At 42.8% G+C, this 72,089-nt stretch overlaps 3 protein-coding genes and 1 long non-coding RNA gene across 5 annotated transcripts; 2 read left to right on the top strand and 2 right to left on the bottom strand.

The window, feature by feature from the left end:
- Window positions 1–232: 232 nt before the first annotated feature.
- Window positions 233–837, bottom strand: LOC123441096 (vicilin-like seed storage protein At2g18540). The gene has a single exon (XM_045117619.1). The coding sequence runs from the start codon at window positions 802–804 to the stop codon at window positions 349–351; it is 456 nt and encodes a 151-aa protein (XP_044973554.1). The 5' UTR covers window positions 805–837; the 3' UTR covers window positions 233–348.
- Window positions 838–21,026: 20,189 nt separating this feature from the next.
- Window positions 21,027–25,195, bottom strand: LOC123441095 (diphosphomevalonate decarboxylase MVD2, peroxisomal-like). The gene is made up of 10 exons (XM_045117618.1): window positions 24,900–25,195; window positions 24,122–24,320; window positions 23,339–23,402; window positions 23,103–23,166; window positions 22,919–22,999; window positions 22,661–22,747; window positions 22,242–22,399; window positions 22,110–22,158; window positions 21,565–21,686; window positions 21,027–21,471 (listed from the first exon to the last, which is right to left on the bottom strand). The coding sequence occupies exons 1-10, from the start codon at window positions 25,116–25,118 to the stop codon at window positions 21,249–21,251; spliced, it is 1,266 nt and encodes a 421-aa protein (XP_044973553.1). The 5' UTR covers window positions 25,119–25,195; the 3' UTR covers window positions 21,027–21,248.
- A 5,910-nt stretch (window positions 25,196–31,105) lies between these two features.
- Window positions 31,106–32,833, top strand: LOC123441094. The gene is made up of 3 exons (XR_006630402.1): window positions 31,106–31,303; window positions 32,304–32,563; window positions 32,688–32,833. It is a non-coding gene; the product is annotated as an uncharacterized LOC123441094 (long non-coding RNA).
- A 25,224-nt stretch (window positions 32,834–58,057) lies between these two features.
- On the top strand, window positions 58,058–66,380 carry LOC123445643. 2 transcript variants are annotated; one of them, XM_045122658.1, is made up of 16 exons: window positions 58,058–58,611; window positions 58,714–58,954; window positions 59,519–59,823; window positions 60,031–60,207; window positions 60,415–61,179; window positions 61,264–61,358; window positions 61,447–61,509; window positions 61,605–61,693; window positions 61,780–61,875; window positions 62,089–62,742; window positions 63,515–63,589; window positions 64,502–64,572; window positions 64,661–64,718; window positions 65,063–65,261; window positions 65,373–65,438; window positions 65,643–66,380. In XM_045122658.1, exons 1-16 carry the CDS (start codon window positions 58,313–58,315, stop codon window positions 66,131–66,133), a joined length of 3,744 nt encoding a protein of 1,247 aa, XP_044978593.1. In that variant the 5' UTR covers window positions 58,058–58,312; the 3' UTR covers window positions 66,134–66,380. The 2 variants fall into 2 exon arrangements, with proteins under 2 accessions (XP_044978593.1, XP_044978592.1); XM_045122657.1 differs by having other exon boundaries at window positions 58,058–58,617.
- The last annotated feature ends 5,709 nt before the right edge of the window (window positions 66,381–72,089 follow it).

Genomic DNA, 72,089 nt, shown 5'->3' with positions numbered 1-72,089 from the left:
CGCCACCGCCCCCACATGTATGGCGCTAAGCCTTAGGCGCCACACATGTGCAACGCCCAAGGCTTAGGCGCCACACATTCTGGCATGCTGAAAACTGCAGCACATAGTGCTTGAGAGGAGTTCAAATATACATCACAAATAGTGCTTGAGGAGTTCAAATATACAACACAAAGAGGGTGGAGTTCAAACATACATAGGGTTCTTAAAGAACATACATCCAAAAGTGCATACATAGTGGAGTTTCATAGTAAGAAAGCGCGCAAGCGAACAAGGTTCAACAACAAATAGGGTTCAACAACACATAGGGTTCGAAGATGAAAGCGCGCATGAGAATAGAAGCATCCGGCTCTATTGGGTCGAGCAAGGCCCCTTTCCCTTCTTCTTCTTCCTCTCTTCTTCCTCTTCCTCTTCCCTTTTGCGCATTTTTGAAGCCTCTTCCTTAACCCTCTCCGTGAAGCGTTGATGCTCCCGCTCTCTCTTTGCTGCGTCCTCTGCCATCATCTTCTTAAAGTTAGCTTTATATTCTTTTTTACGTTTCTCTAGCGTCTTCCTGTCATTCTCCTTTATCCTAGCCTCATATCTCATGCGCTGAAGTTCCATTTGCCACTCCTCATCCATCCTTGCCTTATGCTCCTCATCCTTCTTCTTTCGCGCTTCGGCTACATCCTCCTCTCTCAACTTCTTTGCAGCCCTCTCCATCAACCGCTGCTCCTCACTGGCTACATCCTTCTCCTCCCCCCACTCCTCTTTTGGCTTGTTGGGTTGAGAAGCGGCCATACCTACAAAACAGGCATCAAAGCTCATAGTTAGTAAAATAACACACAAAGGAGCATGAAAAACAACATGATAAAGATAAGTCAAATATGTGACATACGGAAATGGTCCTCGTAGTTATCCACGCATACCAATCCTAGTAAGTCCACCACCTATCCCACCACTGCCTCTAGCACCACCACCACCTATCCCACCACTGCCTCTAGCACCACCACGACCTATCCCACCCCTGCCTCTAGCACCACCCCTGCCTCTAGCACCACGTCCTCTAGTAAGCCCAAGTCGGCTAGGAACATGTTGAGTAGGAACTTGTTGGGTTGTGCTTGCTTGACCCGTCCCTTGTTGGCTCGTGCTTCCTTGACCCGTCCCTTGTTGGCTAGGACTTGGTTGGCTTGACCTAGAATCATTGTTTTTAGACTTCTTCTTTCGCCTCGTACACCTTCTTGTGTTGTGCCCTGTTACACCGCACTCTCCACAATGTGATCTCTCAGTAGGCTCTTGGAATTGGTTGTTACCCATTTCTCTGCCGCCACCATGGCCCCATCCATCCATGTCTCCTCTAAAACGCTTTGTCTTTCGTCTTCCCAGTTTCACAACCTTCCACTCTGGGTCGGCCCATAGTTGTACTCCATGATACTCCGGCCATTGTGATTGGTCAAAGTATGGTTCAAATCTAGGAGCCCATGTATGCTTCGTGGTCATGATCGAGAACTCGGACTCCCTCACAGTTAGTGGATGGTTGACGTCCACATTCCTACTGTGAGCTGTCGTGTACAAATGCGAGCATGCGAGATGAAGAAACCTTGGCCTCCCACAAGAGTAATCACACAAGGATAAAGATACCTTGAACGCCTTGTTTCCGTGTTGCTGGCCATCGTTTGTCGTTCCTCCAGGCTCATTCACTTGGTATGTCCAATCCTCGTTGTTGTACAGGGTAGCCGTTTGGGAGTCAGCCTTCCGTGATTGAAATACCATCCATTTGTCAACCTTTGGAGGAAACTGGTACTTGTACTTTTTCTTGTTCTCTCCCGCAATCTGATCATCTGTTTCTTGCGAGTACTTTAGAAAGTATGCTCTCAACTTGTCGAATGTGTATTGAACTATTGCCGTCACTGGCAACGCACGGACACCCTTCAACACCCGGTTGAAGCATTCTTCCATGTTACTTGTCATTTGACCATATCTTCGGCCATCTTCATCATAAGCTCGTGCCCACTTGGCCCGAAGTTCAATGTGCCTATTCAGAAACTCAAGCCCACCTGCATCAAGTTTTTTGTTTACAAGCAAAGCATTGTACAATCTTGCAAATCGTTTGTCCGAAAATGCTTGACAACAATCTTGAAGATCATCCGCCAACTCCTTGCTACCAGATGCCCAGTAGAAGTTTGCACAGAAATGCCTCATGCACCATCGATGATGCAAAGGAGCATGGCCGGGAATGACAATGTCAGCCGCGTTAAGTATGCCTTGATGGCGATCCGATATGACACTTATTTCCCTCTCAAACGGTAATACTTTGGTTCTTAAAATATGCAAGAACCATTCCCAGTTAACATTGTTCTCTGCCTCAACCAAAGCAAAAGCCAAAGGCATCAACCGGTTATTGGCATCACTTGCTATTGCAACCAACAATGTGCCCTTGAATTGTCCGGTCAAGAACGTGCCATCATGGAGATGACAGGACGACAATGCTGAAAAGCCCTCACACATTGCTCAAATGCCCAAAATGCACGGCCAAATACGCGGACCCTATTTCCATTGAGAATCCTTGTTTTCTCCCCATACGGCTCGACCACATGAACCATGCCCGGGTTAGTGTGGGCAATAGCTCCCAACAACCTAGGTATGCGGTTGTATGCTTGCTCCCAATCACCATACAACATCTTGAATGTGGCTTGCTTTGCTTTCCATGCCTTACCATATTTCACCTTGTAGTGACAGAGGGCTTTCACAAGGTCTTGTACGCTTTTTATGCTCATTGTAGGAAGAGAGGAGATGGAGTTGGAAAGCCTATAAGCGATGAACTCGAAGGTGAGTTGTCTATGGCTTTGCGACGAAAGGGCACCATCAACCCTCTTGCCTCGACACATGTGAGGCATACAACTGACAATGTTCCATCCTGACCCTCCTTTCCATGGTCTTGCACGGACAATCCAAGGACACCCTCTATCCTCACATGCAACCGTGTAACGCGGCTTCATGTTTGAATGAACAACTTTGTGTGGCCTATAATGCGTAACAGAATATTCATCCAACCACATCTTCAGTTCAAAGAATGTTTCGAACTTTGACCCCGGCAAAATAATATTCTTCCCATGTGTGTCCCGATGAGAAGGTGGCCTAACTCCAAACAATATGCCTTCGCCTCCGTCAACCACGGCTTCATCCGCAAGGCTAAGATCCTCGAACAATGGTGTCCGGTGATCACGCTTTAATACCTTCGTGAAAGCTTCAACCTCCTTTGCCGTGAACCCTTCCTCATCAACTTCTTCATCGGGACCCTCATCGTCAGACTCAGAGGCATAGCCACGTGCGTACGGAATAGAATGGTCCATTGTCTCTTGCAAATTATATTTGTCCAAATCACCAAGATTGTTGTCATGAAGAACATTACCATCATTCTCATCATCATCGTGCTCATCATTAGCCTCTACCAATGGTTCATATTCAATGTTGACCTCTTCGTTGGCCTCATCAACACAAGAAAGAGGTTCAATGTTGGCCTCTTCGTTGATGGGTGCAGGAATAGCTTCAACAATCGAAGAGGCAACCCGGTTCAAATCCTACAAGTTAGGAACATTTGTTTTGATGGCAAATAACTCTAGAGCCTTGTCTAGTGATTCGGCCACCGTATCCTTGTATGCAAGCCAACGTTGCTCGGAGTTGACACGCATGGTCTTCCAACGAATGTGCATTCCAAATCCCACATTATGCCTACCATCAAACTCAACTAAATCACTAGGGTCCATCCAATTCAAATTCTTTCGGACTTGTTCCAACAATTCACCATAGCTAGGACACAAATCGAACACCATATCAAGCTCATCCGGGTCCGGATCAATATTGCCTTTTAAAAAGGCATCCTTGTCCACGTGATCAACATAAACACATGGTGTTCCCATCCCTAAACAACAAAACATAGAACTTTTTTTATAAGCAATCATACAACTACAATATCTACTTACTAACTTCCAAACATCCATAACCCTAACACCATCATAAAACTGACACAACCAAACATCCCTAACCCTAGCCTAACCATAGCCTAACCCTAAAACAACCATAATGCAAACATCCAAACAACCCTAATCATAACACCATCATACCCCTTATCATAACATACAAACAAATACAACAATATCATATACATCCCACATTTCATGAAAAACTAGGGTTTCCTCAAATTTGCAAAAAAAAGACCACAAGATATTTTTATTTGGATGAGAATGAGGGGAGAGGTGGGGATTACCTTAGGGGAGTGATTGGACAACAAATGTCCGCTCCAAACCTTCAGATTTGGTGATTTGGAGAAGGATTTGAAGAGGGCCCGTGGCTGGGAGAGGGGGCTCGGGGAGGGGAATGAGGAGGGGGTGGGGAGGGGGTGGGGAGGGGGCCTGGCCCGTGCCTGTTTAAGTCAATGTGTGGCGCCTAAGCGTTCGGCGCCACACATTACAATGTGTGACGCCTGAGGCTTAGGCGTCACACGGCCTGGGGGGTGGGCCCTCTCTGCCAGGTGGTCGGGGGGGTGTGGCGCCGAACAGCTAGGCGTCACACAGTGTAGTGTGGCGCCTAGGTGTCGGGCGCCACACAAAAGGGTAAGTCGGGTGACATATTTTCCCCGAGGGGTCACTCTGTGAGTTCTTTCCCCCAGGGGTCATTTTTGTCAATTTTGCCCCAAGAACCATGCAGTTGTCCCAGAAGCGCACAATCGAAGCTTCGCCAAAAGTAGCGAGCGAAGCAAACTACGAGGCACCGTTCCTGAATGTACAAAGAGCCGCGCAAGCAACGTCGCCTCTGACAGTACAGGAGGAAAGGACACCGCCATCTACACCTATGCATCTCAGACCAGTGTTACACCCATATTTGGAAAATATTCTTCGAACGCTTGACCTGGTAAAGTTGAAACGGAGTATGCGGCAGTGTCTATGAGCCGAGGAACCGACGAAACTTGTGAACGCAAATACAAAGGAGTGTTGGCATCACGCTATGGAGGAGATGTTGGGGTCGACCAATGATGACAATGCATGGGAGCTCGTCGATCTTCCCAATAACCAGAGTATTTGACCAAAAACTACCACATTTTATGAAAACGTGCCCAGAAACTATCACTTTACGATTTTGTGCACAAAATTACCACTTTTTTCCTAATCCATGAGAAAAAACTACCAAGTCGTGGAACCGCCCGCTCGCCGCGTTTAATTCCGTTTCTGCCAGGCCGTGCCCATAGTTCACGCGCCATCGTGGCCAACGGTGGACGGCCGCGCGTTAACGGCACGTGTGCGCTCGGAAGCGGCCGTCGATTGTCTAATAAGTGGACCCATAGTGAGAGCGAGCTCAATCACTCTTTCCCTTCTCGCTCGCTCACTTATCCTCATCCTCTCCCTCTCCCTCTCACTCGTCCTTTGAGCATATCGTCGTCGTCGCCGCCGGCATTGCTGCCGGCAGAACTTGAGGATGCCATCCTGGAATGACGAGGAGAGCCCGGACGAGGACATCTGCATGGTTTCAATGGATCCTGAGCTCTTTGCAAGTACATAATGGTGGAACAAAGTTAGGGTTAGGGTTAGGTCATCCAAATTCGAGATTTCAAGTTTCTTTTGGTTTGATTCCAAGTTTTTTTGCAGGAAACCCCCGACAGTGTGGTGGATCCATCTTTCTGTGGTTCCATCACTGAATCTGAACCGACGTGCATGATGCATCATCTGAGGCCGAAGAAGATGGTAGCTTTCGAAGGTGCTTTGACTGGGAGGCGGTTCCTCGGTTGTCATGTGCAGCAGGTATTAAATCTTGAACGCTTACTTGTTTTACTGGTGGAGATGTGTGGTGTGTGATGTGTTTTGCTGGTGGAGATGTGTGGTGCAGCAGGTATTAAGTTAACTAAATATAACTGAATATATTAGTTGTCAACTAAATATATTTGTTAACTGAATATAACTGTTAACTGAATTTATCTTTGTTGCTAAATAAGGTGATGTGTGCTTAGTTTTAAAAAATTATAGATTCTGTTAGCCGAATTCAGAGAGCATTGATCTAAACAAGGGTTTGACTTAACTGAATTGAGTTTATGACTTCGGTTATCTGTACTAAGTTTGTTAGTAAGGTGCTTAATTTTAAAGAATTGCTTCTCTAGGATGAAGGTGTCAACTGTGGGGTGGTGGAGTGGGTGGATGGTCCTTGACCAGAGATTCTACAAAGGTGCCTAGAAAGGATTTGGGACATGTACCATGAGCAGAACTTTGGTAGGGTGAAGGACAAACAAGCTCATGAGAAAAAGGTAGGCAAGCGAAAGAAGGAAATTGACTTCCTGTCAAACAGCTACAGCCTGTTGGTGGAAGATGTATCCAAGCATTTTGACTAAATAAAAAGAAGAAACAACTTGAGGATCAGGAAAAGATTGAGATAAGTATGGAAAAGCTGAATCTTGCCAAGGAACAAAGGTGCATTCTTCAAAACCAAGCAGATATCATTGTGAACATGAGGAAGGCCATGAAGGAAGTGCAGGGGACATGGAACTACTTAAGCAAGAGAGGAAGAAGTTGGAGTATCTGATTGCTGATCTGCTCAGGCTAGGCATGGCAGCAAAGATAAGCTATAGAGGATGAAGGCAATAATGGATGAGTAAAGTGCTTGCTGTGTTGGTTAAGTCCTGCATGTTTGGTATGAGCGAGCTACTATTATGGTTTAAGAACTAGGTGGTTTTATCTATGATGTAATGACTTTTATGTTAAGACCTACTATGCTAAGTTAAGTAAGTAAGAAGGTTTTACCTATGATGTAATGACTTTTATGTTAAGACCAACTATACTAAGTTAAGTAAGTAAGAAGGTTTTATCTATGATGAGGCTGTTTTACTTTCCTATATTATGTGTAGCCAATATCTGCATATATATCTAGCTAACTGGCAGTAGTTACATACTTGGAAATGATAGCATAGATAGTCAGTGTTATCAATATCTAGCTTACTGAACTTAGTGAACTGATAACATAGTGGTGGCATAGATAGTCTGACATAGGTAGTGAACTAACATAGTGCTGACCAACATAGGACTAACATAGTGCTGATCAAACTGACAGTCTGACATAGTGCTGACTAAAGTGACAGTCTAACTTACTGAACTAACACAGGACTGACGAAACTGACGATTGCTTGGACTGACGAAACTGAAGATTGTTCGAAATATGTCGTAGAGGCAATAATAAATTGGTTATTATTATATTTCCTTGTTCATGATAATCGTTTAGTATCCATGCTAGAATTGTATTGATTGGAAACTCAAATACATGTGTGGGTACATAGACAACACACTGTCCCTAGTAAGCCTCTAGTTGGCTAGCTCGTTGATCAAAGATGGTCAAGGTTTCATGGCCATAGACAAGGGTTGTCATTTGATAATGGGATCACATCATTAGGAGAATGGTGTGATGGACAAGACCCAAACGATGAACATGGCATATGATCGTGTCAGTTTATTGCTACTGTTTTTTGCATGTCAAAGTATTTGTTCCTATGACCATGAGATCATGCAACTCTCGGACATAGGAGGAATACCTTGTGTGTATCAAACGTTGCAATGTAATTGGGTGACTATAAAGGTGCTCTACAGGTATCTCTGAAGGTGTCTGTTGGGTTGGCGTGAATCAGGACTGGGATTTGTCACTCCGTGTGACGGAGAGGTATCTCAGGGCCCGCTCGATAATACAACATCACAACAAGCCTTGCAAGCAATATGACTAAGGAGTTGGTTATGGGATCTTGTATTACGGAACGAGTAAATAGACCTGTCGGTAACGAGATTGAACTAGGTATAGAGATACCAACGATCGAATCTCGGGCAAGTAACATACCGATGGACAAAGGGAATAGCAGACGGGATTAACTGAATCCTTGAAATAGAGGTTCAACCGATAAAGATCTTCGTAGAATATGTAGGAACCAATATGGGCATCCAGGTCCCACTATTGGTTATTGACCGGAGAATGTCTGAGGTCATGTCTACATAGTTCTCGAACCCGCACGGTCTGCACACTTCAGGTTTAGTGACGTTTCGATATTATTGAGTTATGTGTGTTGGTAACCGAAAGTTGTTCGGAGTCCCAGATGAGATCCTGGACGTCACGAGGAGCTCCGGAATATATAGGAAGTCCTGTTTTGGTCACCGGAAAAGATTCAGGTATTTCGGTACTGTACGGGGAGTGCTGGGAGGGTACCGGGGGCCATCGGGGGGGTGTCTCGACCCAAAGGACCTCATGGGTTGTGAGAGGAGTCAAACCAGACCCTAGTGGGCTGGCCGAACCGCCCACTAAGGCCCATGCGGCTAGGTATGGGAAAACCCAAAGGTGGAAGAGGTGGAAAGGGTTTCCAAGTGGAGAGGAGGAATCCTACTCCTAGTAGGATTGGAGTAGGACCCCTCCACCTCCCAATTTCGACCAAACCTTGAGGGTTTGAGGCTTCTTCCTCCCCTCCCCCCCCCCCCCCCCCCCGCCCCGCCTATATATACTAGAGGATTTAGAGAGGAGAGCTAATTGCCATGTGCTCCCTCTCTTCAGCTAGGTTCATGCGTAGATGATATCTCAAGTAGAACACAAACGAGTTTGTGGGCATTGATGTTAAATTTGCTTCCCTCCTTAGTCTTTTCTTGATTCGGCGGTATTGTTGAATTGAAGTGGCTTGGACCAACATTACTCATACGCTTACGAGAGACCAGTTTCATCGACTAACATGCAACTTGTTGCATAAAGATGATTGGCGGGTGTCTGTTTCTTCAACTTTAGTTGAATCGTATTTGACCGAGGCGGTCCTTGGAGAAGGTTAAATAGTAATTTGCATATCACCGTTTTGGCTTTGCGTAAGTAAGATGCAATCATACTAGATACCCATAGCAGCCACGTAAAATTTGCAACAATAAATTAGAGGACGTCTAGCTTGTTTTTGCAGGGCATGCATGTGATATGATATGGCCAAAGACATGATATGATATATTGGGTGTATGAGATGATCATGTTGTAATAGTTAAATATCGACTTGCATGTCGATGCTACGGCAACCGGCAGGAACCATAGGGTTGTCTTCAAATTTATTTTGCACTTGCAGTTGCTCTTACTATATCTCTAGGCAGTAGCTTTAGTAGTAACAACATAGATAGCGCGACAACCTCGATGGCAGCATGATGATTGAGATCATGGTGCGGCGCCGGTGTCGATGGAGATCATGCTGGTGCTTTGGTGATGGAGATCAAGAAGCACAAGTTCATGGACATATCATGTCACTTATGATTTGCATTTTGATGTTAATTCTTTTATGCACCTCATTTTGCTGAGGACGGCGGTAGCATTATAAGATGATCCCTCACTAAAAATTCAAGATGAAATTGTGTTCTCCCCAACTGTGCACCGTTGCGATAGTTTTTCGTTTCGAGACACTACGTGATGATCGGGTGTGATAGACTCAACGTTCACATACAAGTATACAGCATGTGCAAAATAGTTGCACACGCGAAACACTCGGGTTAAACTTGACGAGCCTAGCATGTACAGACATGACCTCGGAACACAAGAGACCCAAAGGTCGAGCATGAGTAATATAGTGGATATGATCAACATGGAGATGTTCACAATTGAAGCTAAACTCAACTCACGTGATCATCGGACTTGAGTTAGTGAATTTGGCTCATGTGACACTCGAATGACTAGTGGGATGGCAATTTGAGTGGGAGTTCTTAAGTAATATGTTAATTGAAATCATTATCATGAACGTAGTCAAAATGTCTTTGCAAATTATGTTGTAGCTGTTGGAATTATGCCCTAGAGGCAATAATAGATATAGTTATTATTATAATTCCTGTATCAAGATAATCGTTTATTATCCATGCTATAATTGTATTGAATGAAGACTCATTTACATGTGTGGATACATAGACAAAACACCGTCCCTAGCAAGCCTCTAGTTGGCTAGCCAGTTGATCAAAGATAGTCAGTGTTTTCTGATTATGAACAAGGTGTTGTTGCTTGATAACTGGATCACGTCATTAGGAGAGTCACGTGATGGACTAGACCCAAACTAATAGACGTAGCATGTTGATCGTGTCATTTTGTTGCTACTTTTTTCTGCGTGTCAAGTATTTATTCCTATGACCATGAGATCATATAACTCACTGACACCGGAGGAATGCTTTGTGTGTATCAAACATCGCAACGTAACTGGGTGACTATAAAGATGCTCTACAGGTATCTCCGAAGGTGTTAGTTGAGTTAATATGGATCAAGACTGGGATTTGTCACTCCGTGTGAACGGAGAGGTATCTCGGGGCCCACTCGGTAATACAACATCACACACAAGCCTTGCAAGCAATGTAACTTAGTGTAAGTTGCGGGATCTTGTATTACGGAACGAGTAAAGAGACTTGCCGGTAAACGAGATTGAAATAGGTATGCAGATACTGACGATCGAATCTCGGGCAAGTAACATACTGAAGGACAAAGGGAATGACATACGGGATTATATGAATCCTTGGCACTTAGGTTCAAACGATAAGATCTTCGTAGAATATGTAGGATCCAATATGGGCATCCAGGTCCCGCTATTGGATATTGACCGAGGAGTCCCTCGGGTCATGTCTACATAGTTCTCGAACCCGCAGGGTCTGCACACTTAAGGTTCGACGATGTTTTATGCGTATTTGAGTTATATGGTTGGTTACCGAATGTTGTTCGGAGTTCTGGATGAGATCACGGACGTCACGAGGGTTTCCGGAATGGTCCGGAAATGAAGATTGATATATATGATGACCTCATTTGATTACTGGAAGGTTTTCGGAGTTACCGGTAATGTACCGGGAATGACGAATGGGTTCCGGGAGTTCACCGGGGGGGGCAACCCACCCCGGGGAAGCCCATAGGCCTTGAGGGTGTCACACCAGTCCTTAGTGGGCTGGTGGGGCAGCCCAAAAGGGCTCTATGCGCCAAGCAAAAGAAAATCAAAGAGAAAAGAAAAAAAAGGGAGGAGGTGGGAAGGAAGGGGGACTCCTTCCCACCAAACCAAGTCCAACTCGGTTTGGGGGGGAGTCCTCCCCCCTTGGACTCGGCCGACCCCCTTGGGGCTCCTTGAGCCCCAAGGCAAGGTCCCCTCCCTCCCACCTATATATACGGAGGTTTTAGGGCTGATTTGAGACGACTTTTCCACGGCAGCCCGACCACATACCTCCACGGTTTTTCCTCTAGATCGCGTTTCTGCGGAGCTCAGGCGGAGCCCTGCTGAGACAAGGTCATCACCAACCTACGGAGCGCCGTCACGCTGCCGGAGAACTCTTCTACCTCTCCGTCTCTCTTGCTGGATCAAGAAGGCCGAGATCATCGTCGAGCTGTACGTGTGCTGAACGCAGAGGTGTCGTCCGTTCGGTACTAGATCGTGGGACTGATCGCGGGATTGTTCGCGGGGCGGGTCGAGGGATCTAAGGACGTTCCACTACATCAACCGCGTTCTCTAACGCTTCTGCTGTATGGTCTACAAGGGTACGTAGATCACTCATCCCCTGTCGTAGATGGACATCACCATGATAGGTCTTCGTGCGCGTAGGAAAATTTTTGTTTCCCATGCGACGTTCCCCATCAGTGGCATCATGAGCTAGGTTCATGCGTAGATGTCTTCTCGAGTAGAACACAAAAGTGTTTGTGGGCGGTGATGTGCGTTTTGCTGCTCTCCTTAGTCTTTTCTTGATTCCGCGGTATTGTTGGATTGAAGCGGCTTGGACCGACATTACTCGTACGCTTACGAGAGACTGGTTTCATCGTTACGAGTAACTCCGTTGCTCAAAGATGACTGGCAAGTGTCGGTTTCTCCAACTTTAGTTGAATCGGATTCGACCGAGGAGGTCCTTGGATGAGGTTAAATAGCAACTCATATATCTCTGTTGTGGTGTTTGCGTAAGTAAGATGCGATCCTACTAGATACCCATGGTCACCACGTAAAACATGCAACAACAAAATTAGAGGACGTCTAACTTGTTTTTGCACGGTATGCTTGTGATGTGATATGGCCAATGATGTGATGTGATACATTGGATGTATGAGATGATCATGTTGTAATAGAAATATCGACTTGCACGTCGATGGTACGGCAACCGGCAGGAGCCATAGGGTTGTCTTTATACTAACGTTTGTGCTTGCAGATGCGTTTACTATTTTGCTAGGATGTAGCTTTAGTAGTAATAGCATGAGTAGCACGACAATCCCGATGGAAACACGTTGATGGAGATCATGGTGTGGCGCCGGTGACAAGAAGATCGTGCCGGTGCTTTGGTGATGGAGATCAAGAAGCACGTGATGATGGCCATATCATGTCACTTATGAATTGCATGTGATGTTAATCCTTTTATGCACCTTATTTTGCTTAGAACGACGGTAGCATTATGAGGTGATCTCTCACTAAAATTTCAAGACGAAATTGTGTTCTCCCCGACTGTGCACCGTTGCTACAGTTCGTCGTTTCGAGACACCACGTGATGATCGGGTGTGATAGACTCAACGTTCACATACAACAGGTGCAAAACAGTTGCGCACGCGGAACACTCGGGTTAAGCTTGACGAGCCTAGCATGTGCAGACATGGCCTCGGAACACGTGAGACCGAAAGGTCGATCATGAATCATATAGATGATATGATTAGCATAGAGATGCTTACCACTGAAACTATACTCAACTCACGTGATGATCGGACTTGAGCTAGTGTAAGTGGATCATGAACCACTCAAATGACTAGAGAGATGTACTTTTTGAGTGGGAGTTTAGCGAATAATTTGATTAAGTTAAACTCTAATTATCTTGAACATAGTCTAAGTCCACTTTGAATATATTTATGTTGTAGATCATGGCTCACGCGACAGTCATCCTGAATTTTAATACGTTCCTAGAGAAAGCTAAGTTGAAAGATGATGGAAGCAACTTTGTAGACTGGGCTCGTAATCTTAAGCTAATCTTACAAGCTGGGAAGAAGGATTATGTCCTTAGTGCTGCGCTAGGAGATGAACCACCCGCTACGGCTGATCAGGATGTTAAGAACGCCTGGTTAGCACGTAAGGAGGACTACTCAATAGTTCAATGTGCAGTCTTGTATGGCTTAGAACCGGGACTTCAACGTCGCTTTGAGCGTCATGGAGCATTTGAGATGTTCCAGGAGTTGGAGTTTATCTTTCAGAAGAACGCCCGGATCGAGAGGTATGAGACCTCCGATAAATTCTATGCTTGCAAGATGGAGGAAAACTCATCTTTCAGTGAACATGTGCTCAAAATGTCTGGGTACTCAAACCGTCTAGCTGAGCTGGCGATTGAAGTCCCGCAGGAAGCTATCACTGACAGAACCCTTCAATCACTGCCGCCAAGCTATAAAGGCTTTGTGTTGAACTACAACATGCAAGGGATGAACAAGTCTCCCGGCGAGTTGTTTGCGATGCTGAAAGTCGCAGAGTCTGAACTCCGTAAAGAGCATCAAGTGTTGATGGTGAATAAGACCACTAGTTTCAAGAGAAACGGCAAAGGCAAGAAGGGCAATTCGAAGAAGAGCGGCAAGCCTGTTGCCAATCCGATGAAGAAACCCAAAGCTGGACCTAAGCCGGAAACGGAGTGTTACTATTGCAAGGGTATGGGTCACTGGAAGCGCAATTGCCCCAAGTATCTGGCAGATAAGAAGGCGGGCAAAGAAAAATCAGGTATATTTGATATACATGTTATTGACGTGTACTTAACCGGCTCTCGTAGTAGTGCCTGGGTATTCGATACCGGTTCTGTTGCTCATATTTGCAACTCGAAACAGGAACTGCGGAATAGACGAAGGCTGGCGAAAGATGAAGTGACGATGCGCATAGGAAATGGTTCCAAGGTTGATGCAATCGCCGTCGGCAGAGTGTCACTTCAGCTACCGTCAGGATTAGTGATGAACTTAAATCATTGTTATTTAGTGCCTGCGTTGAGCATGAACATTATATCTGGATCTTGTTTATTGCGAGACGGTTACTCTTTTAAGTCAGAGAATAATGGTTGTTCTATTTCTATGAGTAACATCTTTTATGGTCATGCACCGAATGTGAGAGGATTGTTCATATTGAATTTTGATAATGATACGCATATACATAACATTGAGACCAAAAGAGTTAGAGTTAACAATGATAGCGCCATATTTTTGTGGCACTGCCGCTTAGGTCATATTGGTGTAAAGCGCATGAAGAAACTCCATGCTGATGGACTTTTGGAGTCACTTGACTTTGATTCACTTGACACGTGCGAACCATGCCTCATGGGCAAGATGACTAAGACTCCGTTCTCAGGAACAATGGAGCGTGCAAGTGACTTGTTGGAAATCATACATACCGATGTGTCTGGTCCGATGAACGTGGAGGCACGCGGCGGATATCGTTATTTTCTCGCCTTCACTGACGATCTAAGTAGGTATGGTTATGTCTACTTGATGAAGCACAAGTATGAGACATTTGAAAAGTTCAAGCAATTTCAGAGTGAAGTGGAAAATCATCGTAACAAGAAGATCAAGTTCCTACGGTCTGATCGTGGGGGTGAATATCTGAGTTTCGAGTTTGGTGCTCACTTAAGACAATGTGGAATTGTTTCACAGTTAACACCGCCTGGAACACCACAGCGTAATGGTGTGTCCGAACATCGTAATCGTACTCTATTAGAGATGGTGCGATCTATGATGTCTCTTACTGATTTGTCGTTATCATTTTGGGGCTATGCATTAGAAACAACTCCATTCACTTTAAATCGGGCACCATCAAAATCCGTTGAGACGACACCATACGAACTGTGGTATGGCAAGAGGCCAAAGTTGTTGTTTCTTAAAGTTTGGGGATGTGATGCTTATGTCAAAAAGCTTCAGCCTGAAAAGCTGGAACCCAAAGCGGAAAAGTGCGTCTTCATAGGTTACCCAAAAGAGACAGTTGGATACACCTTCTATCTCAAATCCGAGGGCAAAGTGTTTGTTGCTAAAAACGGAGATTTTCTCGAGAAGGAGTTTCTCTCGAGAGAATTGAGTGGGAGGAAGATAGAACTTGACGAGGTTGTCGAACCTCTCATCCCTCTGGATGGTGGCGCAGGGCAAGAGGAAACCTCTGTCATTGCGACGCCGGTTGAGGAGGAAGTTAATGATGATGATCATGAAACTCCAGTTCAAGTTTCTGTCGAACCACGCAGGTCGACGAGACCACGTGCTGCTCCAGAGTGGTACGGTAATCCCGTCTTATCAATCATGTTGTTAGACAACAATGAACCTGTGAATTATGAAGAAGCAATGGTGGGCCCAGATTCCAACAAATGGCTGGAAGCCATGAAGTCCGAGATAGGATCCATGTATGAGAACAAAGTGTGGACTTTGGAGGTACTGCCTGAGGGCCGCAAGGCCATTCAGAACAAATGGATCTTTAAGAGGAAGACGGACGCTGACGGTAATGTGATCGTTTATAAAGCTCGACTTGTGGCAAAGGGTTTTTCACAAGTTCAAGGAGTTGACTATGATGAGACTTTCTCACCCGTAGCGATGCTTAAGTCCGTCAGAATCATGTTAGCAATAGCTGCATTTTTCGATTATGAAATCTGGCAGATGGATGTCAAAACGGCGTTCCTTAACGGTTTCCTTAAGGAAGAGTTGTATATGATACAACCCGAAGGTTTTGTCGATCCTAAGAATGCTAACAAGGTGTGCAAGCTCCAGCGATCCATTTATGGACTGGTGCAAGCATCTCGGAGTTGGAACAAACGCTTTGATGAGGTGATCAAAGCATTTGGGTTTATACAAGTGGTTGGAGAATCTTGTATTTACAAGAAAGTGAGTGGGAGCTCTGTGGCGTTTCTAATATTATATGTGGATGACATATTACTGATTGGAAACAACGTAGAGTTTTTAGAGAGCATAAAGGATTACTTGAATAAAAGTTTCTCTATGAAGGACCTAGGAGAAGCTGCTTACATTCTAGGCATTAAGATCTATAGGGATAGATCAAAACGCCTGATAGGACTTTCACAAATCACATACCTTGATAAAGTTTTGAAGAGGTTCAAAATGGAACAGTCGAAGAAAGGGTTCTTGCCAGTTCTACAAGGTACGAGATTGAGTAAGACTCAGTGCCCAGCAACTGATGAAGATAGAGAGCACATGCGCTCCGTCCCCTATGCTTCAGCCATAGGTTCTATCATGTATGCAATGCTGTGCACTAGACCGGATGTTAGCCTGGCCATAAGTATGGCAGGTAGGTTCCAGAGTAATCCAGGAGTGGATCACTGGACAGCGGTCAAGAATATCCTGAAGTACCTGAAAAGGACTAAGGAGATGTTTCTCGTGTATGGAGGTGACGAAGAGCTCGCCGTAAAAGGTTACGTCGATGCAAGCTTTGACACAGATCCGGACGACTCTAAGTCGCAAACCGGATACGTATTTATTCTTAATGGGGGTGCAGTAAGCTGGTGCAGTTCCAAGCAAAGCGTCGTAGCAGATTCTACATGTGAAGCGGAGTATATGGCTGCCTCGGAGGCAGCTAAGGAGGGTGTCTGGATGAAGCAGTTCATGACGGATCTTGGAGTGGTGCCAAGCGCACTGAATCCAATAACCTTGTTCTGTGACAACACTGGTGCCATTGCCTTAGCAAAGGAACCACGGTTTCACAAGAAGACCAGACACATCAAACGACGCTTCAACCTCATCCGCGACTACGTCGAAGGAGAGGACGTGAATATATGCAAAGTGCACACGGATCTGAATGTAGCAGACCCGCTGACTAAACCTCTTCCACGGCCAAAACATGATCAACACCAGAACTGTATGGGTGTTAGATTTATTACAATGTAATTCACATGGTGATGTGAGGGCTAGATTATTGACTCTAGTGCAAGTGGAAGACTGTTGGAATTATGCCCTAGAGGCAATAATAAATATAGTTATTATTATAATTCCTGTATCAAGATAATCGTTTATTATCCATGCTATAATTGTATTGAATGAAGACTCATTTACATGTGTGGATACATAGACAAAACACCGTCCCTAGCAAGCCTCTAGTTGGCTAGCCAGTTGATCAAAGATAGTCAGTGTCTTCTGATTATGAACAAGGTGTTGTTGCTTGATAACTGGATCACGTCATTAGGAGAATCACGTGATGGACTAGACCCAAACTAATAGACGTAGCATGTTGATCGTGTCATTTTGTTGCTACTGTTTTCTGCGTGTCAAGTATTTATTCCTATGACCATGAGATCATATAACTCACTGACACCGGAGGAATTCTTTGTGTGTATCAAACGTCGCAACGTAACTGGGTGACTATAAAGATGCTCTACAGGTATCTCCGAAGGTGTTAGTTGAGTTAGTATGGATCAAGACTGGGATTTGTCACTCCGTGTGAACGGAGAGGTATCTCGGGGCCCACTCGGTAATACAACATCACACACAAGCCTTGCAAGCAATGTAACTTAGTGTAAGTTGAGGGATCTTGTATTACGGAACGAGTAAAGAGACTTGCTGGTAAACGAGATTGAAATAGGTATGCGGATACTGACGATCGAATCTCGGGCAAGTAACATACTGAAGGACAAAGGGAATGACATACGGGATTATATGAATCCTTGGCACTGAGGTTCAAACGATAAGATCTTCGTAGAATATGTAGGATCCAATATGGGCATCCAGGTCCCGCTATTGGATATTGACCGAGGAGTCCCTCGGGTCATGTCTACATAGTTCTCGAACCCGCAGGGTGTGCACACTTAAGGTTCGACGATGTTTTATGCGTATTTGAGTTATATGGTTGGTTACCAAATGTTGTTCGGAGTTTCGGATGAGATCACGGACGTCACGAGGGTTTCCGGAATGGTCCAGAAACGAAGATTGATATATAGGATGACCTCATTTGATTACCGGAAGGTTTTCGGAGTTACCGGGAATGTACCGGGAATGACGAATGGGTTCCGGGAGTTCACCGGGGGGGCAACCCACCCCGGGGAAGCCCATAGGCCTTGAGGGTGTCACACCAGCCCTTAGTGGGCTGGTGGGGCAGCCCAAAAGGGCTCTATGCGCCAAGCAAAAGAAAATCAAAGAGAAAAGAAAAAAAAGGGAGGAGGTGGGAAGGAAGGGGGACTCCCTCCCACCAAACCAAGTCCAACTCGGTTTGGGGGGGAGTCCTCCCCCCTTGGACTCGGCCGACCCCCTTGGGGCTCCTTGAGCCCCAAGGCAAGGTCCCCTCCCTCCCATCTATATATACGGAGGTTTTAGGGCTGATTTGAGACGACTTTTCCACGGCAGCCCGACCACATACCTCCACGGTTTTTCCTCTAGATCGCGTTTCTGCGGAGCTCGGGCGGAGCCCTGCTGAGACAAGGTCATCACCAACCTCCGGAGCGCCGTCACGCTGCCGGAGAACTCTTCTACCTCTCCGTCTCTCTTGCTGGATCAAGAAGGCCGAGATCATCGTCGAGCTGTACGTGTGCTGAACGCGGAGGTGCCGTCCGTTCGGTACTAGATCGTGGGACTGATCGCGGGATTGTTCGCGGGGCGGATCGAGGGACGTGAGGACGTTCCACTACATCAACCGCGTTCTCTAACGCTTCTGTTGTACGGTCTACAAGGGTACGTAGATCACTCATCCCCTCTCGTAGATGGACATCACCATGATAGGTCTTCGTGCGCGTAGGAAAAATTTTGTTTCCCATGCGACGTTCCCCATCAGTAGCTTGCGCTATAACTCTACTGATTTTGATATGTTCCTAGAGAAAACTTAGTTGAAAGATGATAGTAGCAATTATGCGTACTGGGTCCGTAAACTAAGGATTGTCCTCATTGCTGCACAGAAGGCTTGTGTCCTTAATGCACTGCTCGGTGTACTAAACCCCAAGCGTCGTCTGTAGATGTTGCGAACATCTGACAGACACGTTTTGATGACTACATGATAGTTCAGTTCATAATGCTTGAATGGCTTAGAATAAGGGCACCGAAGATGTTTCGAATTTCACGAGACATATGAGATATTCCAAGAGATGAAATTGGGATTTCAGGCTCGTGCCCGTGTTGAGAGGTATAAGACCCCCGACAAGATTCTTTGTCTACAAAGTAACAGAGAAAAGCTCAATCGTTGAGCATGTGCTCAGATTGTCTGGGTACTACAATCGCTTGAATCGAGTGGGAGTTGATCTTCCAGATAAGATAGTGATTGACATAGTTCTCCAAAGTCACTGCCACCAAGCTACAGAGCTTCGTGATGAACTATAACATATCAAGGATAGAGATGATGATCCTTGAGCTATTCGCGATGTTTGACGCCGCGAAGGTAGAAATCAAGTAGGAGCATCAAGTGTTGATGGTTAGTAAAACCACTAGTTTGGAGAAGGGCAAGGGTTAAAAGGGATATTTTATGAAATGGCAAACCAGTTACCACTCTAGTAAAGAAACCCAACGTTGAACCCAAACCCGAGATTAAGTGCTTCTGTTATGAGAGGAATAGTCACTAAAGCGGAACTACCCTAGTTACTTGGTAGATGAGAAGGTTGTCAAAGTCGACAAAAGTATATTGGATATACTTGATATTGATGTGAAATTTACTAATACTCCTACTAGCACCGGGGTATTAGATAGCGTTTCGGTTGCTAAGTGTTAGTAACTCGAAATAAAAGCTACGGAATAAAAGGAGACTAGCTAAAGGCGAGATGACGATGTATGTTGGAAGTGTTTCCATGCTTGATGTGATCATCATCGCACGCTCCCTCTACCTTCAAGATTAGTGTTGAACCTAAATGTTGTTTGGTGTTTGCGTCGAGCATGAACATGATTGCATTGTGTTTATTGCAATACGATTATTCATTTAAAGAGAATAATGGTTATTCTGTTTGCTTAAATAATACCTTCAATGGTCATGCACCTAATATGAATGGTTTACTGAATCTTGATCATAGTATTACACATATTCATAATATTTGATGCCAAAAGATACAAAGTAGTAATGATAGTACCATTTACTTGTGGCACTACCGCTTGAGTCATATTGAGATGTTAGGAGGTCTCTGGTGAGGAATCAACGTGTGATTTACTCCAGAAAGGTTTAGAGATCACCTCAAGGTATACCACTAGTGGCTGGGAATTGTCTAGCTGAACAGGATGAGCCTTCGTGGTAACACCCACCCTCCAATGGTGACTAGATTCATTCCAAGCAAGTGATCCGGAGACAAATTGGAGACTAGATTCATTCCAAGCAAGTGATCGGGAGACAACCTCGCCTCTGGAGTTTCAGGTATACCTAACCGTAGATGGGATAGGCCACAACAGTTTGGTCAATTTGGCATTTTCCTTTCTTTTTTAGCATTGGTTTGTTTTTCTAAAAAAAATGTAATATACAATATTATACAATTATTATAGTTGAAAACAGAATTGTGAAGTTGCAAAAACAATTATAACAAATACAATTTAACAATGTTAAAATTGCAGATAAGATAAAATAAACAACCAATCATAACCACATAATTTTAATTCAAATTTAATTTGTTTTCTAACAACAAGTTGCAAGCATATACTCATACAGAAAAGTAAAAAAATGGTGCTTTCAATGTGTTTTTTGAGACGTCAAATCGACAAGGACAATTCCATCCATGCATTGGACTGTACAGAAAATGAAAATCAATAGCCCTGTTTGGCTCCTAGGGTTAGAGTTAGAGTTGGTTAGACTGAACTCATCTAACCCTCAAAAATCCAAACAGGGTGGGTTAGAGTGGGTTACATGCATCTAACCAACCCAAAAAATCTAACCCACCCAAAAGGTGCCTTTTTGGGTTAGAGTTAGGTGGGGCCCAGAAAAAGTTACTTTTCTCTCTCCCTCCACCACACAAAATCCTAGATAAAGGAGCCAAATGATTGGAAAAAGTGCATTTATTGATAATCTAACCCTTCCATCCAAACACCTCTTTGGTTAGAGTTAGTTCAGGGTTAGTCTAGAGTTAGAATCTAACTCTAACCTCTAACCGAGTTAGAGTATTCAAACAGGACCAATAAAATGATAATTTACTGTAGTAGCTTTTATTTATAAAAAAAATATGCATGTTCTTTAAGCGGCAATGACACTATAACAATCAAGGACAAAATGATGTAAATATTACATGATCAACTCTACCACACTAGAGAAGTAGAGTGTACAACACACATGACAATTCTACATTAATCTCAACACAAAAGCCAGTATTACATAACCTAACAGTATCAAACCAGTGATCTTCATTAAAAAATTACACTCCTTTCGCAAGCCCCGTGGCTGAATCAATCAATGTGTGGCTCTCGTCGGTAAGAACTTTTGGGCCAGCCCCAGGCCTGCTGCAAATGAAGTAGCTAACGTCACCCTTGAATTTTTGGCTCGGTGACTTCATCTCCGGGGGCGGTGGAAGGGCCTCGATGTCAGCTAAGGATTGCACTCCGGCGTCACTTAGGATTGATTTATCGCCGACCATATAGCTGTCATGATCATGTTTATCATATGTATACATATTTGTAGAATACCCAGGAACAAACAAATGGTGGGTTTATTCTTGGTAATATCAAACACACCTGTCCAAATCATTTTCTTGTGGAGGAAAGCAGTATAAGAGCCTCTGAAGGACAAGCGAAGCTGTTTTGCGGTTTCGTGCTATTAGGACAGCGTTAGGCCCAGCATCAAATGTGTAGGCAACCTGCAATTAAAAGAGATCAAATGCTAAATTTAGAGGTCTTCACACAAACGTAGGTTTCATTATCAGATCAATCGCACCATCCACTCTAGTACCAATTATGTGCAGTCTAGGTGAAATGCATACCAGACAACACATAGAGAGGAAATAATATTGCCAAAGGATTGGAAGCATAAGCATAAACTCGTATTTTCGGGATTTTTTTCAGAAAGATGGCAATAATATTTTTGCTCTTTTAAATTAAGTTAAATTACTTCATCCTGTGATGCTAGTTAAATGTACTTTATCCAGTGCACTAAAACTTATTGTACTGGAGTGTCATAACAAAGCTTAACCAACTTCATTTTAGATCCCTATATGCAGCACCGACGCAGTTCAGAAGAATTGAAAACAAGGTAGCAGGTGTTAAAAAGGAATAGAATATGCCTGTGGGGTTCCTTCCGCGTGGTTCCACTTCTCCACAAGGCTAATTATCCTGCAGTTGATTGAAAGAGCGACCCTCAACTCTGGGATTTCAGTACTAACAGAACCTCAAAATCAGGACAGCTAAAACACTACCTGTGTGACGTATCATTCATGTAGAAGATGGGAGGACTCGTGTCCAAACATACAGCATGAAACTGGTTGCTATCTGCACAAGTTAACCTGGCAAAGGATTCAAAATTACGATTCTTGATGGCATCTTCCATTTTCAATATGCGACCTGGCACTACAGTCTGGAATACAAAAAAAGTAGTGCAGTGCACAGTGAGAAGAAGAAAAAGTAAGCTGCAGCTAAAGAGATAGATCAGTATAACTGCCAACAGACTTGATAAAAAAAATGGAAGCCACAAAACTTGAGGGTCCACACAAGAGGAGGGATAAAACTACAATTCAGATTTCAGAATTGCAGTTTCACGATTTTGTTCCCTCAATGATTCGTAAAAAATGTTGAACAATATGTGCCAAAAACAAGTTAAAGATGAAAATGCAATCACCTGGGCCCTGTACTGCAAGAGGGGGCTTGTTTCGACAGTGTCTCGCATCCCACTGGTGCTACTGGTTTCCTTCTGCTTTGAGCTGACCTAATTCCACAAAGCACCACATTAAGAAAAGGATGTTGGGATAAAAGTGGTGAAATGGTGTCACTATCTAGGTAAGGATGAGTGTTAACGGAACCATGACTCAAGAACAATATTCGTTGACAAGTTAAATGAAACAGATCATGTTATACAACAGAGATCACATTAACATACCACTGCTATGATTATGACAAGATCATCCCAATGCGACTCGTCAACAAGCTGCACTGCCATACTGTCACTTCCATCGTCATTCTACAAGTATAAACTCAAAAAATCATTTTACAATAGAAAACACACGCATTTTAACCGATACAATTTCTCTGCCTGAAGCCCTGAACCAAGAGATTTAACTTACTTTTCCCATACACCATTTCACAAATCCACCATATATACTGCGGCATGCACTTCCAGATCCCTGCCTGCACTGAAATTTGTCAGCCCGAGAGAAGTATAAGTAAAGAGAAGACATAAGTACATTAGCTTATTATTCAGGTAAATGAAGTAAAATTGTTGCTATATCATCAAGCGAACATCACAAACAGGATAGAGCACAGAGTGTTGCTACATAATGTATCAGTACATAGTACAGACCTTGCTATTGAAGAAAGTTCTCCATAATCTTCATTCACGTTCATTAGCTTTCCGAGGGTGAAAACTACAAACAGCATTCAAATTACTAATTTTTGCTGTGATATTGGTATGAAAGCATGACCATGTTTAGCATGTTTATGAGCAAAGATAAAAGTGTAGTGGACAAATCATTTTGTGTTGGTCCTGTTGGATAGCGCTATCAAACTTCCAAGATTGGATAGCATGCTGAGCGGTGTTAGTCAATCAGGGCAAAACAAGACACTGGACCAGATATTAGCAGATTTATGGCAAAGATTAACCAGCAGACCGGAACTAAACATATTTTGTAGGTATTATCTTTTTTTTGCCGCTATAAAACCAGATAAAGAACAAACTGCAGATAAGTTGGACAACCTTAACAGCAGGATTCAGGACAATTTTAGGGGACAGTTGGAAAAACAATAATATTGTGCTATTAATTTATTATCATGAATAGCATGTGTAGCGGCGTAGGTGTGTTCGAAACGCAGAAGCAGCACCTTTTTATGGGATAACATTCCACTTCTGCCTAGAAATAAATATACCCCCCTGAATAATGTATGTTTTCAGATTGCAGCAGCAATAAAACAATTCTACAAGAGAATACAAAATACATCCTTTGCTACTAACGACAACTAACTCGGGTGCATGCAGAAGAGCAGAAAACAAACAGGAATCCAAATCTGACACGGAATATTTACAAGTTCAGTTATGTACATCTGTTTTCCTGACTTATAACCATGGCATCAGAACCAGGAGACTTACCAAGACAAGCAAAGCCAGCAGCCGAAGAGGCCAAACCGGCAGCGGTTGGGAAGTTGTTGTACGACGCAATGTGGACATGCAACTTCTCCCAGTCCTCTTTCTTGACCTTGATCCCCTTTTTCTCGTCCTCTACATCACGAGCCCGCTTCCGGATCTCCCTCAGGCAACTCTGAAACCTCCCGCCCGACAACGCAATCTCCTGCTCAATTCCACACCAATCGGACGATTAGATCGCACTGACTTCCACGCAGACAATAATTTGTTTTTTCTTTTCTTGCAGTTGTGTTACATCACATTCAGTTAAAGACCTGATATAGAACTACTTCTATTGGCCCATCATCCCAGCATGAGGCAGGCAGCAACATATATACTAATGGTAGATGCTAACTGCAGACAACATCAAACAAACAGAAAGGTGTTTTTTGGCTTATGTTGAAAAAACAAATTTCAGACCTGCGCCGAGTGTCTCTGCAAATGCAGCGAGGTTTCAAGCAGGTCCTGATCCAGATCTAAAAGCATATGAGCAGACGATTTCACTGCAGTAATCCCAGATCACAACGGTGACTGACAAGCTCGAAGCCCGAATCGGCGTGCTCCTGCTGGATACCACCCTAAAAGAAGAATCTTTCGAGCTCGCGATCCACCAGATCACTACAAGAAGGAACACTCCGCGGAGGACTAGGCAATCGCAGCGGCGGCGGCGGCGGCAATGTGGGGGGAGCGAGCCGGGCGTGGGGAAAGGAAAGAAGAAGAGGGCGGTGGAAGAAAGGGGGCTGACCTTTCCGTTGAGCCACATGCGGTCGGAGGGGAAGGCGGGGCTGGCGGCGACGGTGGTGGTGGCGGAGAGGTGGTCGGGGTCGAGGGTGACGCTGATGCTGTCGTTGACAGGGAGGATGAGCGCCTCGTCCCGCTTCCCCCAGTACTTGATCACGGCGATGTTAGTTGGCGACCGCCCCGTGGCCGTCAGCACCCACTGCGCCTCCGCCTCCGTCGCCATTGGAGTGGGGAAGGTGGGGATCGCGATTCGCGAGGGAAGTAGCGAAAGCCAGGGACTTTTTTAGTCAACACACGAGGCTGCTAAGGACTTTTAACACATCTCTATCTCTACTAATAAAAACACGAGAGCACAGATAGAACTAGGCATATTAACCATCTGATTATAATCTAATGATCTAAATCTCTTAATGAACGCGCTAACAAAAGGCGTTAACGAAAGGCTACTAATTGCTACGGCTTCGTCTCTTTGCGAACGCACGTCCTCCGAACCGCCGTGAACCTCCAGTCTGCATTCACTGTAGTCAAACAGAAGGAACAACCGTGGCTCACGCGCACACATTCCCTCAGCCCCAACCTTTTTCTCCCGATCCCATCTCTCCAAAGAAAATCATGAAGCGTTGGCCGTAAGGGCTTGTGCGCCGCCGCCGCCCGGGATGAGGAGACCACGCTGAGAGCCGTGCGCCGGTGGTGCGATGCCTCTGTGCGTGATAGGCTCGTTGGCCGCTCGCCAACCGCGACACCGGCCAAGACCCAAGAGGGCAAGCGCTTCGCGCGACGAGACTGAGAGCCAATGAGACCAGGACGCGCCGCCGCGTCTGGAACCGACGAGGCCGCACCGCGCACTGGTGGAGGGCATGGTCGTTGTAGCCAGCAACCGTAGGGAAGAGCGGCATGCGCCGTTGCAGTCAAGGGCGCCGACGAGCCTCGAGTTGGAGGCCTGGAGAGGTGATGGCCGCCGCCGAGCGTGGAATTGGAGGCCTGGAGAGGTGTTGGCCGCCACCGTGTTCGCGGGTTGCTGTGCTGTGATGGGGAGAGCCAAAGGTACTATTCTTGGTAATACAGGATTAAATTGGAAAGGAAAATCTTAATCGTAATTATATCAATTCTTTGGTCTTTGGGTGCTTGTGTGCATCATGGACACTGAGAAGATGTCTGTCTCCTGTCAGACTTACTTTTTTTTTTATCTTGTGCTTGACACAAATCATGACCTCAAGCCTCGACTCAGCCATGGCGACCAGGAGTCCGGGACCAACAACTACTTCTCTCCTCTGCCTGTCACCTTCTTCCCCGGCGTCCGCCGCGTGGCTCCCGCCCATGACTGTCCTCCACCGCACCTTCAGGGGACGCCGCGGGAGCGCTGTTGATTCCTGAGCCACCGCGTATGCCACAACTGTCGCCGCTTCCGACGATACATGAGCCACACATCTAGCAAGGACGCGGGGCGCTGCCGCGGCTGCTTCTCTGAGCGTTGCTATCGTTGAAGGCCATCGCTAGCCGTGCTCGGATGAGCCGACGCCCAAAATTGCCTTCCAGTGGCATCCCCGCTCGAGTTCCACCTCCACGACTCCACCTCATCTGCTGCTCGTCTTGAAAACATGGGACCATAGGATGGCTGAAGAATGGCCATCATTTGCCCGATTTCTTATGGTTCAGATAAATCAGCAAGCGCCCTTACCTTCCTGAACGATGGATTAGATGCAGAATGTTGTTTCTTGTTCAATTTGTGTTCTGTATGGATTCTAGAAAAATGAAACCGGTATGATGGTATCTACCAAAAAGGAACCATGGCATATCCTTGTTATGGCCGTGGTGTGTGAGTGTGAGTACATGAGGAATGCAACATTTATGGACATCTCGACTCTATTGTTATTGCATTCTATGGATTCAATATTCATTCGTATTTTTCTTAACCTAACAAGTGAGTTGATGATCAGCAAGTCATGTTTAACTATCAAATAAGTGAACTCATTTATTAGTTTAGCGAAGTGATTACGTGGACCTCATGAGGACAAAAAGCTAGACCAAGAAGCCTGGGCAGTAGTTTACCGTCAGTGACCCTTGTATTATACATGCCTGCATTTTTCCTGAGAGATCATGAGTGTATCATGGTGATTACCTCACAACTACAAGCCTCTAAGTTTTCTATTATACCCATTTTATCAATTTATTGCATGACTTTCTTTTCTCATATTTACATTATGCATTGATGACATGAAATTTGAACATTTATTTGTAGGGATCCCTTAATTGTATGACAATGAGTGCTGCTAAGTATGGTTGGGAGGTCATGTACTCGCTTGATGCCATGGCTCACCAGCCAGCTATGCGACAATCCTCAATGACATCTAAATATTATAATTATTATATTTAGCAACAGAGTTTCCACACAAGGTTGCTGATATGTGGTGTTAAATTTCATCCATAGGATATCTCGCACTAGAAATGCATCTATAAAACATGAGGTTAGTCTTCTTTTAACTCCTTTTACTTTTGATCAATTAATTTTTAAGCATCAAATATCTTGGTCTTAACAGTCACTACTAGAAAAAGGCCTGCTAGTGGCGCACCTGTTTTGGCTACTAATGGCGCACTACAGGTGCGCCACTAGCATCACGTCATTAGAATTTTTTACTAATGACGCACCAGTGGCGCACCAGGCAGTGCGCCATTAGTATAGCTCATGGTGCGTCATTAGTATGCCTCTCAGGTGCGTCATTAGTATGTCTCCCAGGTGCGTCATTAGTATTCCTTCTAGGTGCGCCAATAGTATGCCTCCCAGGTGCGCCATTAGTATGCCTCCCAGGTGCACCATTAGTATAGCTCATGGTGTGCCATTAGTATAGCTCATGATGCGCCACAGGTTATACTACCAGCTCTAAAAATATTCAATTATTATCCTCACACCCACAAGAAGGTTCAAGATAAACACATATCCAGGCATGACTGATTCATTCAGGCATACTGGCTTTAACTGATTCAATTATTATCCTCACACCCACAAGAAGGTTCAAGATAAACACATATCTAGGCATACCAACTCCTGGGCAGCACCACATATCACGTGAAAACTAAACACAAAAGACCCTCCAAGATTTACGCATATCACGTGAACGAAACGAAGACGAAAACATATAATACTTGTTGAAGAAAGATGGGATGCCTTCCGGAGCATCCCCAAGCTTAGACGATTGAGACTCCTTGGATATTTACTTGGGGTGCCTTGGGCATCCTCAAGCTTAAACTCTTGTCTTTTTTTCATCTCCACATATCGAGACCTCCTCGAACTTCGAACACTCCATCCACACAAAACATAACAGAAAATTCGTGAGATCCATTAGTTTAATAATGCAAATTACTACCTTAAGTACTGTTGCAAACTCATCCATATTCTGTTTATGAATTATATCTACTATAATATAACTTCTCCATGGCTTATTCCATCGATTCAATCGATAGTTTCATCAAAACAATGCATCAAAAACACAATCTGTAAAAAACAGAATAGTCTGTAGTAATCTGAACATTGACCATATTTCTGTAACTTAAAAAATTCTGAGAAATTAGGCGAAATAAACAATTTTCGTAGCATTAATTTGTAAAAAATTCCTAAACTTTGTAAGTTCCAGTAAAAAATGTAAATTCACGTACTATAGCCAAAGTTTCTGTTTTTGCATTGCACAACGAACAAGCAATATAATCATCCTAAAGGCAAATCTTGGCACATTATTTTTATAATACAATGGTATTCATACAAGGGAATAATTATATTTGTTGAAAATTTTATGTAATCAAGATTCACAAAGTTTTCATGGGCATGAACAAAGTTCAAGGCTAGCCCCACTTCAACAGTGCTCGTCCTTCTCACTTTCACTTTTCTTTTTTGAAAAGGTTTTAAGTTCCCCACTTTATATTTTTTAGAAAATATTTTAAAAGCACACAACAGAAATAAATGATTCTCTAAAAATTTCGGGTTGTCTCCCTGCCAGCGCTTTCTTTAAAGCCATTAAGCTAGGCATAAAGTTCTCAAGTAATGGATCCACCCGGATCCCAAGGTATATCAAAGCCAATTTTAATTAACAATGATTTGCAATTTAGTAGTGAGCACAACGCAACATATATCATGCAATGACAAAGTCTAACTCTCTTCCTATGCATCGACGTGTCATAAAAGAATAATTCATGCACATTAAGTAAAGGCTGATACATAGCATAAGCAATTTCTTGCAATTTTATCGTGTTGGAAGCATAAAGAGGTGAAGATGTAGTTCCTCTCTCATAATAATTGCATCAGGAGCAGCAAGCACATGCATATTATATCGATCAAAATTATCATGTGTAATGGTAAAGCGTAACCCGTCAATATAATCCTTAATAAGAGCAAACTTCTCCGAAATAGTGTAGTTGGGAGAATTCAAAAAGATAATAGGACTATCATGTGTGGGTGAAATAGCAACAATTTCATGCTTACTACAAGGAACTACAACAAGTTCATCTCCATAAGCATAATTCATATTGGCATCATCACCACAAGCATAGGAAGTATCAAGTTCATCAAAAAGGGATATTTCAAATGAATCAACGGGATCATAGCAATTATCATAGCATTCATCCTTCGGTAAGCACGAAGGGAAATTAAACAATGTATGAGTTGAAGAGGTACTCTCATTAGAAGGTGGGCACGGGTAGCTAATCCGCTCTTCCTCATTTTGCCCTTCATTCTCCTCATCATCTTTTTCATCCAATGATCTCACATTTTCATCAATTTCTTCTTCCATAGATTCCTGCAAAATAGTAGTCACTTTTTGGACAGCGGAGACTTCTCAAGAAATGCATTAGTATCGTACTTGTATTCATAATTCTCATAGCAATATTTAAGTATAGCAAATTTTTCAGGTCTGTAAACACCATCATCATATTTTTCAAACTTTTCAAACAAAGATTCAATTTCATAAGCACCATTAAAAGCAACAAATTCTTCTATTCAGTAATCATATACACCATTAGCATAAGAAGCTAAGGTTTCATTATCATTAAATTCACATGAAAAGGGAAGGTGTCGAGCCTTCATCCTAGAGCAACAAGTATAATCATATCTCTGGCATAAATTCCAAGCATACAAGTGCAACATATGCATTTGATCCCATAACAATTTTCTTTTTTGAGTCAAGTGATAATCCCTAAAGTATTCACGTTGATCCAACGTTACTCCCATTATCAAGTTGAATGGGGTTTTCTCAGGATTTTGAAAGTACTTTTAATATTTTCCACATAACGAGCATTAAGGGTTTTACGAGGTTCTCCATCTCCATGTATAGCAAGTACACCTAATTTTTTTGGTATTTCGTGTTCCATATCCATAACTAAAAATAGAGAAGAACTTAGAACAGAAAATAAAAACTACTTAGTGATAAAGCAAACACGCACACACGAGAATATTCACTCCAGGCTATTGCTCCCCGGCAAGACGCCATAAAAAGGTCTTCATAACCCACAAGTGTAGGGAATCATTTGTAGCCTTTTTCGATAAGTAAGATTGTCGAACCCAACGAGGAGCTAAAAGTTCTGTCGACCACCGATACAACTCTATACGCGCAAACGTTTACTTTACCTAGAACAAGTATGAAACTATTTTGCGAAAAAATAAAGAGCAAGTAAATAAAAGTTTAGGGTTGTTTAGTAGAAAGCTTTTTGTGTAAAAAAAGAAAAAGATTGTCTATAGACAATTGAATATAACATGATAGATACTTATTATGTGCAATGAGGGAGATACACACGCTAACACACTTTTCATACTTGCATTACATCACGCATCAAATTCCCTACACACATTTGTTGGAAAAAAATCACTATTGCTGACCCACAATCAGCCATAAAAAATTCTAACAGACTATGGGTCGGAAAATCTATGTACAGTTACCTGCTATTGGTCGGTAATGCTACAACATATACTATCGAACAGTCCGTCGGGAATTCACTTATGGGTCACAGACTATCGGTCGGTACATAACCCCGACCAATAACCAGGCGCTAAATAGGCCTCGCACGGGAATAACAAATTTTTAGCGCCAATAATCGGCCCAACCCACAAAGCTTTTTTCTCAAAAACATAAGCACGTTGCCGCCCCACGCTCGTTTCATTCCCCATGCCCGCCGCCGCGCCTGTAGAGAGAGGCGATCTCGCTCCTCCCTCCCATGGCGCCACCGCCCCAAACCATTGTCGGCTCCCTCTCCTTTCCCTCCCTCTCCACTCCTTTCCATGGTGGCAGATCTGAAGGGGACAAGGTCCTTGGTGCAAAGGGAAGTAGGCGGCATTTGCTCCCTCCGCTTCCAGTGACACGTGCCTCCATCTGTGCCAACCAACCTTGGCTGACCAACAGGTAGGCATCCATGGCGTTAACAACAGAGGTAAGGTCCCTCCCTCCACTCCCCCCTCCTGGTCGCAGCGTGTATATTGAAACTCTAGCGTGCAGATTTATAGTTTTCTAAAAAAAAGTATTTTCATGAATTCCTTACACATGGGTAAAGGACTCTTAGTTAAGAACAATTGCATCTATGTGTTTTCAGCAAGAGGGAGAATGACACAGTTAACATTCAGATTTAAGCAATAGATCGATGGAACATTTGTTCTACAGTCTAATAACGAGATAAGATAAAGGTTCTTTTAATTTACTGAAATTAACTTTTACTTGAGTGATGTCCTAAGGTCAACACTCTATGCATGCACATTCCCGAACTGAAAATACAACCACGCATCAATTTCTGATAGTAGAAAATTGATATGATGTTTGCTTTGTGACCGAGTGTCTTATGGCGCAATGTCTGTGAATAAAATACATGGGTTAGAAATAAACTGAAGTACTGAATGAAACTATTGACATCAAAGAGCACGCAAATATGAGTTTAATTTCTCAGTTACAGCAGTAATTGTACTGTATTTATAAAGATTATTTCTTACCATGCCAATAAATATTTGGTTCAGAGCCCTTGATCATCACAACTAGAAACCAGCAAATGCATTACATATGTTCAGTAAAGCCTTTCAATATTTTTTCTGTCGGTGTCACAATGAACACTCCAAGTGGTATGTTTGAGCATCCATTCCTGGTAGCTCATACGTGATGCGGTGATTACTTGGTATGTATGTCTTGTTTGCATATCTTAACTGAAGATCCATTTGTAAAGTATAAGACTGAGAAGTGAGAACTACCTTCAGTTTGCACAAAAAGTCCAAATAACCATACTAATGGTTCAACCTTTTAGTTGAGCATTGTAGAATTGTCACAAATATAAGAATCTATATTTAATCTTCATGCTCTGAGAACAAGAACTTCAGCTTATTTAACCCTGCTATGGAATAATTAGCTCCAAAATCACAATTAGCTTTTTATTTTCTTTCAATGTTCAGGGCACTTGTACACAAGGATTCCTACTTCCAACTACTCATGAGCTTCTGGCGGGTGGCGCAGTGATTCCCTGCCCTTTTTACCACAGCCTCCCCACCAATTGGTGGGTCTAGTGAGATATCTACATACTGGGTATCTTACTTAAGTTAATTGTATACCAAGTTCATTTATGTTTTTTGGCAGATGGTGCTATGTCTTGAATCAATTCTTTTTTCTGTAGGCAGGTAATGCTAGAGCCAAAGGTAATCATGGCAAGTCGAAGGTATCTCATACATCAGACAACTAGAGTCATCTGACAACGTCTTCTCTCAGCATGGTGTTATTCTCGAATTTAGTCCTAACATACCTATTCTAACTACTTGATGTTGGACTTGTGATTTTGTTAGGCTTGTCCTCTCGCTGATTGATGTGCTACCTGGCAGTGGAAGCAATATGGCATCCCTTGGGAGGAGAACCAAAGAATTGTTGGAAATATGCCCTAGAGGCAATGATGAATAATAATTATTATATTTCCTGTTTAAAGATAATCATTTATTATCCATGTTATAATTGTATTGAATGAAAACATAGATACATGTGTGGATACATAGACAAAACAATGTCCCTAGCAAGCCTCTAGTTGGCTAGCCAGTTGATCAATGATAGTCAAGGTTTTCTGACTATGTGCAAGTGTTGTTGCTTGATAACTGGATCACATCATTAGGAGAATCATGTGATGGACTAGACCCAAAAACTATGAACATAGCATATTGATCGTGTCGTTTTATTGCTATAGTTTTCTGCGTGTCAAGTATTTGTTCCTATGACCATGAGATCATATAACTCACTGGCACCGGAGGAATACCTTGTGTGCATCAAACGTCAACGTAACTGAGTGACTATAAAGGTGTTCTACAGGAATCTCCGAAGGTGTCCATTGAGTTAGTATGGATCAAGACTGGGATTTGTCACTCCGTGTGACGGAGAGGTATCTCGGGGCCCACTCGGTAATACAACATCACACACAAGCCTTGCAAGCAGTGTGACTAAGTGTAAGTCACGGGATCTTGTATTACGGAACGAGTAAAGAGACTTGTCGGTAACGAGATTGAAATAGGTATGAGGATACCGACGATTGAATCTCGGGCAAGTAACATACAGAAGGACAAAGGGAATGACAAACGGGATTATATGAATACTTGACACTGAGGTTCAACCGATAAGATCTTCGGAGAATATGTAGGATCCAATATGGGCATTCAGGTCCCGCTATTGGATATTGACCGAGGAGTACCTCGGGGCATGTCTACATAGCTCTCGAACCCGCAGGGTCTGCACACTTAAGGTTCGATGATGTTTTAGTATAGTTGAGTTATATGTGTGGTTACCGAATGTTGTTCGAAGTCCCAGATGAGATAACGGACGTCACGAGGGTTTACGGAATGGTCCGGAGACGAGATTGATATATAGGATGACTTCATTTGGTTACCGAAAAGTTTTCGCGCATTACCGGGAATGTACCGGGAGTGACGAATGGGTTCCGAAAGTTCACCGGGAGGGGGGCAACCCTCCCGGGGGAAGCCCAAAGGACCTATGGGTGGCGCACCAGCCCTTAGTGGGCTGGTGGGACAGCCCAAGAGGGCCTATGTGCCAAGAATGAAAAACCAAAGAAAAGAAAAAAAAGGTGGGAAGGAAGAGAAGGACTCCACTTTCCAATCCTAGTTGGACTAGGATTGGAGTAGGACTCCTCCTCCTCCCTAGCCGGCGCACCCTTGAGGGCTTGGCCCTCAAGTAAAGCCTCCTCCCCCTCCCTCCTATATATAGTGGTGATTTAGGGCTGATTTGAGACAACTTTTGCCATGTGCAACTCAGATCTAGACACCATAGTTTTACCTCTAGATCGTATTTCTGCGGAGCTCGGGCGGAGCCTTGCGGGAGTAGGTCCTTCACCACCACCGGAGCGCCGTCACGCTGCCGGAGAACTCATCTACTTCTCCGTCTTGCTTGCTGGATCAAGAAGGCCGAGATCATCGTCGAGCTGTACGTGTGCTGAACGCGGAGGTGTCGTCCGTTCGGTACTAGATCGGAGCGGATCGTGGGACGGATCACGGGACGGTTCATGGGACGGTTTGCGTGGCGGATCGAGGGACGTGAGGACGTTCCACTACATCAACCGCGTTTCTTAACGCTTCCTGCTGTGCGATCTACAAGGGTATGTAGATCCAAATCTCCTCTCGTAGATGGACATCACCATCATAGGTCTTCGTGCGCGTAGGAAATTTCTTGTTTCCCATTTGACGTTTCCCAACAGTGGCATCATGAGCTAGGTTCATGCGTAGATGTAATCTCGAGTAGAACACAAAGGGTTTTGTGGACGGTGATGTTCGATTTGCTGCACTTCTTAGTGTTTTCTCGATTCAGCGGTATTGTTGGATTGAAGCGGCCCGGACCGACATTATTCGTACGCTTACGAAAGACTGGTTTCATCACTTGACATGCAACCTCGTTGCATAAAGATGGCTGGCGGGTGTCGGTTTCTTCAACTTTAGTTGAATTGGTTTTGACCGAGGCGGTCCTTGGAGAGGTTAAATAGCAATTTGCACATCTCCGTTGTGGTTTTTGCGTAAGTAAGATGTGATCTACTAGATACCCATAGCAGCCACGTAAAACATGCAACAACAATTAGAGGACGTCTAACTTGTTTTTGCAGGGTATGCTTGTGATATGATATGGCCAATGACGTGATGTGATATATTGGATGTATGAGATGATCATGTTGTAATAGTTAATATCGACTTGCACGTCGATGGTACGGCAACCGGCATGAGTCATAGGGTTGTCTTTAAACTAACGTTTGTGTTTGCAGATGCGTTTACTATATTGCTAGGACGTAGCTTTAGTAGTAATAGCATAAGTATCACGACAACCCCGATGGCGACACGTTGATGGAGATCATGGTGTGGCGCTGGTGACAAGAAGATCGCGTCGGTGCTTTGGTGATGGAGATCAAGAAGCACAAGATGATGGCCATATCATGTCACTTATGAATTGCATGTGATGTTAATCCTTTTATGCACCTTATTTTGCTTAGAACGACGGTAGCATTATAAGGTGATCTCTCACTAAAATTTTAAGACAAAATTGTGCTCTCCCCAACTATGCACCATTGCTACAGTTCGTCATTTCGAGACACAATGTGATGATCGGGTGTGATAGACTCAACGTTAACATACAACGGGTGCAAAACAGTTGCACGCGCGGAACACTCGGGTTAAGCTTGACGAGCCTAGCATGTGCACACATGACCTCGGAACACATGAGACCGAAAGCTCGAGCATGAATCATACAGTTGATATGATTAGTATAGAGATGCTTGCCACTGAAACTATTCTCAACTCACATGATGATCGGACTTGAGTTAGTGGATTTGGATCATGTACCACTCAAATGACTAGAGAGATGTACTTTTTGAGTGGGAGTTCTTAAGTAATATGATTAATTGAACCTATTATCATGAACATAGTCTAATGGTCTTTGCGAATTACGATGTAGCTTGCGATATAGCTCTACTGTTTTTATATGTTCGTAGAGAAAATTAGTTGAAAGTTGATAGTACCAACTTTGTGGGCTGAGTCCGTAAAACTGAGGATTGTCCTCGTTGCTGCGCCGAAGGCTTATGTCCTTGATGCACTACTCGGTGTGCTGCATCTAGAGCGTCGTGCAACTCAGATCTAGACACCATAGTTTTACCTCTAGATCATATTTCTGCGGAGCTCGGGCGGAGCCCTGCAGGAGTAGATCCTTCACCACCACCGGAGCGCCGTCACGCTGTCGGAGAACTCATCTACTTCTCTGTCTTGCTTGCTGGATCAAGAAGGCCGAGATCATCGTCGAGCTATACGTGTGCTGAACGTGGAGGTGTCGTCTGCTCGGCACTAGATCGGAACGGATCGTGGAATGGATCGCAGGACGGTTCGTGGGACGGTTCGCGGGGCGAATCAAGGGACGTGAGGACGTTTCACTACATCTATCGCGTTTCTTAACGCTTCCTGCTGTGCGATCTACAAGGATACGTAGATTCAAATCTCCTCTCGTAGATGGACATCACCATGATAGGTCTTCGTGCGCGTAGGAAATTTTTTGTTTCCCATGCAACGTTTCATAACAAGGATACGATTTTGTCAAGTTCTCTTTCAAAAGAGAAGCAGCTCGGCATTGGAGAAGAAGAGCGACTAGGTGAAATAGCGCTTCACTGCATCTTTAGGTATAGGAGAAGTCAAGTTCTTGTAGGATAATACACAATAATTTTTGCATAGTTATTTTTTCCTTACAATATCACATTTTTGACACATGATGATAGAATCAGCTGCTTGATGGAAAGAACATACTGGTGCATTATGCAAACAATGGATGATCTGATACTGCTATAAATGAGTAAGGTATTTCTTTCTTGCAAATAGAATATGTAAATTTACCAATGCATATTTTATTCCCAACTAATAATCTCAAACATGAAATGGCAGCCCGTCCATCTCACGGGTTGATGACCATGTTGTGACCACGTTGCACGATTGATTCTATGATGTATCACCCAATGTACATCTTCCTTGAATTTATGTCGTTCTCAGCTAGTGGCATGATATTCTACCATGTACTCCTGTGTTTATTTACAGTTTGCATGTCAAGTGAAAAGACCAAATCGTTTACTTGGTTGGTCTTGGCATGTTGTGCTATTATTGTTTTACTGATGTTCACATTCCAAATCAGCAATTAGTTGGTGGAGGGTGTTGTCCTTGGCGAATGCTCACTTTATGAATTATTATGCATGGCTAGTTAATACACTTCTATAACTGTGTAATTTCCATTTGCAGCTTCTAGGTTCTAGCTTCGTAGTGTGCATAATCTAGCTAAAATATTGAAATGATGTGAAACTATGTTAGATATTACTAGTGTGATGCTTGTCAAGCTTGCATGTCGTTGTCTGCTGAATTCTGGGTGTACATTGCTACCTCTTGAGCTTGCGTTGGTTTTTCCTTGAAGAGGAAATGGTGATGCAGCACAGTAGCAGTAAGTATTTTCCTCAGTTTGAGAACCAAGGTATCAATCCAGTAGGAGTATCAAGACAAGTCTCCAAAGTACTGCTACCTCTTGAGCTTGCGTTGGTTTTTTCCCTTGAAGAGGAAAGGGTGATGCATCACAGTAGCAGTAAGTATTTCCCTCAGTTGGAGAACCAAGGTATCAATCCAGTAGGAGTCTATCAAGACGAAGCGCCAATGTACCTGCACAAAAACAGCAAACTTGCACCCAACGCTACAAAAAGGTTGTGAATCCCTTCACGATTGATTGCAAGGTGAGATCTGAAGGCGGAAAGTGCAACAAAGTAAAAGTGTAGGGCTGAAAATATGATGTGAAGTAGACCCGGGGGCCATAGTGTTCACTAGAGACTTCTCTCAAGATAGCAAATATTACGGTGGGTGAACGAATTACTGTCGAGCAATTGATAGAACCGCGCAAAGTCATGACGATATCTAAGTCAATGATCGTACATATAGGCATCACGTCCGAGACAAGTAGACCGATACTTTCTGCATCTACTACTAATACTCCACACATCGACCGCTATCCAGCATGCATCTAGTGTATTGAGTTCATGACAAACAGATTAACGCCTTAAGCAAGATGACATGATGTAGAGGGATAAATTCATGCAATAGATATAAACCCCATCTTTTTACCCTTGATGGCAACAACATGATGCGTGCCTCGCTACCCCTTCTGTCACTGGGTGAGGTCACCGCATGGTATGAACCCAAAACCAAGCACTTCTCCCATTGCAAGAATCATAGATCAAGTTGGCCAAACAAAACCCACAACTCGAAGAGAATTACAAGGATATGTAATCATGCATAGGAGAGATCAGCAGAAACTCAAATAAGATTCATAGATAATCTGATCGTAAATCCACAATTCATCGAATCTCGACAAACACACCGCAAAAGAAAATTACATCGGATAGATCTCCATGAAGATCATGGAGAACTTTGTATTGAAGATCCAAGAGAGAGAAGAAGCCATCTAGCTAATAGCTATGGACCCGAAGGTCAATGGTGAACTACTCACGCATCATCGGAGAGGTCATGGTGTGGATGAAGAAGCCCTTTGTATCCGAAACCCCCCTCCGGCAGGACACCAGAACGTGCCCCAGATGGGATTTTGCGGAGACAGAAGCTTGCGGCGGCGGAAAAGTATTTTCGTGGCTCTCTCTCGTGGTTTTGGATTTTTAGGGGATTTATAGGCGGAAGAAGTAGGGTAGAGGAGCCCCAGGGGGCCCACAAGCCTGCTAGGCGCGGGCCCCCTGGCCGCGACTAGGGGGCTTGTGGCCTCCCGTGGTGCCTCTGCCTTGCTTCTCAAGCTTCCTGCATATCTTCTGTTCCGGAAAAAATCTTTTCGGAGGTTTTATTCCGTTTGGACTCCATTTAATATTCTCCTCCGAAAAGGGTCAAAAACACGGAAAAAATAGGAACTGACACTTGACACTGAGTTAATAGGTTAGTCCCAAAAAAGATATAAAATAGCATAATCATGCATACAAAACATCCAAAGTTGACAAGATAATAGCATGGAACCATCAAAAATTATAGATACGTTGGAGACGTATCATACATCGATGCAAATGAACATGGAAACAACTTCAGGATTATTCTTCACATTTTTTACTAAAAGTTTGAACCACTTCCATATCTCTGAAATGAGAATTTACTCAAGTTTCTATCCGTGCTAGCGATAGTTTTACTATCATGTTCATATAAGTAAAATTCCAAATACAAAGGGACTTCATCATCATAATTATATTACCAACACAATATGTAGTAGCAAATCCCAATACAAATGATATTTTTAGTTCCTAGGACAAATGTCGATGGATTAGTTCGTAAAGCAAGTGATACAGAAAAAAAACTAAGTGTTGTGTATTTGTGAAGAAAAAAAAGGTTAATTCTCTCTTATGTAATTTTTTATTGTGTCTTGAACATAGTCACTTGTTCCTCCATATTTTTCCTGTTTGTTGTGTGCTAATGATTGAAGTGGTATTTGGTTTATGTACTTTGCAAGACTCACGATGTTAATTTAAATATCATTTATCATGTTGCAGATGCTTAGCAAATGCTTTCACTTCTGCGTGTTCTTAATCATCTGATTTCTTACTCCTTACATTATGTAGGAATGGCCTGAAGGGAATTACCACCATGGGCACATAGACCAGGATACCTTGTATCTCAAGATATATCAAAAGAAGGTAGGAAACCCAAAAGATGGGACCCAAAGCTACATAATTAGTAGAAAGGTACCCATTTTCTATCAGGTATAAAAAATTCTCTTGAGTTGCTTTGTTTGGAATGATATTGATAGCAGCTTAGTGAATATATCATGTTCTGTAGTTGTGGTGCGGAATATTAACCATAGATTCTGACTTGCAGATGTTCAAGCTATAGGATGTTCTCCAATGAGATGAATATTGAAGGCTTTGATGCCAAGAGAACGATGAAACGATCTTGGTGGAAGGCTGTGAGGATGGATTTGTAGTTGCCCACTAGAAGGAACCAAGGCGGATGATGTATTGCAGAAAACAAAGCGAAGAAATTTTGCTCTCAGCCAGAACTACAATGATTGCTCTATCTAAATAGTTACATTAGTTTTTAGGAAACTTGCGTGCTCACTAGTTCATAACAGATGAACTATTTGCATGTGAAAATTAATGAATATATGGGACTATTGTTTGGTTCTGGTTGACTATGCATATTACTACTATGTGTTATATAACTTGATTGACATTCTGTAGGTAACATGGAAACTAGCGATGGTAGGGCTAAGAGATGTTGGTCGGCAAACCAAACCACGTGGGATAGTCGGTTGGGAAAGGTTAATGCTAGGCCCAATAGAATATTGGTCGGGAAAGAAGACCGTGCCAGATAATCGGTCGGGAAAGCTGTAAGTGCATCTAGTGCCCCTTAGTGATTTTGGTGGTTTGAAGACTTATAGGTTAAGTATCTAATGTGTTTATAAGTGTACACAGGATCTATAAGTCATTGAGGAGTTTGAGATATTTGAAGAATATCGACCCCTAAAAATGTATATCTTCAGTTGAAGAAATTGATCTTAAGCTGAAGAAATGAATCGCGAGGAATCTGCGATGAAATTGATATTCCTCGTGAAGACACTGATACTGAGAAGACCGGTGGTTCCTGAAGAAAATCATTCTGAAGAAACTGAAGCGTGAAGATTTACGTTTTCTGTTTTACTTTCTTTGCATTTGATGAATAGGAACACCGTACTGTTAAAGGGGGTCAAAGTAACACTATGGAATGGATTTCCTCATGATGCTCAACCCAATCCAAATCCTACCAAAAGCCTCAAGTGAGGAATATGAGTGACATGAGGACTCTCACAATTGAGGGTCCCGACCGTTTCGATAACCACGCCAAGTCATTGGTCTTATCCACTCCAACGGTCATATTATTTAAGGGCATTAGTGTCAATTCATGTCGGGATGCTCCCAGGCTATAAATAGCCACCCCCCACAACCACTAGCTGGCTGGCTGCTCCGTTAGAAACTGACACTTGTCATAAAAGCAACCCAAATTCCTCAGAGCCTTCGAGAGTAAATCATCAGTGAGGAAATACACCACCCACCGAAACCACAAACCAAATCTAGTGATTGAGCATCACTGAAGAAGTTGTTCCTGTGTGGGACTGAAGCCTTTTTCCTTTGAGGACTGTGCATCCTCCAGACGGTTAGGCGTCATTGTCTAGAGCAATCCAGCAGTCAATTGTGGATCGCCGGGTGACCAAGTTTGTGAGGGTTTGGAAGTCTGCCCTGAAGACTTACCACGAGTGTTGGGCGAGGACTGTGTGTCCTTAGCTCAAGGAGAATACGGTAGGGACTGTGTGTCCCGGGACTGGGTGTCCTTTGGTTTCAATACCAAGCCGCTCCAAACCAGATGTACAACTGTCACAGCAGTTGGAACTGGCTCATCAACAACAGTCTTCATCAAGAATCGGGTTCTAATTCCTCAACTCTTTACATTCTCTGTATTATGTGTTGATGACATTCACTGTGACTGTTTGAAGAATTTGCTGAAGACTTTCTCTAAATTTCCTCAACCCCAAATTCTTCACTTGAGTTAATCATCATCTGTATTCTGCGTGCCTGCTTACTGTGCAATCTGTTTTCATAATCTTCACTCTGTAATACTGCTGTTGTGAACGATTGCACGACTGATCCTTAACTGTTTCCGTTGTAAGTTAGTCATCAGTGAGGAATTTCCTCAAAAGGAATTTCCTCAGTGATGAAATTCTAAAAATCTCCTATTCACCCCCCCTCTAGTCGATATAACGCACTTTCAATTGGTATCAGAGCGAGGTACTCCCTTGTTCTATGTGATTTTGGTTTAACCACCTGGAGTTTTAGTTATGTCGACTGCAGGCATGTTTAAGGTGACTGCAGCATGTCCTACCTACGAGGGAAAGAACTTTTCCTTCTGGAAGAACAAAATACAAATGCATCTACAAGCTATAGACAATGATCTCTGGTATATTGTGGAAAATGGTGTCCCCATCATTTCTGCTAGTGTCACTGCAGCTGATGTGAAGAAATTCAAGCAACTTGATTCTCAAGCAAAGAACATCATATGTGGTCATCTGAGCCCTGACCAGTTTGGAAGAGTAAGTGCCTTAGGCTCTGCAACACTGATCTGGGAGAGACTGTGCAAGGTAAATGAAGGAGTATCAACCCAACGTGACTCTCGTGTTGATATTCTTCGCAATCTCTTCAATCGCTTCAAGAGACATGACAATGAAAGCTGCCAAGACACCTTTGATCGCCTCACTGACATATCAAATGAACTGCAAGCACTGGGAGCTCGAGACATCACTGATCACGAAGTTGTGAAGAAACTGCTGAGATCTTTGGATTCTTCATTTGACACTTTAGTTCTGATGATTCAAGAAAGACCAGACTACAAGATGTTAGATCCTGATGATATCCTCGAAAGGCTAAATACTCATGAATTCCAGCTAGAAGAAAAGAGAGATCTATATGGACAAAGCTATTCCAGACCACGTGCACTGAAGGCAAGAGCAATTTCCTCATCTGAAGAAGAAGACACAGATGACAACAGCTGTGACCCTGAAGAATTTGGTCAGGAACTTGCAATGCTTGTGAGGAAATTCCAAAGATTTACACGACGAGGCCAGTTCGGTAAATCATCAAGAAGAGACATGAGGAAATCAGAATCTGCATCTGAGGACTACAAGAAACGGACCTGTCACAAGTGCAAGAAATCAGGTCATTACATTGTTGATTGTCCTCGCTGGGGAAAGGAATCAAAGAAGAAGAAATACAAGGATGACAGTTCTGATGACTCAAAGAAGAAGAAGAAATCTTCAAAATCCTCATCTTCAAAGTCCTCCTCACACAAGAAGACTAGCTTCAAAAAGGCTCGGGCACTTACTGGCAAGGAAATGGATTCCGAGGCAGAATCAAAAGAATGTGATGATGAAGAAGGCTCTGGAGAAGATTCAGAATCCGGACAGGCTAGTCTTGCACTAGCAACCAATTTCGTCAGCAAGTCAATCTTCAATCTTGAAGAAAATGAGTGCACCATCCATACTGATGACTATGCTGATGACTTCGCTCCAACCTATTGCTTCATGGCAAAAGGTTCAAAGGTATCACATAATGCCTCCTCCTCTGATTCAAGTGACTGTGAACATGATGATTACAAAAAACCCAGTTACAGTAAACTTGCCATCATTGCCACTAAACAACAAACTGCTCTGGAAAAGCTTCAAAAACTGCTAGACAAAAGTGATGATCTGTTGAATGATGAAATGAATCTTAATCAAATCCTCGCTGATGACATGAAAAATCTTCAGTCTAGATTTGATATTCTTCAGGATCGTTATGATACACTCCTCACTGATCATGAGAAGCTTTCCTACGAATTTCTTCAAAGGAAGCTTGATCTTGAGAAGCTGAGGATGTCTTATGATGATCTTCGTATGGAAAATGATTCATTACTAGCTTAACAGATCAGTGCTAGTCAAGTTGAATTTATTCCTCCATGTCTTAAATGCATTGATCGTGAAACTGCTAATTCTTCACCAGAATCTTCAAATGCTACCACTGCTACAAATTCTTCAACTGCACCTGTTGTGTCTATTTCCTCACTTGAGGAAAACACAAGTGTCACTGATGAAAATGCAGGGTTGAAGGAATTGTACTTGACAGACATGTACAAAAGCCTCAAAGGACACCAAACCCTTTGTGATGTGCTCAAAACGCAGATCTTGAACAGGAACCCGAGGAAAGAAGGAATTGCCTTTGAGAGGAAATTGAATGCTGATGGATCTTATTGGAAACCTGAGCAGTATCCCAAAACCTCATGGGTTGCTGCTACTGGGCCTCCTTTTGATCCATCTAATCTAACTGGCTTCTCATGTGAATTATCATATTCCTCGAATGAGTCATTTGATTCCAACTATAAACTGTTCAAAAATCAATCTGGTGAAGTATTTGCTCGATATGTTGGAACTAACTGCAGGAATGGCCCTCCTCTGAGGAAAATCTGGGTTCCCAAAAGTTGTCTTGAAAATCTTCAAGTGAATGTTCTCATGACATCACCTCTGAAGAATCTGAACCCCAGATCAAATTCCTCAGGAGGACCAAAGTCTTCAAGACGATCAAAATCCTCAACTGGTCAAAACTATGCTCGTACCCGTGCTTATGCGTCTAACATGCAGGGAAACTACAAGGAATATGATTATGAGCGCTACTCCTCAAATCATTATGTTCATAAATCCTCAAACCAGTTCTCTGCATACTCATATGAGTACTTTAACCCCCCTACTGTTAAGAGAAGTGCATTAGCTTCAATGCCACCTTTCTCATATGGTGCTCGCAGGATGATGAATGCTTTGCCACCCCTTCAGATGTGGGTGGTGAAGAAATCAAACTAATCACTTCTGCTGGACAGGTCTCCAGATGAAAATCATCATCTGAAGAATTTGCTGGAGACCTGAGGAAATGCTTGATAGGACACAAGCTAATGATTGATGAAATAGAAATATTTCACACGTCCTTACATTTATGTTATGATGAAATCACTGAACTGATGAAATTAGTATCATATTCTTCAAATCTGAAGCATATGAGATGGTAAGCTGTACTAATTCATCTGCAGGATGACAAACCCAAAAATACTGAGTGGGTTCTCGATAGTGGCTGCACACATCACATGACTGGTGATAAAAGCTTACTGATGAATATGCCACTAACTCCATCACCTCTGAAGCAAATCACATATGCTGACAAAGGTAAAAGCAAGGTATTGGGACTTGGCAAAGTAGCTATTTCCAAGGATAGGCATATGGACAAAGTGATGCTTGTTGAATCCCTTGGTTTTAACCTCATGTCAGTCTCGATGCTTTGTGATCTTGATATGATTGTTATCTTTGGTAGATATAGATGTGTAGTCATCATGGAATCTGACAGATCCAAAGTCTTCGAAGGTGTAAGAAGAGGGGATTTGTACATTGTTGACTTCTCTACAGGTCCTCAACCAGCCACTTGCTTACTAGCAAAAACCTCAGAAGGATGGCTGTGGCACCGAAGACTAGGTCATGCAGGCATGAGGAATTTGCACACACTTGCAAAGAAGAAGCATGTCATTGGCATCGAATCAGTCAAATTCCTCAAGGATCATCTCTGTGGTGCTTGTGAATCTGGGAAAATGACCAGATCCAAGCATCCCTCCAAAACCATCATGACCACTACACGTTCATTTGAATTGCTTCATATGGATTTATTTGGACCTACTCACTATGCAACACTAACCAATGCAACATCTCTATATGGCTTTGTCATAGTTGATGATTATTCCAGATACACTTGGGTGCATATCATAGTGTATAAAACTGAAGTGCAGGAAATCTTCAAACGATTTTCTTCAAGGGCCTCGACGAACTTCGGCATCAAGATCAAACATATTAGGAGTGATAATGGAACCGAGTTCAAAAACATTGGTCTTGATGATTATCTTGATGAACTTGGTATTACTCACGAATTGTCTGCTCCTTATACTCCTCAGCAGAATGGTATCGTCGAAAGAAAGAACAGGACTCTGGTTGAGATGGCAAGAACTATGCTTGAAGAATATCAGACTCCTCGTCGCTTCTGGCCTGAAGCAATCAATACTGCATGCCATATCATCAACAGGGTATATCTTCACAAATTCCTCAAGAAAACCTCATATGAACTCCTCACTGACAAGAAACCCAATGTAAGTTATTTCAAAGTCTTCGGTGCAAAATGCTGGATTAGAGATCCTCATCATAGCTCAAAATTTGCACCTAAGGCACATGAAGGTTTTATGCTCGGTTATGGAAAGGACTCGCACACCTACAGAGTCTTCAACAACTATCACAACAAAGTTGTTGAGACTGTAGATGTGCGGTTCGATGAAACTAATGGCTCGCAAAAAGAGAAATTGCCTTCTGATCCAGATAAGTTGTCTCCTGAGGAAGCAATAAAGCTTAAGCCTACTGAAGACATAGTCCCCACTGAGGAAATTGGTGAAGAAACAATCCCCATCGCTGATGAAAGTCAAGAAGATGCTCCTGAGGAAATTGCAACAGCACCACTTCCTCAGCCCAGACAAAATCCTCAACCAGCTCATCCGAGGATTGCAAATGAAGTTGAACTTGACAAAATCCTCAATGACATCAACGCGCCAGGTCCTCTCACTCGCTCAAAAGCTTCACACTTAGTTAACTTTTGTGGGCATTTTTCTTTTGTATCTATCACAAAACCCTCAAAAGTAGCTGAGGCTTTTCTGGAACCGGAGTGGATCCAAGCCATGCAAGACGAACTTCTTCAATTTAAGCTGAATGACGTATGGGAGCTCGTCAAACGACCAGATCCTCGCAAGCATAACATCATCGGCACCAAGTGGATTTTCCGAAACAAGCAAGATGAGGACGGTCAAGTGGTGAGGAACAAGGCACGACTTGTAGCCCAAGGCTACACCCAGGTTGAAGGAATAAATTTCGATGAAACTTTTGCACCTGTTGCTAGACTTGAAGTTATTCGAATTCTACTTGCTTATGCTAATCATCATAACATCATCTTATATCAAATGGATGTGAAAAGTGCATTCCTCAATGGTAAGCTTGAGGAAGAAGTATATGTTGCTCAGCCCCCAGGTTTCGAGGATCCAAAGAATCCAGACAAAGTCTTCAGACTCAAAAAGGCTCTGTATGGCCTCAAGCAAGCCCCTCGGGCATGGTATGATACATTGAAGGAATTCCTCATGAAGAAAGGCTTCAAACCTGGTTCACTCGATCCAACTCTTTTCACAAAATCTTATGATAATGAGCTGTTTGTATGTCAAATATATGTTGATGGCATCATATTTGGTTGTACTGACAAAAGATACAGTGATGAATTTGCCTATATGATGAGTGAAGAATATCAGATGTCCATGATGGGGGAGCTGAAATTCTTCCTAGGTCTTCAAATTCGTCAACAAAACAATGGAATCTTCATATCACAGGAGAAATACCTCAAGGATGTTCTGAGGAAATTCGACATGCATGAATGCAAAGGTGCCAAGACTCCAATGCCTACCAACGGTCACCTCGGCACTGATGAAAATGGTATAGATTTCGATCAGCAGGTATACCGTTCTATGATTGGCTCTTTATTGTATCTATGTGCATCTAGGCCAGACATAATGCTTAGTGTTTGCATGTGTACACGTTTTCAAGCAAAACCGAAGGAATCACACCATAAGGTTGTGAGACATATTCTTCGATACTTAGCTCACACACCAACACTAGGATTATGGTATCCCAAGGGCTCCAATCTTCATCTGGTAGGGTATTCTGATTCAAACTATGCTGGTGACCGTGTGGATCGCAAGTCAACATCTGGCACATGCCATTTCCTCGGAAGATCACTAGTTTGCTGGTCCTCAAAGAAGCAGAACTGCGTATCACTCTCCACTGCCGAAGCTGAGTACATTGCTGCTGGTTCTTGCTGTGCTCAATTACTATGGATGAAGCAAACCCTTAAGGACTACGGCATCAACATGAAAAATGTGCCTCTCTACTGTGACAATGAGAGTGCTATCAAGATTGCATATAACCCAGTACAACACTCGAAGACCAAGCACATCCAGATTCGTCATCATTTTCTTCGGGACCATGTCCTCAAGGGCAATATCCTCATCGACCATGTGAAGACTGATGATCAACTGGCTGATATCTTCACTAAGCCCTTGGATGAGAAAAGGTTTTGCAAGTTGCGGTGTGAGCTAAATATCTTAGAGTCTTCAAATGTTTTGTAAAAACATGCACACATCCTAACACTTATGCAAAGTTGATGACTTAGATGTGCAACACATGATGAAACGATTTTCTTCAACCAATGAAGAAAGTCACTCTGAATGTGAAGAAATTAACGAAGAAATTGATTCTCAGGGCCCTACAACAATTGTACGCGGCGTCTGTAATCAAGATTCTTGTATGGTGGGTAACGCCACCGCCCAATGTGAAATTCCTCAAGTTGATTTTCTTCAAATGATCAATTTCCTCACAATGCATTTTCTTCAAAACAGTTGTTCTTCATTGTGATGATCTATTGCAAAATCTTCAAAAACACTTGATGACTTTCATTTTCCTAGGTAGACTGTGATTTCTAGTCCTCAACAGCATTCACTTATTGCTATTTATTCAAGTTGATGTTTCTGCTAAGTGAATGTGATCGGACCCTATTTTCCCTCTATGCTATACTTATCCAGTCTATTCAATTCTTCATATGCGTTCTACTTGAAAATTTGTTCAAAATCCTCACTGCATCCTTGTCAGCTGATGATTTTGTAACGAAAATCCTCAAATCTTCGAAAAATTGTTTTCTTCAAAGGAACAGTAACTGAACCCCCACTTCCCACGATCGGATAGCCACGATCTCCACTATCTCCACCGCATCGTACGGGAGCTACACGTGTCCTGCGGAGACGTAGAGGCAAGGGCTATTCGGTCCGAAACTTTCATGCCAAACAGTAACTTTCGGGCTATAAATATGTCCTTATCCCCCTCGGTATCATCTTCTTCGCCTCATCGCTCTCCTGCCACAGCACACCGAACCCTAGCGCCACCGCTGGTAGTCTTGTCGCCGGCAAGGAAGAGCTTCACTGCCTCAACCTTCTCGCCGCCAGGATCACGCCGGAGTCGGAACATCTACGTCCGCCGCCGCCGTAGACGTCCTCTGCTGCCAAGTTAGGGTGCATTGGACACTTGACCGAAGAGCCTCTCCAACACCACCTTTTTGTGTTCTTCGTTCGCACCTTCCAGGGTAAATATATCCCATTTTTACAGCAGATTAGATCTGAAATTTTACCTCTCCCATGTGAAATCTGTTTTTCCTCAAGATACGATGCGCACATAATTCCTCAAACACTATCCATCACCACAATCATTGATGAACTAGCTAAGCATCTAAGATCTTCACGAGATTCCTCAATTGTGCGAATTTTCGGATCTGTACAACTCTAGAACCCAAGAACAGTATGCTTAAGCAAATTCCTCAACCACTGGTTATATTCCTCAAACTGCCAAACTTTTTCATTTTCTTCAAATCTGAGAACGCATATGACCTCTCCAAATTCCTCGCAACTATACTCTGTTCACAGGTACACACATGTCAGCTGATGAATCTCTCGGTTCTCATCACATTAACTCATTTGCAGCGTTTCTGGAAGAAACTCTTCAAGGCTCATCAGAATCTTCAAGAGTTCAAAATAATCAGCAAATTCCTCGTCTGAAGAAAATGGAGGAAGAAAGGAAACAGAAGGGAGGAAAGAAACTGGAGCAGAACACAGCTGTTGATATTCCTGATGACATATACATGGACTATTGCACGCCTGATGATGAACCTAAGACTATGCCTAAAAGAAAGATTAGGCTGCAGAAAATTGAACGCAGATGGGCAAAGGAGTGGAAGGAGTACAGGTTTGTGACCCCAAAATATGCGAAGAAATTCGCTTTGAAGCCTCCTGGCAGAAGGGCTCCACTTGAGGATCATCAAGTTGCTCATCCCTCAAGTCTTATGACACTTGATGACTACCGAGATGGAAAAGAACGACATCTGGCCAAGCTCAAGAAGCAAGCCGAAACAGTAGTGAAGAAATTTCATGAATCCTCAGCTGCTGCCTCCGGTGCTGCTCATTCCTCAGCAGCAGAAACCTCAGGCTCAGAGATTCCTCAAAAGCAGTCTGCGCCGTCAAAACCAAAGGCTGCAAAGCCTCAAGAGAAGTCTGGACAGGGTTCTGTCACAAAACCCTCAGCTCTTAAACCCTCAGCTCCAAAACCCTCGGTTCCAAAACCGTCAACTCCAAAACCATCAGCGCCAAAACCCTCAGCACCCATCTCATCTACACCAAAGTCCTCAGCTCCACCTCCAAAGCCAGTACAGAAGAAAGTCATGAAGACTACGACTGCCAGCTCCAGCTCCTCACTCCCAGCTGCAACTAGCTCGGAGACAAAGTCTTTAACTTCCCTTATGAAGACTTTGACAACTACTGAACCTGCACCTCTGCCCAGCCCCAGCAAAATCATCGCAGTCCCATCTGCATCAGAGGGAAGTGATGAGTATGATGATGAAACTTTGCAAGCCATCATCAGAAACAAGCAAGAACGGGTAGCACAAGCATCAGGCAGTGCTATTCCTCTGGCCATGGACCCCAAGGTCCTCCTCGACTTCATCAATGTGTGGTATGAAGACCCAAACACACCCATTGATGATTTGAAACTTCCTCCTGGCGTCAGCCACATGGTGGCTACCTTCATAAACGAAGCCAAGTGGAAGGAACAGAAGGCCAAGCAGGCAAAGATTGCAAAGGCCAGAAAGGAGAAATTCCTCAGGCAAAATGTCCTCAAGCTGACGCCTGAAGCATTGGTGTCAACCCAGGTAGAGCTGCAAGTCTTGACTAACAAGTGTGAGAAATTGTCAGACCGCACAAGCATCAAACGCAATTTCATCAAGCTAGCCACTAGTGCTGTTGATGACTACAACAAGCGACACCCACAACCAGCACCAACTCCTCAGCCCCTGGTTGAACAGCCAGAAGATGCATCTCCTGATGAGCCGACCATTGAAGAAATCTTCACCAAGACCACCACTGATGAAACTGCAACCCCTGATGCAACTGCTACTGATCCAGCTGCTTCACCAAAGCAGGCTGATGACTCTGTTCCAGCTGGTTCCTCACTGCCAGCTGAAGAATCTGTCGAGAAAAAACACCTTCATCAAAAGCTTCAAAGGTGAAGAAGTTAATCCCGTCTGCATCAGACGCGAAAAAGACAAGAGCTGCTGAGAAGGAAGCAAAGAAAAGAAAAGCTTCCTCAGCAGAAGAAAAGATCAAGGCAAAACGCCTCAAGGAAACTGAAGAATCTGCCCCTCTGGACCCGGTGCTTCTAAATGTTGGTCCTTCATATGCAATGGTCGTCATTGGTGACCAAACTACAAGGGCAGATGGGGAAATGAAGGATGCTGCCTCTGAGGAGCATACTGATGAGTAAATATAGATTGATGGCAGTCCTCAACCTCATATTCCTCAGAAAGAGACTACTCAAGCTTCAGCTGCAGCAGCTGACGAATCTGCTTCTGCCACAAAGTCAGCTGATGAAAAACAAGCTGAAGAATATGTCCAGTCTGAGCAGGCTCCTCCCACTGAACAGGCTGACCAAACTCCTCAAGCTGAGGAGGAAGAAGAAATTCCTCAGCCTAAAGCTCAGCCAGAGCCGGAAATACCAGCTGATGAAATTCCTCAACCTGAGGACACTGCTGAAGAAATGTTCCCGCCCCTGACAATGAATTCATTGTGCTCAACCCAGAAACTGCCATGGTTGTTTCCCCACCCATTCCTCAGCACACTATCCAGCCAGTTCAGCGCCAGCCATTCTCGAAGCGGCCCAAGTTTCAAAAAGAAAATTTCTTTGAGGAACGCATGTATTTCATCGGAGAGAATCCTTATGACAAGCCTCAAATGAGGCATCTGAAGTTTTGGACAAGGACTCAGATGAACTAATATGCTTCTGTGCTCTGTGGACGCAACAAGATATTCCAGCACAGGCACATTCCTCATGATGAACTTGAAGAAATTCCCTGCATGGAACCAATCCTCAGTGTACTCCATGATGCAGGTTTGCTCCCTATGTGCTCCGACATATCAGATTGGAATAGTGAGCTTTCTTCAATTCTATGCAACTCTGCACATCTCGGGCAATGCTGATGACATCAACACTTGGGTGTTCGACTCGATGACCCAAAACACTCACTACAAGGCTCCAGCATCTGAACTCCTCAGAGAACTGCCCGTACCAATTCCTTCAGAAGGGGCAGTGAAGCTTTATGGTGAGCATGAGCTACCAAAAGGAATGATGGAAGTCCTCATGAAGCCTTTGGCTGCAGGAAAGCCCTCAAGAACCACATTCCTCGTCCATGAGCTCAAGTACACACCCCGGTCTGTCTACCGCATTCTCTGCAGTGTGCTCGCGCCCATCAAAGGCCATGACGATGAAGAAGATGTCGTCGGCCTCATGAAGAATATCCTCTTCAACATCATTCACGGTATCCCGATGAATATCCATGATTTCTTCTTGAGGACTTTGGCTGACAATGCAATGTGCCCCTATGATCACAAAATTTATGCACCATGGATCATGAGATTCCTCAGGACAAGGACTGGCATCAACTTCCACGCAGATTTCCAGAATCATGTTGGTTATATGCCTCCTACCCGGGTCAACAAGAAGACTTTCGAGCCCATTGAGGGAAAAGGAAAGTCTATGATTGATGAAGGCAGCAGGCCTCTTGATGGTCAATTTAAAGAGCCAGATGCATATTCCTCATGGGACGATACTGAGACTCGTCCACCAAGCCCTGTTCCTCCTCGCGTGCTAAACACCAGAGAGCTTCTCCTCAGTCTTCATCAGAAGGTGGATCACAACCACAAATGGGTCAAACGCCAATTTGGTGCCATTGTCAAAACCCTCACTAAGACACAGAACTCTGTGAAACTTAATCATCACTATCTGCATGAGGTTTTTGATCGCACCTGGGCTACCCTTGCACATCTGAAGACCCAGACTGAGCTTGAAGAATTGAACTTTGAGCAGGACTTTGACTGGTCGTGGCCTCCCAAGAAGAAGTTCAGGCCCATTCCAGTGCCTGATCTTGAAGACAGCTCCTTCTCGTCATTCCGCACCGCCGAATCTGATGAGGAACAGCTCGACACCGCAACAGGCCCAAGGAAGAAGACTACACCCAAGAAGCGCCAAGGATCTTCATCCATCGCCAAGAAATGAAGACTTCACGGGCGTTAGTCCTCAGTTTGTCCCTTTTTGTCACTTGATGACAAAGGGGGAGAAACTTGAGAGTTGGTCTTCAAACGGGAGTTATTTTTGGGGCTTATGAACTATATTTAAGTTACAAACTCTTGGCTCTTCTGAAGTTTTTATGTAATGAGTTGTAACTTAAGCCCGATGGTACTCTGACGCTTCTTGAACGTTTTTCTTCGCATGCTTATTCCTCAAGTTTTAATGCACGCATGCTGGAATTCGTCAGATACCATTTGCCATCATGCATCTTCATTTTCTTCATATGATATGTTATATGTATGCATGATTTACAAGATTCAGGGGGAGATCTCCATGATATAAATCATCAATGTGCATATGCTATAAAAGCAAAATCCTCAAGGTATGCACATCTTCAGGGGGAGTCTCTGTGAATCTTGTCTTCAAATTCCTCAATTGAGTATTTACACTCCACATTTTTATTCCCTGTTGAAGACTTAACCTAATTGTCATCAACCACCAAAAGTTTTTAGGAAACTTGCGTGGTCACTAGTTCATAACAGATGCACTACTTGCATGTGAAAATTAATGAATATATGGGACTATTGTTTGGTTCTGGTTGACTATGCATATTACTACTATGTGTTATATAACTTGATTGACATTCTGTAGGTAACATGGAAACTAGCGATGGTAGGGCTAAGAGATGTTGGTCGGCAAACCAAACCACGTGAGATAGTCGGTTGGGAAAGGTTAATGCTAGGCCCAATAGAATATTGGTCGGGAAAGAAGACCGTGCCAGATAATCGGTCGGGAAAGCTGTAAGTGCATCTAGTGCCCCTTAGTGATCTTGGTGGTTTGAAGACTTATAGGTTAAGTATCTAATGTGTTTATAAGTGTACACAGGATCTATAAGTCATTGAGGAGTTTGAGATATTTGAAGAATATCGACCCCTAAAAATGTATATCTTCAGTTGAAGAAATTGATCTGAAGCTGAAGAAATGAATCGCGAGGAATCTGCGATGAAATTGATATTCCTCGTGAAGACACTGATACTGAGAAGACCGGTGGTTCCTGAAGAAAATCATTCTGAAGAAACTGAAGCGTGAAGATTTACGTTTTCTGTTTTACTTTCTTTGCATTTGATGAATAGGAACACTGTACTGTTAAAGGGGGTCAAAGTAACACTATGGAATGGATTTCCTCATGATGCTCAACCCAATCCAAATCCTACCAAAAGCCTCAAGTGAGGAATATGAGTGACATGAGGACTCTCACAGTTGAGGGTCCCGACCGTTTCGATAACCACGCTAAGTCATTGGTCTTATCCACTCCAACGGTCATATTATTTAAGGGCATTAGTGTCAAATCATGTCGGGATGCTCCCAGGCTATAAATAGCCACCCCCACAACCACTAGCTGGCTGGCTGCTCCGTTAGAAACTGACACTTGTCATAAAAGCAACCCAAATTCCTCAGAGCCTTCGAGAGTAAATCATCAGTGAGGAAATACACCACCCACCGAAACCACAAACCAAATCTAGTGATTGAGCATCACTGAAGAAGTTGTTCCTATGTGGGACTGAAGCCTTTTCCCTTTGAGGACTGTGCATCCTCCAGACGGTTAGGCGTCATGGTCTAGAGCAATCCAGCAGTCAATTGTGGATCGCCGGGTGACCAAGTTTGTGAGGGTTTGGAAGTCTGCCCTGAAGACTTACCATGAGTGTTGGGCGAGGACGGTGTGTCCTTAGCTCAAGGAGAATACGGTAGGGACTGTGTGTCCCGGGAATGGGTGTCCTTTGATTTCAATACCAAGCCGCTCCAAACCAGATGTACAACTGTCACAGCAGTTGGAACTGGGTCATCAACAACAGTCTTCATCAAGAATCGGGTTCTAATTCCTCAACTCTTTACGTTCTCTGTATTATGTGTTGATGACATTCACTGTGACTGTTTGAAGAATTTGCTGAAGACTTTCTTTGAATTTCCTCAACCCCAAATTCTTCACTTGAGTTAATCATCATCTGTATTTTGCGTGCCTGCTTACTGTGCAATCTGTTTTCATAATCTTCACTCTGTAATACTGCTGTTGTGAACGATTGCACGACTGATCCTTAACTGTTTCCGCTGTAAGTTAGTCATCAGTGAGGAATTTCCTCAAAAGGAATTTCCTTAGTGATGAAATTCTAAAAATCTCCTATTCACCCCCTCTAGTCGATATAACGCACTTTCAAAAGCCCTTTGCCGCCCGAATAGATTATTGGTCGGGAAACATTACCTTGTCTGAAAGTCGGTTGGCAAAGGCCCAAGGCAACCCCAACGGACTATTGGTCGGGAAAGGCCCATCGCAAGCCCAACAAACTGTTGGTCGGGAAAGGTACTCCATAGCCGACAAGTAGTCGGTCGGGAAAGTGTTTTCCCATCTGGACTTTCCCCAACAGACAGTGTGAGTCGACAATAATCTTTCCCGACCGACTGCGTGTCGGTGGAACTTGTATTCCCAACTAACATGTCTGTCAGTGATGTATTGTTGTGGTGTAGTGTTGGATCATATGCACTTATGATTGGACCTCTAGCAAGCATCCACAACTACTAGAAATCACTAAGGTAAACCCGACCATAGCATTAAACATCAAGTCCACTTTACCCCTATACAAGCACAACTTCCTTACTCGAGTGTAAGTTTCCGTCACTCTCACCACCCACTATAAGCGAATCATGAACATATTGCAAACCCTCTAGCGTGCATCCTTCACGTATAGGACAACAACATATGAACACACAACTCATATCAATAACATCATATCACAATTAACCCATAGGACAAAAAGGATCTACTCAAACATCATAGGATAGCCACATATCATTGAAAAATAGTATGTAGTGTTGAGCACCATGTTTAAGTAGAAAGTTACAGCGGGGAAAGAGGTGTTACACTGCTGCATAGAGGGGGGAAATAGTTGGTGTTGAAGGCAGCAAGATTGTTGATGTAGATCGTCGGCACGCTCGTTGCCCCGGCAGCACACCGGCGCCACCGGGAGAGAGGGGGAGAGAACACCCCTCCTCCTTCTTCTTCCTTAGCCCCTAGCTGGGAGGAGAGTTCCCCCTCTGGTCCATGGCCTCCATGGCGACGGAGGGGCAGGAGCCCCTCCAAGATTGGATCTCCCTCTCTGTTCTCTTTTTTTTTCCGCGTTCCCGTTTTCTGGCCCTTCACCATTTCTTATTTTTTCGAAGATCCATAACTCCGACCGGGCTAAAATTTTGAGGGGATTTTTATCCATAAATTAGCTTTCTTGCGCCCGAAGAAGAGCCTCAATGGACTTAAGGGGTGCTGACTTGGCACCACCACGCGCCGGGGGGCCAGGTGCGCCCTGGTGGGTAGTGGAGCTTGTAGGCCTCCGTTTGCGTTGATCCCGCCTCCCAAAAATAACATATATTCCACAATAATTCTTTATAATTTTTTATCACGTTTGGACTTCATTTGATATGGATATTCTGCAAAACAAAAAACATGCAACAAACAAGAAATGACACCTGGCACTGGATCAATATGTTAGTCCAATAAATCATGTAAAAATATTACCAAAAATATGTAAAAGTTGTATAATATTGACATGGAACAATAAAAAATTATAGATACGGCAGAGAAATATCATACGTCACCATGTACACACTCTTATATTTGTTTTAAAGATTTTCTTGTATGTCTTCTACATGTAATCTATTTGTTGTACAAAGACATTAGTCGCTACTTGTATGGATCTAGGGTATCTTCACATAGATCACACATGTAATGCATCTGTTGAGATGCAAGTGTTTATGATCGGTGTTTCATCTTAGATTTATCTTTTGCATGGTACAAACTTAAGCACCCAATCGTGATATGGAACTTGCTGATTTTCTTTTAGGGTTAATTGGATAAATGCCACTATAATTCTGATAATTACGAGAAATGCTACTGTAATTTTCAAACTTTGAAAAATGCCACTATGAATTTTATAAACTTTGGAAAAAGCCACTGCAAACATTGGAAAATGCCACTGAAAATGGCATTTTCCAAAGTTTAGAAATTGCAATGGCATTTCTCTTAATCGTCATAATTTGAGTGACATTTATCCAATTAACCTTTTCTTTTATACCATTGACTTTGGGATTAGAAGGACAGAGGGTTGCTGAGCAGAGTTGAGATTTGTAAGGCAATGGTTATTTATGGGCAAAGATCGAAAGTATGGTTATGTTCCCGAGCTCATTTGAGCTCGGTGAACAGTAAAATTGATTTCTTTTCAAAAAAAAGCTTCAAAAAATTCTGAACTTTTCTGGGACCAACATTGACAAAAGTTCTAAGTATATACAAAAATTTGGTATGAAATAACATTCCTACAAGGCACTCCTTCGTGTTTTTAGAAAAAAACAAAATCAATACTCTAAAAATGTGTTTTTAGAGCATCGATTTTCGATTTTTCCACACCTTGTAAGAATGTTATTTAATGCCAAATGTTTGCACACACTAAAACACCTTGTAAGAATGTTATTTAATGCCAAATGTTTGCACACACTTAAAAACTTTTGTTAATGTCGGTTTAAATTTTTTATTTTTTTTTGATTTTATTGTTCATCGAGCTCAAATGAGCTCGGGAGCAGAAAGTTTGCGTCCGGCAATGATTTCTCTTCATCCTACCATTCCACAGGTTATCTTCGTGGATGGTATTGATGAGTGTGCATTTTACATTTTTGATTCCGTTCTTCACTGGGTCTCCTCAACGGGGAAAATGCCCCAATGAAATTAATAAGCGATAAAAATGCATCTGGACCCATTTTGATCTAAACTCATGGTTATTATGTATAGTGATTTTCCTCACCTTCCTTCGTGTTATTCACATTGAATCCTCGATCCTCTTGAATAGTTGCATAGTTACACCCCACACATTTTTATGTTCCATTCATCCCCAACTCTTCACCTTATTCTCCACTAGCGATAGCTCCAACGAATTTAAGTAGCGACATGAATGGTCGATTTCCCGAGAAAGCGCGACCTATGATTTCCGCGAGAGAGCGTGGTTATTAAGTGGTGACATGAATGAGCACGTGCACTCGTTTTCATCTAAATTAGTTATGTCTTGATATCATATTTTTTGGCTTTGAGGCGTAATAAATCAAACAAAGTTAGAACAGTACTGCACTTGAAAATATTCATACATATATATGATGGTTTAGGAAAAAAAGCTAAAGGTTATAGTACACTACCCTTGTTGAAAAAAATTGTACTGTACTGTACTACAACAAGAGAGAGATGATGATTGACCAAATTGACCCCGGGTCCAAGAGTGTCAGAATTTCCCCTCGTGCCTAAAAAAGACCTCTCTTTTCTCCCCTCCCTGTACCCGCAATCCGGCCGAATTCCCCCACGCGCTCCCCCTCGCCGCCGGCGACCTCCGCTTCTAGGGTTTTGCCCCCCGGCCGGCCCCGAATTCCCCCAACCCGCGGGCCCCTCGATCCCCAATCCGGCCGATTCCGGCCGCCCGACGGCCGGATTGGTCGCCCTTGTCCGGCCGGTCGGCGGGATTCGTTCTTGACCTTGATGCAGTGTAGCTTCCGAGGGGGCTGACGACGAGGCGCGATGTCGGGAGGAGGGAGCTCGAGGCCCGACGCCGCCGCGGGGGGCTTCCCCGCGGGCGCGGCCAGGGGGGCGCCGGGGGCCGGGACGGAGCCCCCGTCGCTCGCGCAGTACCTCTCGCTGGATCAGTTCCCCGTCGGCGAGCACCGGCACTCGCGCTCCGCGGAGCTGCGGCGGGCGCTGACCGACTCGGCCGAGCAGCCGCTCGCCGCGCTGGCGCAGGGCAAGCCGCTCCCTCCCTCGGTCGCCGAGGAGCTCCGGCGGATCCGGGGCGGCGTCGCGGAGTCGTCGGCCAGGGCCAAGTACACGTTGCTCCTCGTATCTTTTTCACCGTGCTTTTCTTTTTCGCGCGCATTGCTGCTCCGGTGGTGACTCACCGGGCCTGAAATGGAATGGGGTTGCAGGGACAGGGTGAAGTCGCTGCAGGAGTCCATCCAGAAGCTGGACAAGTACAAGAACGTCGTCACGCGGCGCCGGCAGAGGAGCGACGGCGCGTCGGCGGACAGGGCGTCGGGGAGCGTCGGCGGCTCTCTTAGGATCGGGGCTCAGAACAGCGTGGATAACCCCGTCCAAAGGCTCGAGGAGAGGGCTAAGAGCTCGACCATGAGCAAGCGTGTCCGGTCGTCGCTGACGGCAGATGCACGGGTTTGTACTTCTGCTGCTTTGCCGATGCTTTCAACCAGCAACTCCGTTTTGCTCGTATGCCATTGCTTCCACTGTCCTAGTTAGTTTGAGTTGGTACTTTAGGTAATGAGTTATGACATATTAGAGGTTGCATTGTTCCTATTCTAAACAGATAAATTTGTGTGAACTGGTAGTTGACATCGCATATCAGTGTGCGCGCGCAAATCACATGGGGCAACAGGTCACGGAAGTGATCTCATCTTAAATGACAAATCTTTGTATACTTCTATGATGCTGATAACTCTGTGCTTAGGCCCAACTATCCTGCAGTGTATTGAATTTCATGACTGAATTAAAACATTGTGGAGTCAGAACCATCGGGTCGATTAATCTTTAGTGGACCGGTTCCCCTAGGTAGAGATGTGTCAAGATTGAGCAACACTTCTTTTTTGTGTCCTGTTCAATTGTTAGGAAATACGGAGTAGTGCATTTTTAGTTTTTCGACTATGAGTGTATTCATCTTTATTGTGTCTTCACCATGCTACCATTTGCCTTTTGTTCTGACTCTTTGACTGCATATTTCAGTTGGAAGGGCGTGTTAGTATTTCTACAAGGCAAGGAGGCTCTTTGGTTGATACTGAGAAAAACCCACCTTTGGAGAAGGACAAAAGCTCCGTGAGAACAGCCAATGCTACATCAGGGTTTTCTGAAGACAAATTACGAGGCCTAGCTCCTGGTGGTGAAGGATGGGAGAAAAAGATGAAGCGTAAGCGTTCTGTTGGAACTATGCTCAATAGAGGCAGTGATGTAGACCGAGATGTTAAACCATCAGTTCAGCATAGATCAAATAGTGAAGTACGTGGACGTTCTAGTGATGCTATTCCATTTAGGTAATCTTCGTGCACTGTCATCAGCTTTGTTATGTATTTATAGTTTTTCCACATAAGCTTCAAATAGATCATTATGAGGTTTAGAATATATTATGAGGCTTCACAGGTCCAACCTCAGATTGTTATCTTCAGGTACATGACCATGGTTAGCCATCTCAGCATTCATGGGCATTTATCTTATCCCTCCTTTTAATTGTTGTATGACAGACATGGAGCTTCTGCTGGAGCATCTGGAGGTAACAAGATGGATGGAAGCTCTCAACTGAGTAGTTCCGGCTCACGGTATCTTCTGAAGACAGACATGGATTCCACCCCTCTTCCAAATGAAAGACGAGAGCGTCATGGTGGGCTAGACAAAGAACGGGTTTTGTTGAAAGGAAACAAGTAAGCATTGCTAGCTTGATGTCAGTATTGCAGCTACACATTCTATAACATGATCAGACTGATTTGAATGGTTGAAACCTTTTTGTACTGCTGTAGTGCATGTAGTTTCGTACCTTCTATGCTTCACATTAGGTCCTTTTTTTGCAAAATGTGAATAGTTATGTGCTTCTCCATTCTTCTGATGTTTTGACTCCATCGTGATTCCAGAGCACATATTTCCGAGGATATGCAACCTGGAACCTTAAGTCCCGTGACCAAGGGTAAAGCAACCAGAGCACCTAGAACCAGTTCGCTTGTCGGTATCCACTCATCATCCACTTTGCTACGCTCAGCTGGAGGAGTTGATGAATGGGAAGAAGCACCATGCACAAATAAAGCCTCACCATTGGGAAGCACCACAAATCGCAAGCGTCCCATGGCTGCAACTGCCTCTTCACCTCCTGTTGCTTGGGTGGGTCAACGTCCACAGAAAATGTCACGGACAAGAAGAGCAAATGTTGTATCACCAGTGTCAAATTTTGATGATCCCGTATCTGAAGGATCACCAATTGATGTTGCTGTTAGGCCAGCTTTAGAAACGCCTGGCCTTTTACTTCCAAGGGGTGCAGCTAGCAATAATTCACAAGCTGCATCTAGAATGGATAATGTTACATCTCCAGCTGGTCTATCAGAAAGTGAAGGGTCTGTTGCTACCGAACACAGGAATAAGGAAAAAGTCACAAATAGTGGTGACTTTGACAATGAGGGGACAAATTCAGCTCATGTTGCATCAGATTTAATTTTTTCGTCCAAGAAAAGCAGGATTCCGTTGAAAGAAGAACTTGAAGATGGTAGTATTCGTCGTCAAGGGAGGAGTGGAAGAGGCACTATGCATGTTAAAGGGTGTTCACCCGTACCAAAAGAGAAGTTGGACAACACCGAGACGAGGAAATTGGTAAAGAGCGTCAGACCTGCATCTGAAAAGAATGAAAGGTGCTTAATGGCTGAAATCTAGTGAACACGTGTATTGTATTTCATGCCTGAAACTTATATATGGTCTACTTTAATTGGGTGCAGTAAGTTAGGCCGTCCTCCAACAAAGAAAGGCTCGGACCGCAAAGCATCATCTCGGCACCCAGAAATTCTGAATTGTGGGTCAATAGATACTACAGGTTTGCTGATAGACATTTTAATTTGCCATTGAAGATTTTTGGTTTCTTTTTCTGAAAGTTGATCCTGATGCTAAGCTGTTTGTTGTAGGTGAATCTGAGGATGACCGAGAAGAACTTCTAGCTGCTGCAAATGCTGCCCGCGGTGCTATTGGTGTGTAATTGCGCGTATCATAGTTATCTATTTGGCCTGCAAAGGGCTGTAATTCTATGTTTCATGGTTGATGAGTCCCTTATCCTTTTCTGCAGTTGGTGCATATGCTGGCCCTTTTTGGAAGAAAATAGAACCAATGCTTACTTTCATCAGCTCTGAAGATTTATCCTTCTTAAAAAACCAGGTTCAATTTTATTTTCCTTACAAGTTTGTATGATGGACCTGTTGTGTTGTTGGGATGAATCATCACTTACCTGAGTCTCTGGTCAGATAATATTTTTGGAAGAGCTTGAGATGGGCATGTCTAATAAGCATGAAGAAGATAAGTTAACTGCATCAACCAACTACAATGGGCCACCATCAATGGTACTTTCCCTTCTGCTACTCCCCTCTCTTATCCTGCAAGATGTTTTCAATAAATCCTCAACTTTTGTATTCCTCTTTATGTCTAACCCCTACTCTTATTGTGCAAGATCTTTCCAATAAAATCCTCGACTTCTGTATTCCTTTATTTGTCTACCCTGTACTGCAAAGATCTGAATTTGAAACCCATGTTTCATATATAATCTTCATCTGTAGGTTGAGCATTCCTCCCAGGTTCTGCCTCCATCCAATTCTTCCTTGTTGCTGGATCAAGGGGAAGGAAATGGAGTTGGACCAAGAGAATCTGTTGACATCTTGTCTTATAATGGCGAAAATCATCACAACACATCTCAAAAGGCACAGGGGCAAGGAATATTTGGTGAAATGGCTCCCCTGACAAGTAGACTGCTCTCTGCCTTGATTGTAGAAGATGTTGATGACTTTCCCGAGTCCAATGGTGTCCAAGGAGATATACTTCTGGAGTTCTCAAATGACTACCTTCCTTGTGCTGCCGCAGTTGAATTTGAAGCTACGGGGCTAGAATCCAGTTTTGTGATGTCCCCTGATTTCAAGCATTCAAACAGTAACCCAGCATATAACAGCATGTCCAATGGTTTCGCAGTTTCTAGTAATCTGAGGGGCTCATATAGTCAAAGTTCAGTTTGCAGTGAGAATCTATCAGATGGGATTAATGTTATGGGGTACCCAGAAAATGGCTCTTTGCATGGATCAGTACCGCAGATTACACAGCAGTATCAAACTCCCGGAAAAGATTTATCTTTACCATTATATGGATATCAGTATGCGCAGATGTCTTTGCATGACAGGACTTTGGTCGAGTTGCACAGTATTGACATTTTTCCAGAGATGGTAAGGTTCCTAAAAGCCTGATTCATGATAAGTTTGTCTATTTGAAGGTTATTTCTTTGTCATGTAGCTACTTACAATTTTATATGGAAATGCTAAAAAACTGATGTCAGGATGGCAAATTATGTTGTCATGAGGATGGCAATATCCTTTAGCAAGCATGGCAATTCCTGGCAAAAAAATGAACATGGCAAGGATTTGCCATGCTTGCTAAAGGAAATTGCCATCCTCGCAACAACATAATTTGCCATGCTAAAAAATGCGACGTTCGATTTGTAGCGTAATCCATTTTGTATGCCTGGATTTCTCAAAATTCTCAAATAGTGTGAAACATGGTTATACAGATCTTATATGTTTCTTAGTGTGAAACATATGGTTATCCAGACCTTACTTTTCTTATGTGTTTCCATTTTCTTGTTTCTTTTCATTTTCTTGGGAACTGACAAGAGATTATTGGTACATTCTTTACATATAAGCCAGTTACTTCAACTAGACCAGGCAAATTTTGGAAGTATGCTGTGATCCGGGCTGAAAGCAGGCTGTGAATTCGAAACCTTGAGGGGGTGTGGGTACCGTTAATCAGTCGTGAGAGTGTTGACCCTTGTTTTGCATTGCATGTTCCTTTAGGGTGAACCAACTGCAAACATATTTTGACGATCCTTCAGAAAATAGATGCATCATAGATCATCACATTGTTTTCAATAATTGTCTGTGATTCCGCATGTCTCCTTATTAACTCGAATCATGGCTGTGGCGATATTTTTTCTGACTGCAGCCAGAGCTGGACGAGGGAGAGGATGAGGATATTAATAAAGTTATTTTGGAGCTGCAGAAAAGACTCTTTGATCAGGTGGTTATATTCAGCATTCAATTTCAGTTAAACCCAACAGATCATTGGATAATACTCCCTCCGTTCCTAAATATAAGTCTTTCTAGGGGTTTCACAAATGAACTACATACGGATGTATATAGACATACTTTAGAGTATAGATTCACTTATTTTGCTCCGTATGTAGACACCTAGTGAAATATCTTAAAAGACTTATATTTAGGTACGGAGGGAGTAGAAGTTATCAAGTCATCATTTCATCTTCTCTAGAGTTCACATGAAGTTACTGTGATAACTTAGAGCATACTAAACTAGCGTTGTTATTAGTAGTTCTAGAACGTGCATTTGAGGCTTCAAGCTTAAGTAGCGAGGCTAATGATAATATTATGGTGTAATTACTTGATATCTTAAGATCTATTATGCAAAAAGTTGTTGGGTCTCATGTGACAAATTGATAGTAACTGAAACTAGTGAAATAGCAGGTCTCACCAACTTTAGCAGAATTCAATAGACAAGTGGTTCGGTGAGAAAGTCACTATTTTGGGCTGTTTGAAAATGGCAATATTGCATGAATAGTTTGACTCAATTTGAAACAGCCCCACATAGGGAGCTTTAAACCAAATGAGATTATGTACCACCCTTCAACTAATTCGTGCAGCCTTATCCTCATTTTTCACATGTTGATGATTTCCCTTTGTCATTGGATTTACAGCAGTTCTATTTGAAACACCTGCATGCATGTAGGATGTGCAATGTTTTAACGCTTTAAAACCATAAATTTTTTTGCATTTTTATGCAAAAATACCTCCCTGCACGTGTCCTTTTGTCAACATTCAGTTTGGCATATTTCTTAGTACTTGTGTATCTTGCACATTTTTGTAGGAAATGGATATGCTTTTCTAATTAATATGTATGCTTCTCTACTTGTTTCAGGTGAATCAAAAGAAATGCCAATTAAATAAGCTAGAAAAAGCAATTCGAAATACTAAAAACATGGAGGAAAGGTATTAATGGTTCTACCTATGTCTAGTTTTTATTAATGTAACTCAGTAGAAGCTATTACGGTGTCTAATTCCAAAATTTTGTTCGCAGGAGCCTGGAGCAACATGCAATGAACAAATTAGTAGAGAGGGCCTACAAAAAATTGCTGGTACCTGAATACCCTTTTAGTTACATTACCACTTACCATTTGTTAGCACTAAAACTCTTAAGGAATTGGACGATTAGGGCATTCTGCTTCCCACAGGTTTTGTGTCTTAACAGATTGCTGGACAACTGATGTGGGTAATGTACTGTGATTATTGGTCTGGCACCTTCATGGTGTAGTCTTAGTTGATACCAGCAAAGTGTGGTCCTAAACATCTCATTTTTGAGTTAATCTGGAGCTCGCTATTAGTTCATTCTGTATAACTAGAAAATAATTTATTGGTTGGTTTCCAGTGTTGCTTGTTTCTTTCTATAGATGTGTTTTTTAACCTTACATCTTCTTCACAGGGTGGCCGAGGTAGTTCTAGTCACAAGGGCGGTCTCAGTAAAGCTGCCAGTAAGGCTGCAAAACAGCTTGCATTGGCTTTTGCCAAGCGAACACTTGCCCGGTGCCAGAAATTTGAGGAAACAGAGAAAAGCTGCTTCAGGGAGCCTTTCCTCTGGAGTGTGCTGTCTGCGCCTTTGCCAAAGAGTGATCCGGTTGATGGTAATGCACATGCAAATGTGGATGCTTTAACAAGCCACACAAACATGTCTATTTATTTAGCACTATTTGTAAGAACTCCCAATATAATTAGTCTGCCTTCTTGCGCTGCAGGTGGCCCTCCAGGATCTGCAGATAGGCCAAAGTCTGTAAAGCTTGACAGAAGCCCATTGAGCCAAGGTATTTCTAGCACTCCTGAACAAATTCTAGTCAACTTTGGCATTCATATTAATTCAGGAGAACTAGGATTCATATTCTAATTAACTTTGGCACTCAAATTAATTCTAGTTAACATTGGCACTCAACAAATGTGGATTCTACACGTTCCTTTTCATTGGAACTCTCTTTTGCTAAGTTAGTCAACCTGTGCTGATCCTTCTGCAGGTAGCACAAAATGGAAAAAGGGTGAGAGAGAAAGGGACCAGAGCAGGGACGGGTCTGCCAAGAACTCCAGCTCGAAATCAGGCCGCAATTCATCTGGCAGCGGGCGGAATGAGCGCAAGACCAAGATGAAGCCAAAGCAGAAGCTAGCGCAGCTATCAACATCCGGAAACGTCCTTGGCAGAGTCACAGAGCCATCCAACTCCAGCTTCCCATCACCGTCGCCGCGAGAATCCAACGAGTGGAACAACCCTCTGAGCACAAGACCTACCCAGCAACCAAGGAACAGCGCGGCCAACATCGCCCCGGAGCCCCTGGATGCCCCCATGAACCTGCCGCCGATGGACCCCATGGTGGACATCCTGGACGTGCCAGAGGGCAACGACATCAGTGCCTGGTTCACGGATGGCCTTGACGACTCGCTGCAGGACTTTGATTTCTCCGGAGGCCTTGAGATCCCGGACGATGATCTCACCCAGCTAGGGTTCATGTGAGATGAGAGCTATAGTAAATATCATTATATATATGTGCATATAATTGGATGATTCTTGATGCTGTGTTAGCAAGCGCCGCCTTTGCTGGTTTGCCGCACTAACCACCTTAGCTGATGTAACTAACCCCAATTGGTATTGGTAAGCATCATGAGGTGACAGCATATACTAATGTGCAATTTCAGTCCGAGTATCATGTGAAGACTATATATATGCTTCACGGAAAGTAATTTTGGCGACAAGTCCTTTATATCTGTGTGGGGGCAATTTTGGCTTGCCCGTGCACTCCATATTTTCTCTCTCTATTTTTTGTTTTAAAAATTATGAAATAACTCATTGATGCCTTCTATATAATGTGCATAAAATTATGAAATAATTCATTGATGCCTTCTATATAATGTGCATGTGCAAAAAATCATAGCAAAATATAATGTGACCTGTACAAAAAAGACAGGGCATGCTATTTAACCTACTATTCATTTAAATGTTGTCCTTTTTGTCTGTCACAAATGGTAATCTTGTCCAATATGCCTAGTCACAAATGGTAATCTTGTCCTTTATGTCTAGTCACAAATGGTAATCTTGTTCTTTATGTTTAGTCACAAATGGCTATATTATTGAATGAATTGTTACAAATGCACATATTCATTTGAATGTTTTTCTTTTTGTCTGTCACAAATGGTAATTTTGTCCTTTATGTCTAGTCACAAATGGTAATCTTGTCCTTTATGTCTAGTCACAAATGGTAATCTTGTCCTTTATGTTTAATCATAAATGGATATATTATTGGACCAATTATTACAAGTGCACATTACATGTCATTAATAATATTTATGGATTATTTTAAATTTGTTAAAAATTAGGAAAAAAATGCTTTTTTGGTCATACATTGTAAGACATTTTTTTTCAATATATGTTAGCTTGCAAAAATGACTTATATTATGAGACGGAGGAATATAATATGGGTGTCACATGCAACTATTTGGGCAACTCTTTTACCTTGATAGTCAGGTGATTGTACCGATCAATGTACATTATATACATTCAGGTGATACTGATCAATGTACATTATATAAATTCAGCATCAAAAAAATTTAATCCAACATTACAAGTGATTGCGGTTTGAAAACATAAATATGAAATGATCATAATCTTTTTTCTAAGAGTGAATTCCACTTTTTACCGTGTATCTGTACATTTGTGACACATATTACCCCATTTAGTGAAACTTTTATCGAAATATCACATTATGAAGACTTTTAACACAATTATATCCCTCTTATGCATTTTGCTTGTTTATGTTAGATATGATCGACATGTTGCATCAATGATTCCTTAAAAAATCTGTAAAGATCGAAGGGCATCATTGACGATCATGTACATCTCTTGTCGATTTGTTCAATTCCTCATTGCCGTCCAGATATATTTGGACTCCGGGTGAGTTCAAAGCTTTTAAAAGGAGTATTCTAGATGAATTTCCACTTGACGGGATAATTAGTGTCACAAATGCATATCTAGAGGGTAAAAATATGGAATTCATTCATTTTTCAAATTGAAGGCAAAAGAACAGAATAGAATTGTCTAATTAATGAATGAAAAAAATAAACAAAACTGTTACAAATACGACATCATGCAGAGTACTTCCGAAGCATGAAAGCCTGCGAAAAGGTGGCTCCTCAATCACTATCAACATGCCACAACTGCAAGCCATTAACGTAAAGTGCAAAACATCACACATGAACCCTAGCGAGAACCCCTTGACCAATACATCAGACACCAGCAAAATCACGGTGACAACAAAACCCATAACGATACGCAAGAAAACCCATAACACCAGCAAACAATCTTGAGGCAAATAAAAAAGAAGAAGAAAAAGACTAAAAATATATGCAACATTGGTGGAATACTCGTGAGAGGACATTGTAAAACTAAAAAAAATATGGTACGTTCTGAACGTATCTAACACCCTTATACTCTAGAACTTTGTACTTACTTAAATATAATATTGAAAACCTCAAACTTTAGAATTTTTATACTTTCACCTAGAAGCTAACGATAAACTATCATATACTCTAGAAACCTGTATTGAGATAATTATTACACTCTACCTTTTAGAGCTCCATGCCCCTAAAACTAGCCAAAGCACATGTATATACACTACTTTGCATGAGTGATACTAATTTATTCATAGAGCCACACGATTTTACTATTTCTAGTTTCTTGCAACTAGGGAGATACATTTAATAAAAAGCTTTTGAAGACGCAATTTATAAAAAGACAATTATGTTCTCCCTTCGATCCTTGTACTAAATCAACGATAATTAATATGGATCATAGGGAGTATTATTTTTGTTGAAAATATAATTCAACCATATTAACTATATATTTGCAATAACAAATTAAAGTTTTACCAGAGTTTATAATATTAGATAATATTCAAAAACAATAATATAGAATTAATATGTTTAAGTGTAATAGAAAACTATACGGCTGTGCCAAAGGGAAAAAATGAGTAATTGTAGGCGATACCTCATCTTAAAGAGAACATGGATCTCCCAGACCTCAAGTACACTCTACGTGCAGAAGATGGGAAGGAATGAGATGAAATACTGGAAGATGCGGGTAAAAAACATTTTATTATTTGGTCATTTGATCATTTCATATTTTGATTTCATGTTAGGATCATTTCATCATTTGAAGTTGTTGTATTTGTTGGTGCAGGTGTCGAGCAAGTTGATAAAAGATAAAAAAAACCCTCAATAAGCAGCAAAAAATTGCCTCTTCACGGGCGTTTAAATCAAAACACGGCTGCCATGTCTCCACACCCGAATGATTCGGACAAGTTTTGCATCTGTTTGTCACAAGTTGGTGGACCGGTGCCACAAAATAGCTGGGATGAAGACCTTATTACACAAAAAATGTGGCGCATTGATGCTCAGCGAATTTTCTCTATTCCATTGCCACAAAATGACTTGCTAGACTTCATTGCGTGGAGTCATACGAAGAATGGTATGTTCTAAGTTAAGTCTGCATACTTGGTAGAATGGAACCATCAGTATGGTTATAAAATAAGACATGCTAATGGAATGGGTCGTTCAATGGTAAATCGTATTTGGGAAAATATCTGGAAATTATCTTGCCCGACAAAGGTTAAAAAATTTATATGGCATACGCTCCACGACACTTTTCCTTGTCGTGTAACGCTTGCAGGTATGCATATGAAAGTCTCACCAATTTGCCCTACATGCTCTGAAGGTCTTGAAGATACTAAGCATTTTCTTTTTCTATGCTCTAAAGCACATGAAGTTTGGAAGAGATTAGGGATGGATGATATTATTGAGAAAGTTTGTGAGATTGATCGGGCTGGTGAGGCGGTATTGGAGTATTTACTGCTTCTACCAGACCAAGAATTGAGGATGATGGGACGCCATAACGTCCGTGAAATGATTGCCATTTCTGCATGGTATTTATGCTGGGAAAGGCGAAAACTGGTGCACAAGGAGAAAACTCAGAATGCTCATATGATCTCTATGGGCATATTGGCTCTAGCAACAAATTTTGTAAATGCATCATCCCCAAAGGCCTCAATGAGAAAGGAGGGATGGTCTCATCCCCCTAGGGGTTTTGTAAAACTTAATGTTGATGCTTCTTTTGATCATGATCTGTTACGGGGTACGATGGGGGCGGTCCTTCGAGATGGTAAAGGAAGTTTCATTGGAGGGGGAAATAGCAAGATTGACAAATGTGCGGATGTATTGATGGCAGAAGCAATGGCGCTAAGATTTGGCCTAACTTTGGTGCAAAAAATGGGCTGTAATCGTCTCATTATCAATTCGGACAATATGGAGGTTATCGAGACAATGAAGGATGGAGGACGATCTGCGGGTGCGGTGGCGTCAATTTTTAATGACTGTTTCCATTATACTTGTGATTTTGTAGCTACCAGATTTAAACACTGTAATAGAGAAGCTAATAAAGTAGCTCATGAATTCGCTAGATTAGCTAGATTTTCTCGGGCTTCTGACTGGTTTGAAGAACCACCAGTTAATGTTGTAACGTTACTCTTAAACGATGTTTTGATCATCTCTAATGAATACAGTTTTTGTTTCCCTCAAAAAAAAGTTCGTGGACCGGTGCACTCCATTTTCAAGTTCTTGCATCAATTTGCAGACCTACCGTGCAAGTTTTTTTTATAGCTCTTTATATAAGAAGCAAATTATGATATTAATGAAAGCAAAAGCTACTTTATTTCGACGCAAATGATATCCTCTGTAGGAATCAATGATCATATAAATAAATATTTGTTTTATTCATAGAAAATACTATTTCCTTTGGAAGCAAATTATATGCTCTTACGTAACAAATGTTTGTAGAAACAAATATACCATACGTACATTGGAAGCAAAATTTGTAAGGAAATTATATTCTCCGTTGGTAGATTTTATTGATACACAAGAATATTTGTTGCATCCTTTTTAAGATGGAAATAACACTAGTAGAAAAAGGGCTTTTAGTCCCGGTTTGGTTGGGCCATTAGTCCAGGTTCGCGAACCGGGACTAATCAACCGGACTAATGCTAGTCCCGGTTCGGCCCAGAACCGGGACTAATGGCCTTCCACGTGGTGGGGCTGGGAGGCAGGGGGGAGGGGTATTAGTCCCGGTTCGTATTACGAACCGGGGCTATTTCATCGCTGTTTTTTGAGCAATTTTAGGGTTTAGGGTTTTGCACTAAATTGGATGGGCTATTTTGCTGCCCCCTATTTTTCCATTTATTTTTTACATATATATTGCACATCCTCACGAATATATTACACCATCTCATCCGTCGTGCTTTGTCGAACATATTTACAAAATATAGACACGAGTTACATGCACATATATGCATCTTTTTTACACTATATCATTTCATATCGTTTCCGTCTAATGACAATAGTATTTTAATCGATCATCTAACAACTCATCATCATCTTAATCATATACCAAGTTATCATATGATACACATAAAGTAAAACAGAGAAACATCATAATAGTCATCATATGCATGCATTCTAATCGATCATGTCAAGTGATAATATAAATCAGAATAACTTGTCTCTCATAAGACCTAGTCCTCGCTCTTAGGTATAATGTCATAAAACGGAATAACACCTATGTCTCCACGATGAAGCACAGAGATCCAACGGTCTCCAACTTGTGGCTTGCGAACCTTCTTTAGTTCTCTTCATGTTTCAATTTGGAGCCTTTTTATCTTGATTTGAGATTACTCGAGTATGGAGCATCAAACTCAGCCCTTAGCGGGCTTCTAATTTTCATTTGACCTTCTGGGTGCATCAACAAAGGCACTACATCATGTGGTAGTTGTTGTTGAAGAACATAATAATAACCTAGTTAACAATGTAATCAACACCATTTATGCAATAGTAGAGCGTACTTAATTAGGAAACTCTTACCAAGATATTTCGACGAATGTCATCCGGCCTCAATCTATGCACTAGTGGCATGTAAAATGTATAATTTTGGCCAATTCCAAAATTATACGGAAAGGTATCCCTAGAAAACAGAACACCGGCAACAAGAAAGTGGAGAAGAACATCATTCTCCTCCCAAGTTAGATATGATCCATACGTGTAGTGTGTCGTGTCAATTAATTTCCGTAATTCACCCGAAGAAACGAAATAAGCTGTAAATTATAATTTAACAAATTTAGTATATGGACGAACACCAACTATTTCTAAATATAAATGCAAATTACTTGACAAATATGGTTGAGAAACTCACATGGAGATAGAACAAGAAGCATATTATCGACAACCACCCAAATGTCGATGTTGCGTGGCATATTATCTTCAAGACGAAGATCGAAGGTTATTTCCATACCCTCGTGAAATCCATATGCCTTGCAAAGATATTCCCACTTTGGGCACCCAAATTCTGTTTGAAAAACTGAATTAAATATTTT

Source organism: Hordeum vulgare, chromosome 3H (genome assembly GCF_904849725.1).
Source record: "Hordeum vulgare subsp. vulgare chromosome 3H, MorexV3_pseudomolecules_assembly, whole genome shotgun sequence".
Taxonomy (NCBI): Eukaryota; Viridiplantae; Streptophyta; class Magnoliopsida; order Poales; family Poaceae; genus Hordeum; species Hordeum vulgare.
The sequence above is the reverse complement of the archived record's forward strand: the minus strand, read 5'-3'. Positions and strand labels throughout refer to the sequence as shown.

Coding starts and splice junctions, on each gene's coding strand:
- LOC123441096 (XM_045117619.1), bottom strand. CDS start 804: ATGAGCTTTGATGCCTGTTTTGTAGGTATGGCCGCTTCTCAACCCAAC.
- LOC123441095 (XM_045117618.1), bottom strand. CDS start 25,118: ATGGCGACGGAGGCGGAGGCGCAGTGGGTGCTGACGGCCACGGGGCGG. Junction 22,748..22,918: donor TTGTCATAATCATAGCAGTG/GTATGTTAATGT, acceptor TTGTGGAATTAG/GTCAGCTCAAAGCAGAAGGA. Junction 21,687..22,109: donor ACGCGGAAGGAACCCCACAG/GCATATTCTATT, acceptor TTTTAATTGCAG/GTTGCCTACACATTTGATGC.
- LOC123445643 (XM_045122657.1), top strand. CDS start 58,313: ATGTCGGGAGGAGGGAGCTCGAGGCCCGACGCCGCCGCGGGGGGCTTC. Junction 59,824..60,030: donor AGTGATGCTATTCCATTTAG/GTAATCTTCGTG, acceptor GTTGTATGACAG/ACATGGAGCTTCTGCTGGAG. Junction 61,876..62,088: donor ACAATGGGCCACCATCAATG/GTACTTTCCCTT, acceptor CTTCATCTGTAG/GTTGAGCATTCCTCCCAGGT.